Source organism: Salarias fasciatus, chromosome 6, assembly GCF_902148845.1.
Source record: "Salarias fasciatus chromosome 6, fSalaFa1.1, whole genome shotgun sequence".
In the NCBI taxonomy this organism is placed as follows: domain Eukaryota; kingdom Metazoa; phylum Chordata; class Actinopteri; order Blenniiformes; family Blenniidae; genus Salarias; species Salarias fasciatus.
Window position 1 is genome coordinate 18579994 of NC_043750.1, and position 70968 is coordinate 18650961.

At 39.9% G+C, this 70968-nt stretch overlaps 5 protein-coding genes across 6 annotated transcripts; 2 read left to right on the plus strand and 3 right to left on the minus strand.

Moving 5' to 3' along the window:
- Positions 1–2398: 2398 nt before the first annotated feature.
- On the minus strand, positions 2399–15700 carry gucy1b1 (guanylate cyclase 1 soluble subunit beta 1). Its single transcript, XM_030093678.1, has 13 exons — positions 15614–15700; positions 15203–15276; positions 13248–13348; positions 13017–13135; positions 11642–11839; positions 10446–10676; positions 10151–10267; positions 8980–9113; positions 7877–8074; positions 6367–6604; positions 5437–5577; positions 3856–4010; positions 2399–3705 (listed from the first exon to the last, which is right to left on the minus strand). Exons 1-13 carry the CDS (start codon positions 15614–15616, stop codon positions 3555–3557), a joined length of 1860 nt encoding a protein of 619 aa, XP_029949538.1. The 5' UTR covers positions 15617–15700; the 3' UTR covers positions 2399–3554.
- Positions 15701–17315: 1615 nt separating this feature from the next.
- Positions 17316–25349, minus strand: LOC115390019 (guanylate cyclase soluble subunit alpha-1-like). The gene is made up of 8 exons (XM_030093669.1): positions 24871–25349; positions 24558–24625; positions 23726–23814; positions 22917–23632; positions 21120–21605; positions 19593–19736; positions 18134–18288; positions 17316–17896 (listed from the first exon to the last, which is right to left on the minus strand). Exons 1-8 carry the CDS (start codon positions 25234–25236, stop codon positions 17776–17778), a joined length of 2145 nt encoding a protein of 714 aa, XP_029949529.1. The 5' UTR covers positions 25237–25349; the 3' UTR covers positions 17316–17775.
- Positions 25350–31416: 6067 nt separating this feature from the next.
- LOC115390043 (ufm1-specific protease 2-like) lies at positions 31417–38550 on the plus strand. Its single transcript, XM_030093700.1, has 12 exons — positions 31417–31527; positions 31730–31811; positions 33355–33535; positions 34402–34468; positions 36088–36242; positions 36349–36541; positions 36769–36915; positions 37026–37190; positions 37283–37407; positions 37499–37575; positions 37988–38112; positions 38206–38550. The coding sequence occupies exons 1-12, from the start codon at positions 31525–31527 to the stop codon at positions 38290–38292; spliced, it is 1407 nt and encodes a 468-aa protein (XP_029949560.1). The 5' UTR covers positions 31417–31524; the 3' UTR covers positions 38293–38550.
- Positions 38551–41056: 2506 nt separating this feature from the next.
- LOC115390037 (cilia- and flagella-associated protein 97-like) lies at positions 41057–48569 on the plus strand. Of its 2 annotated transcripts, none has more exons than XM_030093695.1 (5): positions 41057–41209; positions 42071–43017; positions 43473–43753; positions 46888–47050; positions 47767–48569. In XM_030093695.1, the coding sequence occupies exons 2-5, from the start codon at positions 42096–42098 to the stop codon at positions 47877–47879; spliced, it is 1479 nt and encodes a 492-aa protein (XP_029949555.1). In that variant the 5' UTR covers positions 41057–41209; positions 42071–42095; the 3' UTR covers positions 47880–48569. The 2 variants fall into 2 exon arrangements, with proteins under 2 accessions (XP_029949555.1, XP_029949556.1); XM_030093696.1 differs by having other exon boundaries at positions 47770–48569.
- Positions 48570–48914: 345 nt separating this feature from the next.
- LOC115390056 (ADP/ATP translocase 1) lies at positions 48915–51182 on the minus strand. The gene is made up of 4 exons (XM_030093715.1): positions 50998–51182; positions 49803–50289; positions 49569–49709; positions 48915–49484 (listed from the first exon to the last, which is right to left on the minus strand). Exons 1-4 carry the CDS (start codon positions 51106–51108, stop codon positions 49324–49326), a joined length of 900 nt encoding a protein of 299 aa, XP_029949575.1. The 5' UTR covers positions 51109–51182; the 3' UTR covers positions 48915–49323.
- Positions 51183–70968: the final 19786 nt, after the last annotated feature.

Sequence of the window (70968 nt, forward strand, 5' to 3'; positions counted from 1 at the left end):
TTGATGTAGCAGTGCCTATTTATTGAAAGATGAATGCATGATGTAGACACACATTTCTAACTGCATTATTGTAATAGTGCATATTATAAAACAGTTTTTCCATATCGGAAAAAGGGATAAATAAGATATGGACAGCATATCAGATCTGCTTCTTATCTCTCTTAGCTCATCATCCTACAAAGTTCCAACAGACCTTTGCCTGACCCCCATTTCCACCTTAATGAATCTTCCTCTTATCAGACGAAAGACCTTTCCACTATGACTCCACTGGCAGCTTGTGTTTGGAACATACGAGATGGAGTCCTCTGAAGTGTTATCTTCAACGTAAGAGCCATCCATGGGGTTTATCAGATTTGTAGTATCAATTGTATCAGCACATACCAAAAGATAACATTGTGGATTAAGCAAAAAAAAAAAAAAAAAATGCAATGAGTTGGATAGAAAGGCTGTGATACTTGTTAGCAGGAGGAGGCTGTGACCCTGATCACTGAGCTGGAAAAGTAATGTGAATACAGAAACTTGATTTTTCTCTCATTTTAGGGGCATTTGAAAGGCCTGTGAATAAACCTGCTACTTCTGTTGAGTGATGCTCAGTGGCTGTAGTGTGGTTGAACAGACTGTTATTCTCCTGTATTCTGTAGTGGAGCCAGAGTGGGGGCAAGGGGGCGGTCGTCCCAGGGCCCACAGGGTCATAGGGCCCCGTTTCATGTGATGTGTTCACATTTACTCAAAAATAAATTATTATAATAAAATGTGCAGTGAGGTATACGCATATGATTGTGGGCTCCAATTTGTCAATTCTTACATTACGACTGTCCATGAATGCATCAGAGCTGTAAGCCAGCGCTGATTGGCTGTGCGGCATTAACAAGTTTTTTCTTTTGCACTTGATCTGAACTCTTTGGAGGGAAGTTAAACAGTATGCTAAACACTATGCTAGCCGCTAGCGGTACTACCCAAAACCTAACATCGGAGCCACTGGTGAGTCAGTGAAACCTTCAAAATATTATCTTTATCAGAATGCTGTGGTCTTAAACACCTGCCTATTTGAATGTGCCTTGTGTTGCTTTCAACTACAAGAGACCACCAAGTCTATTTTTTTTCTAATATACATGAATTCCAAAAGATATAGATAGCTGTACATCTATCGGAATAGATTGTGTAATTTTAGACCAGCTGTGTTCATTTTATATTTAAGCTGTATCAAAGATGGTCCAGATGTATCCCGTAACTTTTTATCTGAGTTTTCAGCACCATGGACAGCGGACGCTCTGAGATTGACAGCTGTCAGGCTGCATTTGTGTGTGCCTGTGTGCGCTTATGTGTATTTGTTCTTCAGAACAAGTTTGTGAACTGGTTTGTGACTTTATTCTGCTTTCTGAGGCATATAGGTTTGCTTGGCTCAATAAAAGTGAGCATTAGTGCGTTGTTTGACGGTAGGATGAGGGATTGTTTGAATGGTAAAATTACTATCATGAGGGCTGTTGAGAATGCTCCGCCCCCTCTGTGCTGAGACCCACGCTCAGCCTCTGCCTGTACTACACTGGTGACTCATTAATGAAATCCTATTGATCACATGCCAGGATTTTAAAAGCTGTATCCCATGGGTTTTCGTGGTTACATCACCAGCATGTGCATATCAATGCTGTCAGAAAGAAATGCCTCAGCATAAAAGTTAAAAATTGAGGCAAAACGTGTGTAGCTGCGATCAGCTCCAGCACCAGTCACACTGAACTGGACTGAACTCAAACCATGGATATGTGATCTCAATGTGCAGCAAAAATGCTCACCAATAGTGCCCCATTCTGGAAACCTACATTTTTTTATGATAAAGTACTTGCAAATCAGAACATTATAAATCCCCTTTTTCTAAGCCACTTATACTGTGAAACACAACAACAATGTAACAAAACAATGATAAGACATAAAGAAGTGTAAGAACATATATATTAAAAATATCATTCTATTTAACTTACTCACAAACCTAACTCATTCACTAAGTTTCCTATTTGAAAAAAAATACATAATATTCTGTTTGTTATATAAGTTTGAAACGCTTCAATCCTCCCGAGGTAATTTAATATTGCACCACTAGAGGGAGCAATTTACAAAGAAATTAGCAATTGAAGTTATTCTCTCTTTATTAATGCTACTAATTCAACTTTTTTGCAAACTATGTAAAAAAGATCCTGATATTTGGTTTCTCTGAACCTCTACAACACTAAAAGATCCACACCATTCCAGACATCAGTGATCTCCTCTCACAGGACATTACAATAAAAAACAAAAAAATATATTCTGCAATCACATGAGGCAACTTTATATTTTTACATAAAAAGCAGAAAAAACTTTAAGTGTAACAGTGATTAATTAGAAAAAAATGAAACACAACAAACTAATAGATTAAGATTTATTTTACTGATAAATATCATGGAGGCACATACAGAAGTTTGATCCATAAAAGAGTTCAATGTGGTCTTTTTGGAAAAAAATCAATATATTTCAATCAACAGAGGTTTATTTTCAGGATAAAAGAATAAATACAAAGTAATGTGAAAAAAAACATTGAATATCACAACACTGTGTAGTATAACTAAAAATCTTGTTTACACACTAATGGTGACTGTGCAGTGATTACAGAGGCGTAATAAGTACATGAAATAAAGCAGAATGGAGGAGACATGTTTAACCATGGGGATATTTCAATGAGTTAATAGAAGATGCTTAACTACAGAAGTTTCACTGATTGGCTCAGATGTATTAATTTGTGATGTTTCGAAATGGTTCATAAATAGCAAATCTATATGTGCAACGCAGCATAGAAATGTAGTCATAATACACTATCTTTTATAACTGTTGGACGCAGTGAAATAAATATAGTTAAATACACTAGCTCTAAAATCTAGATTCTCATTTTCTCTTTTAACAGTGCCAGTGTCTAAAGTTCAGTGTAAAACTAAATATTCCTCATATTTAAAGTGGTAGGAAAGTAGAACAGTAATGAAATGGATCTAAATGTCACAGCGATCCACAACATTATACAATATTCTGTTCCTAAAGTTACATTTTCACTCAAAGATGGAAAATTATCACAGCTAAAAGCGTGTATTAATGCATTGTAAATAAACCGTACATATATATATTTAAATGTTTTATTTTTGGCTAAGCTGAGACATATATATTCTTTGTATATTTGAATAAAAGTTTCACAATAGATGGAAAATGCTTTGTATATCAAATTTTTTGAAAGAGATGTCCTGTTCTATATAATAAGCGACTTTTTCTAAACAAAATGTATCAAACTTTAAGGTACCACATACTATTTCACTAGACTATCCATGAATACTGCACAAATATTAAATCTAGTGAGGATAAGGGCAAACTGAAAAGGAGGGAGGGTCATACTAATGTTTCACATACACGCTGAAGCAACGTTCCATCATACTAAAAAATATCTCTACGTCTCTGGATAGTCATTTCGTTTGATTCATCTGGGCTCTGCCTTCAAATATCCCTCCACAGAAGCAAAGCGAGGGCGTTTCAGCGATTATCCTTCAAGCTTTAGCTGCGGCGGCCTCCGTGCCGTCGGTGGGCGTCCTGGAGAGAAACCACACCTTCATCGGGTCCTTCTTTCCTTTCATGGTGATGGGGCCCCGATACTCCAGCTGAAACTGAGGGTCGGCGTTCTCGGCAGACTGCAAACACCTGCAGCACGGTCACAAATCACACATGTCGTCACTGTTCTCACTGGCAGCTCCAGCACAGACCTACCCGAGGGTCTCGGTTTGTATTGAAATGATGTATTTTTTTCCATGAAACAAAAAAATAAATAAATAAAGAGTGGCTGTTTCTCACCGGTAAGTATATTCAGAGACATTTATTTTTCCCTTTTCTCCAGTTGTCTCGGTACGGCTTGTGAGGTTGACTGTATTTCCAAAAAGGCAGTATCTGGGCATCCTTTGGCCGATGACCCCAGTCACCACTTCTCCTGTGTGAATCCCAATGGTAATCTAAAAATATAAGGAAAACGTAAAAGAAACAGTTTAACAAACATTTCAATATTTGCCATAATGGCCACTGATTAAACCTGATATTAGTCCATGACATTACACTGATGAAATAAAAAAAAACCAGACAGTTAAAGCCAAAGACAAAACTTCAAATAATCCCGTTTGAACATAAAATAAAAGATTTGATGAACAATTTGTGCTCTTCACACGGACAAATATGTTTCTATTAGTCTGTTGACACAAATTCTTGATTCTTTGGACTGAAAAGGTGCAACAGTGGGTGGGTGGATACGAGACGGGCTGCCAGGAGTGTTTTCATAAACACAAATGATTTTTCTCAGGGTTTTGCAATAAACAGTTCTAAAAGTAGTCTTCTGCAATCTTGAGACTAATATTTACACTCCAACTCGTAGGCACTTCAGGCCTTGTTGTTTTCAGAACATGAACATGCCGTGAGTGTCTCAGACAAATGAGAATCTATTTTCGTCTCCGGGATCATGAGATGATATGAGCCTGTGTCTGCGGCAAAGCCCGACTCCTCTTCAGCTGGTGCCATGTCATGAAATAAACACGCTTTTGTTAACCAGACGCGATTTTCCGAAGTCAATGACACAATAACAATCCTGGAGAGCCAGTCAAACAAAGGATTTCAGTTTTTTCATCCAACTTTTCGATGCTCATTACTTCAGCCGGAAAACATTCCCGTTCTAATTCACTGATACATAATTGTGTCTGTACTTTAGAAAACATTTGGAATTAGACTCCTCAGCGTATATTTAGTGCAACTGCTTCAATACAATTGTAAATAACTGCACTCAAAAGAAAACCAAACACGTTTTAATAATAAAATTAGATTTTAAATGTAAGATACTATGAGACAGCTTGATGTAATTGATGATAAATAGAAAAAATAAATGAATGAATGAATGAAAACGGAATTGAATGCCAGAATTTGAAAAAGTCTAAATTAATTGTGAAAAAAGAACAGATGGATTTCAACAAAAGCTGTTAAATTAATAAATATGAGACACAGGCAGAAATTCATGCCAAGAGGCAAACACAGACAAATCAACCAGACACTGTCCAACAGGGACACAAAACACACAAACAATGTTATTTCAAAAAATACTGTCCAAAATGCATCAAATTCTTATGATAGGAACTAGAATATATTGAACAATATGCAACTACAGTACTCTTTTATTACACTATTCGGTCTGACTATTATCGCTTTTTCTTTTAAGGTTTTTTTTTTTCCAAAAAGAAAAAACCTTTTTTCTTTCACCAATTGAATTTCTCACTGACCATTTCTTGCACTGTTGTCCACAGTAAAGCCTTCAAACTTCATTTCACAATATGGATGCACGTAATTTTCTTCTGGATTTGAACAATTTCACTTTTTCTTTACCACAGATTTATACCACACCTGCACAGGTTCGTCATCCACCTTCACTTGCCCGGCGATCTCCAGCATGTCGAGAGCGAGGTGGCAGATCGACTTGGCGTGGTGAGTGCACGGCTCCGGCAGCCCGCTCACTGTCATGTACTTATCGCCAACAGTCTCCACCTTTAAAGACACACACACACACACACACACACACACACACACACACACACACACACACACACACACACACACACACACACACACACACACGTTATTTGTGCATGTGAATTCCTAACCTCACCATTGCTTTTGCTTCACTTTTGCTTCATGAAGGATTATCCGTTCAAACCAAATAACAGAGGGAGTTTTTTTTTTCTTTTTTTTAAATATACGATAGAGCCAGAAATAAACTGAAACACCCACAGATAAACAGTTAAACACTTACATCAGCTTTAAGACATTCAGGGCCTCTCTGAGTCCAGCCAAAGCCCCGGGACCACCTAGCCATTCAGCTCATAGAGTAAATATTACTTCTTTTGGTGACCCAGTGCCTGAGGCCGATCCCCTGGAAGTGCCAAGGTCTGTTTGACTTCTTAAAGTGCATTCTTATCTGAAAGCCCGGAGTGTAAATCTGCTGCACAAGGCCTATAAAATACTGGAGTCTCTCTGTAAAACTGCACTTTGTTTAGAAGTTAGCAAAACCCCCCAGGGGGGAAAAAACTCAAGCCAACTGATAGAAATACTCTCTTCTAAGTTGCATTTGCTTAATTGTGTAACTTTATTCCAGTTTCAAAAGAGTGGTGCCTCTCAACTAGAACAGGAAGAGGATGGAAGTTAGAAGCACTCCAAATCACAAGTGGTTTTGTTTTTTTCTCCAATCTCATCATTATTATTTTTTTAGAGAGTTTTTTAGAGAGGTTTTTCCTCTGTTGAGTGGTATACAGGAATTGAAATGTTCCTGCTTCCAACCTTGTATACATAAGGGTTCTTCCGCGAGTCCGTCAAGATGTCGAAGCGCGTATAAACATCGTTGAGCAGGTTGACTATCTTGATGGCGCCCTCGGCCGAGGCGTGCTTGCTGCAGAAAGCGTTGAATCCCACGATGCCGCTGAAGAGAATGGTCACGTTGTCGTAGCGCTTCGCCGGGACTGGCCGTTTGTGCCGCAGCTCATTGGCAACAGATGGCGGCAGGACGGAATAGAGCAGCCTGAGGAGGAGAGGGGAAACAAATGACTCGCGCTCTGAGCCGGAGCAAAGCGGCGGCTCTCTCAGGCCGGGGCTGGCAGACGCTGGTCTGTCCCGGAGATTTATTTGCTCACCCACCACCTTTTTGGTCATCTTGCTATGCAAACTGCTCTCAGAGCGGAGGGTGGTGTTTCTATGGTAACAGGTCAGATTATGGCTGCCTGGTACGAGCAAAATACCAAACACCTTCCATGATGCACCGTAAAACCAAAATACATGCTACATATGGCCAACAACCCCTGAGTCTCACCATATGCAAATAGAGTGTGTTTACATCTTCAACAAGTATACAGATTTAAATGTTTTTACATATAGGAAAGTCCTTTTTTTCAGTGCATGTAAAGAAGCCAAACGAGCATGAAAATATGTTGCTATTGTGAAAAAAACTATAGTCTCATAAACACTCTCAGCAGTGCAGCAGCAGTTCCCTTAAATATTTAGAGAGGAGCCATGAATTCTAATCAATGTTTGTGGCCCGAGGCGCTTTAAGACCAGAGAACGGTTCGAATAATAATACAGGGAGAGGAGAAGTCCTCCTACCAGAAGACACAGGACAGCCACAGCGGTCTTAATAAAGACCGCGCTCCACCCCTGTTGCTCATCTCCAGCTGTCGCCCCGCTGCTGTGCCAGATTACAATGAAGGGTCCGTTTCTGAAACCGTGAGTCAAGCCCGAGTGTCCACACCACAACAACAGCCGAAGACAAACTTAGGCATATATCAGGTCAGTCAACAGAGACGGAGCCCAGGCAGAACATGCTGCCATGTCAGTGTAACCGGTTGGATGATGTCTGTATTCTACTGCATCCTCTGTGTCTCTTGAAAGGATTTTTTTTTTTTGCCTTTTCCTTAAAATTATCTTTTGGACAAAGGAAGACAGAATTAGAATCACAGCATTATAACTGTACATTTATCATAATTAGTTTAAAGCTGACATTACAGATGGCTGTGGCAAGTAATTATACATGATTTCAAAAGTTGTTTACAAAGACTCAGGGAGAGAAGCTTGTAAAACTTTGCAAATTACAGAGTAAATGAGTAAGCTATTATTTTGAGCAGGCGAATGATGAGGGATGCATATCCTCCCTGCACTGGGACAAAGACGCCTGGTTTAATAAAGCATATTAAATAAGTTTACCCTTGATGAGCTATATCAATACTTTTGTCATCCACTAAAAATCAATGCCAGCATTTTCCCTGAGTTTAGGCTAAAAAATTAACACAATTAGTCCAACCTGTCCGTCTTCTTCTTCTCGTCCTCTAAGGCCCGCAGCGTGTGCTGGAGGCGATCCGTCAAGATCTCCAGCTCCTGGGTCAGCTTGTACTCCTCGCGGAACTGCTCACCCAGCAGCACCAGGTCACGCGTGGCGTCATGAAGTGGGATGTCACTCAGGTACAGCCCTCTCCGCGTGAGATCGTCCAGATTCATGACACTGATCACACAGCAGAGAACAGTCTCTCAACATTTTGCTCATACTCTTTTCATATATGATCACATCTTTTCTTTTATTGTTGTGGTGTACGGTACTGTGACTGCATGTTTCATGCTGGATCTCTGAAAAACAAGACGGATCATCTCGAGGCGACGCATTAATAACATTTTCCTTAAAACAGAAAATTACAAAGCGACTTGTTGCTCTTGCTCACGTTAAGTAGGGATCTAAATCAAAGTGAGTATAAACGATGAGCGGGGAGCGATGAGATCACCTTCCTCCCGTTGGGCCAGAGCCGACTGTCTCCTGCTAAATGTGCCTCTTGTGAGAAGAGGTCAGCCGCCGGGCTCCACAGGTTCTCTGTCGTCAGATCAATGAATGTGTTTCTAACTCTAACCCCTATCGCTCACTTCCTTTCAGGCAGCAACATTTTGTGAAAACACTGATCTTGTCATCTGTTAAGTGCCTTGAGACTCAGAGGACGAGATCTCCTGAACCCTGCCTGAATCCAGTATTTCACTAAAATGCGTAATTGGTTACATAAGGGCCACGGATGTGAACAGTAAGTACTGGCTCACAGGTTTATCCGAGTCTTTTATGTGAATAGACAGGATCTAACAGAAGACGGTGGATATGGAAAATGTAGAATTCAGGTTTTTACAGCATTTTCAAACCATTTTTAAAAATGAATTTCCTCAATGCAGTACTATTTTGTGTAGCAGTGATTGCATCCATCTCTATGAACCTTCATATATGTAGAGAATTTCAGATTTGTTGTTTTTTTTAGCTTTCATTTTTTTCCAGAAATGCATGTTTTCTAATTCAGTGGATTTAAGGCGCGTCGGAGCTGTGGTGTACATACTCATTCAGCGCTTCTTTCAGGACAGACTACACTGTGGGCCTACCTGGGTGAGCAAAGAAAAAGGATGTTCTCTGCCTCTGGCAAGTAAATCATCTGTCCTTTCAATCTCAGACAGCTGATCTCCACCCCCGTCAGCTCGTCCTCATTCTCCACCGTCTCCACATTCAGCAGGCCCTCCTGTCAGGATTACATCACACTGATGAATATTTCATCGCATGTTCTTCTCTAAATCTGCCTCAAAACTGGGCACCAGTTCAGCTCACTTTTATTTTTAAACCTGATTTTTTTTTTCCTTTGGATTGGTGAATGTATCACCTCCTTGTAGGACAGACTTATTTTAGATTTCATGAGAGAATCAGTCTCTTCACTATATACAATCTATTTTTACCACAAAGCAAGCTGATATACAATGTGATAAAGCAAAGTATAAAAGTATCTTCTTAATCAGTTCCATTTAGTTTTCTCAGGATTGTTTGACTCTCCCCTATGGCAGTTCATTGGGTTGTCTTGAACTTGGTTGTGGAGATCTGGGTTCAATTCGCACGTGTGGCAGGAAGGAAAGCTGCCGCACAAACTCGGCAGGTCTATGGTGATAGTTACTAATGTACAAATGTTATTTTTTTTAAGATAAACTGATTGGCGACCTGCCCAGGATGCACCGTGCCTTTGCCTTAATTGGCCCCGGGAAATCCACAGCTCTGAACAGGATGAAGCAGTAAAGAAGATAGATGGGCGGAATTAACAAACAAGCTTTTCAGTGCTCATAAAACGAAGAGCAAGATTTATCTTTAAGGTCTTATACTTTTTTAGCCCTGATATGCAATCCAGTTACCAGAAATGTTCTATTTTGGGTGAACATTTACCTTGAAAGTTATCATTCGATATCTCACTGAATTTGGCTATTGTTTCAAAAAAAGCTTAAGAGCCCCCTTGACATTGGACCCTTCGGCTATTGTGCTCCACTCATTGCATAACAGTCGTGTACTCTCTCTTCATTCTGTCTAAAAAAAAACCCCACACTGAACTCAATTTTAGACAGCTTCTAAAAATATCACCAAGCTCACCCATCATAATATACAGTACAACACCGTAAAGGCATTCTGTCAACTACAATGATTGTACCAATTTAAATGTGCTGCAAATCTACATGAACATCAATTCAAGCAATGGACTTGTGACAAGGACAGAAGAGGAGAGTTAAATATAATATCTACCTTGCTTCGCAGAACAAAGACGGTGTTGATGTGGGAAAGGATGCCATGAAAGCTGAAGTCAATGTGAGGACGGACCAAAGAAAAAACTGAAGGGAGGATACACATACCCGGTTGAAGCTGGCATATAAGAAAAAGACATATATGAAGAAAAAAAATCAGTTAAATTGAAAAACGAATACGAATATAATATCCAGAAGAAAAAAAAAAAACAGCATGCCCTGCAGGGCTGATAAAGCGTCTGGACTTAATTAGACTGTGTGTCCAGAAATGACGGTGATTGGATTTGAGGGCACACCTGTGGCAGGACTCTGTAAATGGCATTTCCACACTGCGTGAGCATCAGGTCCTTGTCAAACATGAGGTGAAATGGGAAGGCCTTGCAAAATGTGTAGGGGCTGATCCGAGTCTCCTGTGTGCCGTTTTCCTCAAAACCATCGAGGTCTTCATAGAACGCCTCCTCCTCCGAGTCCTTTTCCTCGATGAGGAACTTGATGTGGTCACACTCTTCACTTTTTGGTTGGATCATCTGCATCAAGTGAAATTGAATAAAGGATGTGAAATAGATGACAGAGCTATAAAACAACCCAATATTAGGATGTCATTATACTTTTGCACAAAATTGCTGCAAATGGACATAAATAAATGTCTTGATTTTGCATTACGACTTTCATGATCATTATTCAATGACAGCATTAAAAAAAAACAAAAAAACAAATGGCATTATCCTGTGGGTTTATGGGCAAATGACTTGCTGACGTCAAGTTGCTGTCTCTGCACCCTGTTGCCACAGCAACGCCGGCTAATATTTCCAGAAATTGGGTGTCACGTTTTGAGCGTCTGCCATTTTCTCTTCTTTCTTCATACACACAATTGCAGAAAAAAATACTATTTTGTCTGAACAATATGATAAGGTTTGGGTGAAAATGTCACCGATGAAATGAGGAGAGTACTCCATCCAAGCATGCTTCGATTATTGATTCTAATTTCTGAGCTTAGCTTTAACATATAATTGCTACTAACATTAAATACTTTAGGGCACCAGGTCTTTAATTAATCATTCCATTCGAGGTTTATTCAAAATCTTATTAAGGTAGAGGCAAAAAGGACACAGCACTGTCCTCCGCTCACTAATAAATATGCAGTCCATGGATACAACGTTAAATTAAAATTGAGGAGCAGGTTTAAATCCCTGAAAGACTCTCAACATCTCAGCAACAGACTCTATAACTTGGATCTAAAAATACACTCTGACTCACAGACGTTTGCCAAAAACTCACGCTCAACTGCGGCTGCTACAGCCCTCCCATCAGGGTGGTTAGAAAGTTTCTGTTGTTTGTTAACGACGATATAACCTCTTCAATTAAATCCTGAGACACAAGCTCTTAGATTCCAGCATCACAGGGAAACGGGGGTTTGAATTAAAGAGGAACTCTCACTGTTCAGTCATCTTCACTATCAGGATGCAAAAAGAGCCGAAACGACAAAGCAGACCTTCATCTCTATCTCAGTTCCATGGATCTGCTGGGCGACGGTTTTAATGATGCCGATCACAATGTCTTGCAGGCCTTCTCTCTCTGAATAGTAGTGCAGAATCAGGTTGTTTCCTTTCTCTGCATCGGTGCAGCGAAACGAGGGAGCCCTCATTCCCGGATAAATGGTGCCCAGGTGGTCGTGCAAGGCATCCAAATTCTGAAAATGCAGATTAAAAATGAAATATGCAACAAGGAAATGAAAGCAAGCTAATTAAACGCTGGCTGGCATGTCAGAGGTTGTATATTGTTTCTGCATAATTATACCTCAAACAGAAACGAAGGAGATTTAAAAGGTGAGGTGACAGAGGCAGTGAAAAACAACAGGTGTGTCTTTGTTGAGTTGAACATGATGCCTTGGCCACAGCCATAAATAACAGCAATACATTTTCATTTAAGAATGAAGCATTTTTTGGACACAAACCTGTAAGAAATCACCCTGCTGAGGAAACTTCATCTCCCTAAAACCCAGATTTGTCTCTACTTTGACTTCTTTTCAGGAGTTTGTTTTGTGGAAAATCAGATGTTGGACCTTCTGCTGGAACCAGCTGTTCAAACAAACGTGTTCTTCACTAATGCAGCATCAGTTGATTCATGGCTTTCATCGACTTTGTGATACATTGTGAAGTTTCACTATGAAAGAAATTCACAAGTGGTCCAGATCTGTTCATGGAATGAACAGAGTGTTCTCCTGTCGGTGCTGGACTTGGCTCCAGACACTCCCATCTATACATAAACATACAAATCTAATGCAACTTACATAATCAACCAGCCAAATTGAATCGTGAAATTCCCCCACAGCTAACTGATGGACCTGAAGTGACAGTAAAATGGCTTCATGTGGCTGCATGCTCATAGTATGAAGCACTGTTTCACCCACTGTAGCCAACAATATGCTGAAATCTAGTCTCTCGCGTTCTCTTGAAGCATGCCGGTGGACTGTTTTCAAGTTCTATTTAAATCTGATTTGTGAGTTACACTTGAACCAGAACCAGTTTGGTCCAGTATCAAATGGAAAATTCTGAGAAGAAAGTTTTTCTGCATAAAACCAATTGTTTTTGTTTAGCTATAGTATCTATTGGGCTTTAACCTTCAAAAATCCTCAAATCTTACTATGAGGTGGTTCTCAATAACTCTTCCAACACTCCTGTCTTCCAACCCCGAAACCAATCATATGTAATTCAGGTTTTTCATGATGAAGCCTCAAGGTTGAAATGATAAGCTTGATAAATCAACTCCATCCAAGCCTCAGATGGCATTATGCAAACATAGAACATCTATTCAACCTTTTCTCATCAAGTTCAATTAGTATTACCTCTTAAAAGCAAAGGTCCTACCTGCAGGAATTCACGAACATTTGAGCCCAACACACGTAAGATGGTGTCATATCCCGATTCCTGGCAAAACTCAAAAAACATCTTTCCAAACATCTGTAAGATGTCTCCTGCATCGATCTCTGAAATAAAAAAAAAAACACTTCATTTCCCAGCTTGAAATGCTGGCTATTTTAGAAACTCGTCAGTTTTGTGTATCATCTTGCATATGCCTCTAAGTGTGCTGTTACTTACTGAGAACTTTACTTGCAGCCGCAACTAGATCATATGTTTTTCCATCTTCATATATGATTCGAACAAGGAACTGACCCTCAATATCAAGCTGAGCCTCCCTCCTGAAAACAAAGGGAAGCAGTTACTCTTCGACCACAGCAAAATGTCACAGCAGCAGTAAACAGTAATCGGAGGACACTCGCACGAGCAACCAATAGCTTTGCTTTTTTGAAATTGCCTATCTGTTGTTGTTTAAATCATGTTCGGAGTTGTGTTTACATGAACAGCTCAGCAGCAGCTCTGGGGCCTCCTGTGTGGCCTCTCAGTGTCCTGATATGTCTTCCACACACATAAGAAAAAGTTTCAGCATTACTTTGAAGTGACTGTGTGGTTGCGAGAATACACAAATAATCAGCTTTCAATCGACTGCAGCCCGTTTAATAAACACTCATCCATCTGATAGCACGGGTTTTACCGCATTGTACGAAAACCTAATGAGATTCTGATTAAGAATGTTTAACTGAGAAAACACACTTGATTTACAGGCCCGAGCGGCAGCCGCTGTTTCTTCGTTCTGTGGTACAGCTGGAAAAACATACCAAGCCTGAAAAGTTTTGCAAAACAGGAATTCTGCTTTAAATTACTCTGCCTAATGCAAACCTCAAAAGAGCAAAAGGACAAACTTGATAAATTGAGCATGTAATAACAACCAGTTACTTTTGGAGACACAACACATAACCCTGCCCCGCAGTACTTTTTCTGTGGTAGCATGGAAAATGACCACTTTGGAAAACATTTACACAAGGCAGCTGCAGCTGTCTCTTCCCTTTCTCTCTTTTTAGGCAGGGTCAAGCCGTGGGCAGTTTAGAGCACAAATGTAAAATAAACATAGTTTTTGAAAGATATGTCAACATACTCAAAAAGAAATGCACCATTATGATGACGAATGAAGTTCTTTTAGAGATGAGACATACGGCCTGACTGCTGCAATTAATTTATGAAGTGCAGTGCAACCCATCTTCTGCATGAAAAACAGAAAACCTTACAGAATTCCAGTACAAACCAAGGCTATATACAGTTACATACAATATTTTATATTAATTTATTCTTCAGGGAGAGATTTTGCTACAATTTCAAAGGGAAAGTCTCCCGCCCAGGGTTAAGCATCAATGAATTGAACTGTCACTAGCAGCCAGCAATCCATCTTATCTACTTCTTTATCCATTTGCAAAAGCAGAGTAGACCTTAGTCAGTTTACAGTCAACAGTTTTTCTGTAAATATAGATCAAAAACAAGAGCAATGGAGGAAACCATACAGTTTTTAACCATGGAGGATTCCAGTTCATCAAAGAACAAACTACTTATCAACTATCATATTTAAAGTTTCTGTCCTGTTATTATTTGACTGTCAAAACTTCAAATTTAGTAGCTTAATTAGTCCATGTGGAGTAAAAACCGATCTCAAATTTAATGTTGAATAAAGTGACTATTGAAAAACACAATGGAGAGGCCCAAAAAAAAGCTTAAATAACAATTAATTGTATTAAACAGTTACAAGGAAAAACTTCCCCTAAAATAAACACTTTAGCTTTAATTCTAACTTTAAATCCATCAAATAAGTTCAATAGTTACTTAGGAACTACATTTCTGCTAAACAAAATAGTGAGAATTTACTAAAGTCAGATCCTGGTGTGTTTATATTCAGCGAGGTAGTGGTTCTTTCACTTTCCCATGAATAAGGCAAGTCAACAGTTTCGAGTAAAAATGTGATGCGTTGTTCGACATGGTATTAATGACAGAGATTTCTATTTTTGCCTGTGTGAAGGTTAATGATTACTGTAAAAGCAAATGTCCCTGCTGTCCAGGCCACACAGTGCCTGCACAGCAGGCCCTGCGCGCTGTGGTCACTGGCCACAATGTAACCACCTCTAAAAAAAAAAAACGAACTTGAAAAGCAAATACAATCGCAAACTCACTTGATGTCTTCCCACACTTCCGGGCCATAATTCCTCAAAACCAGGAGCTCCAAGGCGTGATTCACAAACCCGTACTGTAAATGCAGGGAACAGACGAGCATCGTTGGCATAATTATTTTATGGAAGGAGAAAATTGTCCTTCATGCACTCATGTTTTCTTTTATATACAAATACATGGTTTTTAGACTTCACGTGAGCTGAAAACACGTGCACACCCCGTCCACCTGTTAATGCAACATTACAGGATGGGGGAATATTATGGGAATGGTATGAAAATCATGGAAATCATAGGAAATGCGCTGTTTAGAGTAGTCAGCCAGCAGGAAATGTCACATACACCGCGTCGCGCTAGAATCAGGCTCGCGCACTGACATTTAAGCCAAAGATAAATCCAGAAAAGCGTATACGTACCATGGCGGCTCGGGATTCTTTATATTATTTTTCAATAAAATCCGTTAAATGTGAGAAAAACCTTCATCGTTTGGTACAGATGCTCAGCGTCTCTGTGTCCATCCCTCCCAGTCCGTCAGGTTGTGATTGACAGTCGAGCTGGCCAATGGGAAGCCGCGAAGCGTCTTACGTAACACATCCGTGTCCAATAGGAACGAAGCTGCTGCCGTTCCAAGTGATGCTGACCAACCTGGAGGCTCCGCACATAAAGTTTCTGCACAGCCTGTTTCACGCATGAATTTTAATAGTCTTATTGGAGAGAAATCGTTTTTGTATATTCAAGTAATTGTCAATCACTTCTCCAGCCAATCAATTGTACATCCAAGTGGGTAAACATAACCAGTAAAATAAATAAACAGTTTTGTAATCTAGCAAATTAAGTGATGACAAAAAAAAAAATTAACGAATCACTTTCTTGGCTCATGATGTTTTTATTAATTTTTAGTTTTATTTTTTAATTTACATGGGAGAAGAATTCGAGAATCCTAAATTGGATTTGATTGGATCAAACTGGAAAAAAACCCCAGCACAGAATCCATCTGTGTGTACTGTGCAAAAGATGTACTTATGCTTATTCACGAGGCAGTATCATCAGAGGCCTCTGAGTTGTCCCAATCCCTCTCTGTAGTTGCACACAGTACCAGTGTCTATATTATTAATTTATCATCATGAAGACATTCATCTCTGCACATCATTTCACCTGTGGCATTGATTCTTAGGGATGGTTACTTTCAATTTCAAGCCTATCCAATGTTTAATTTACTTTATTCAAGCTGGTTAGACTTTTTTCACAACAACCTCTTCAAACTTAGAGGTGACCAATTGGAAGCAGGGATGATAAATGTACATAAAATTAAATAGTAAACACAATGAGAAACATTACCTACTTCTTCTTGTTTCCCATAATTTCAAATTTGGTTTCGGGTCAAGACTCTTGACTGGACACATTATCATTCACAGATGCACATATAACCATTATGTCATATAATAAAATGAGTCACTTAAGTCTATTAATGCTAATATTTATTGCACTTTGATTACATTACAATAATGATTAAAGCACATCATAATGAGTGACAATAGTAAAACATTCAATGTATTCTTTCTGTGTTCTATATCTTTGTGTAGGAAAGGAGTACTATGAATTTGATGTAATAAATATAGTATAAATGTGTTCTGTGGAAAAAGTAAAAATGCACTTTATGTTAGGAAAGTGTCAGGAAACACATTATGTCAACACACACACCACACACCTCAAAACAGTGCCTCTGGCTATTTGCTTGTGGAAGGAAATCTTGGCATGTTACTCTTAATTAATGAAGAAAAATACTGATATTTAACAATTTATCCATTTTTCAAGATTTATGATCCTCCTGATAGAGCACATATAAGGCACCTGATTCTGCTTTTGCATTGCTAAAACTTGATTAGACATCTTTTTTCTGTAAAATATTCAATTGTCATTAAAAATTCTTAACTAAAACACTTAAAGTCAATTGAGTTTTTATCTTGCGTTCTTCTGACAAAGGTGCGTTAGAAGATACACAGCCTGACAGCTATGTAACATTAACAGAATGTAATCTGTTCAGCAACTTTTCATCCAAAATGTACATATGAAACATATCAACACAAGTCAGAGTATACATTAAGTGGTTTGTTTCTGAAACTTGTGCACTTTTTGGCCACATTTGTTTTTCCTTTATTGTACCTTGTAGATGAAAAACTGATAAAGAAGAACGAAACAGTCCTAAAGTCTTTCTTTGACAGTCTGGTTGAATCTCCGAAGGAAGCTACAAATGCACGCTACTTTTTAATAAATCATATCAATAAAGCAGAGATGACTCATTCTGGAAGAAAGATGGAGTGAGTTTCCCTCTACTACGATTGTACAAATGGATAATTGTACGGACACAACACTCAAGTTTAAGAGCAAACTGGCATTTCTGTCACGAAGCAGCTGCAGGAGTTTGGTCGACAAAGTCATCAATAACCAACCAACAACCCCGATCAAAATATACAATTAGCCACACTGTATTCACGTTTATGTTTTTCATATCCCACGTGTGCGCATTCTGTCATAGGTTGCATTAATTTCACAGCCATGTTTTTTTTCTTTTTTTTTTTTAAGTCTTGAAGGACGCCTCCAAAAAGTAACAAACACCAGGGATGTCTTCTGGGAAGTTGGCCGGAAGCTCCTGTCTGCTCCTGGGAACGAAGACAAACTCTGGGCGACCCTGCAGCAATCTGGGACACAGAGCACACAGATAAAGCACGAGTCTAAACACAATGTGGCAAATTATTTGACACAAGAGGAAGCACAGCACTCTGCTAAAAGTTAAGTTTCCTGTCCTAAGCACTGTTTTTTTTTTCTTTTTTTTTTTGGTGTCTGCAACAGACTAGCAGAAACAAATGATACCGGAGCGAAATGCAATCTGCTGCCTTCGTCACAGTAATGAGAACATTTCTTTAAAGCTGCCTCACCTGTGGGTTGTAGGGCTGATGTTGATTTTTCTAGGTTGGCTGCAGGATTCAAACTTATTAGCCAATGTGACATTGTTCCCAAAAAGGCAGTAACGTGGCATCTTCACCCCAACGACACCAGCCAGTACTGATCCACTGTGGAGGCCGATGCGCATCTGAAAAACAACAAAAGGAGCAATAATTTACTTGATTTGTTTCATGTTTATGCTTGAGAACCCACATAAATGGACAGAAGCTTGTGGGCAGTGGAATACACTTCCCTGGCTTTGTTTTCATGTGATTATGCTCAGCAGCAGTTGGCGCGGTTTGGTCTGGACAGACATAGCAATGTGCAAACAAGCACGGCAAGGAACAGATCATCAAGACGAGCAGCGCATCTCATCTACAGTGTAAAATACCCCCTAATGTCTGTTTTGAAAAGCAAAGATTTATTGTTTTTGTTGTTTTTATGTCCATCTGTATGTATTCCAATATGTGGTTTAACAGGAAGTCCAAGAAAACCTTGCAAAGGACACTGGGAAAATATTAGCCCTTGCAAAATGATAACATGAAGTGAAACAACTAGAAATGGTAAAAAAATGCCACCATAAACACAATGATCATTATATCAAGAAACTTCTTTAAATAACAAAAAAGAAAAAAAATCTCTCCTTCAGCATATTCATAATTCCCTGTGATTCACTCATGGCGACTGGCCAGGCTTTCCTTTAAACCCAAGAACTATTCTGGCTATTATGAGTCTTGGACCAACTGAGTGACGCTCAGATCCCGACTCCGTGGAGGCAATGTGCTGTCAAATGAATTTGTAATCTATCAGAAGCCTCTGCGGTGGTATTGCATAATGAATAGCAATCTAAACATCTGAAGTCTCTATAACCTGTTTATTCTTTTCACTTGCATGAACAGCTACAGCCCCTCTGGGATAAATTAGGTTTTTTTTTTCTCTGATTCTGATTCTCAGTTTCCAGAGCATATTAAAGATGGAAAATGACACAGACAAGATCACAACATCCAACAAAAAGTGACCTGGTTTCCCAGATATTTAACAGACCTAAGTATTTTTATTATTTTTTTTTTAAATAATTTTTTCATCTTTTATTCGTTGCATTTGTTTAGCTCAGTATCCCAAGCACATAAAAGATGTCAATGGTTTTCTTTGGTGTGATAATGATGGCTGTTTTTCTCCATATAGAAGCAAGAAATTAACACTGATCAGTTTAGTTTCAGCAAAAATGAAATAATAAACCCTTACTTTAGATTACGATATAGCTATATCAACCATATAGGCTTTGCTTTATGCTCAACAGTCATGTCATATCAATGTTTTTTGTGGCAGCAACAAAGCAGATTTTTGGGGGTTCTTCTGACAAAAAATACCCAAATAAAAAATGTTCTTGGTTGGTTTTATTAAAGCACAATTAATCAGTGGTTTTCCTGTAAGTGAGTGTTCGACCCTCACCTGTATTACTTCTCCAGTTGGTGTCATGACATCGTCTGAGAGCTCCATCATTTTCAAAGCCATGAGAGCAATTTGGACGGCGTGAGTCTCACTCTCCTTGTGTAAGCCACCAGCTACACAGTACGCGTCTCCGATGGTCTCCACCTAAATACAGTGAAATCAAAGAAGCATAAAACAGAGTGACAGTTTTTAGGAGCCAGATTTTACTTATTTTATCAAGCATTATCTTCTAATAATGTGATGTGAGACTGTTAATTAAGCTATGTACCACAACAGGATGAATGTGAACTGGATTTTCATCAAATTCTTTTTTCTTTTTTTACAATCTGTCATCACCAGAGCGGTATATAAGACAAAAAGGTCAAAAAAGTGAAACAATAAAACTTAAACTCTAATAGCACTTGATCCCGGGCCACATTAAAAAGTCTTCTGCTTTTTCTTCACCCTTGTCTTTGTTTGTGTAAGTCGGGGCTGGGGGAGCACTCAGTGGCTACGTGAGTGAGACAAAGTGAATCTATTTTTAGGTTTATACATGTGGAGTGGAAACAGGGTCCCCAGACTTCAGAGCATTTTACGAGATATTTCTCAAACATGCTTCGCTTTCTGTTTTGCTTCCATGACACTTTGATTACATTATCTAACCTCCCTGCAGATTAGCAGCCTTTGGCAGACATCAAAGTTGTTGGTTGAATTACGGCCGAGCTCCATTTTCTCAATGCGAAGCGGCACAATTTGTTGTCAAAGCTCGCAAAGATGCAAGAGCATTTAAGGCATTTCTTAACCTTCTATGTATACAACCTCTGGTGCTATTTTCCTGTAAAACAGTTTCTCTCTCAAGAAAGAAAATGTCAGCTCCTCAGTAATTAAACATGTTACTTCAGGTCATCGTCAGCATTTTAACCAGCTACTAATTCTTAATGAGCCGGTCCAAAGCTGCCAGCATGAACATTGAAGTAAGATTAACACGTCTGAAAAATTCAGGTCCTTCATGAATTAAAGGACAAGGTAAATCATGCTTAAAGTGCATTTTAAGCAATTAAATGTCAGAAACTTTAAAGGGGGAAATAATGTAAATAAGCCACATTTAAGATTCTGCTGCAACACTGGTGGTGCACTGGGATGACTTTAAAGAGCCTCTTGCAACAAATTAAAAGACATAACTGTACTTCAAAATAATGAATAAAATCTGAAATGTTATCGTCTGTGCCTAGAAAAACCTCCTGCATTTTAAGATTAATAAAACTCATGTGTTCAACAACATAGAAGATTAAAGACTAAACTTTCTTTTTATCAGTTAAAAATAAACAAAAAACGTCATTGAGTTTGAGCCATTTGAAGCATAATAATTCAACATGGTGTTAAGTTTCACTGAAAATAACAACATTTAATACAGAAATCTCAGCATTTGTTTATGTTTTACTGATCCTGTGCCTGCTGGCACAGATGTTATCTTATGACTTGTTCCTGGAGTATTTTCCATTTCTGTCTTTTGGCTTTTCATGTAAAGGGTGCTCTCCCATAACCCACCTTATAAACATCGAGCTCTCCACAGTGGTGATCAAACCTGGTGTAGAGCTCGTTGAGCATGGTGATCACTTGCATGGGCGTGCAGCTGGAGCAGACGGCCGTGAAGCCCACAATGTCCGAGAAGAGCATTGTAACCCGGTCGAACTTCTTGGCTTGGACGGTTTCACCCTGCCACAGCTGCTGCGCAACCGTGCCCGGGAAGATGGAGAACAGGAGGTCCACGGTCTTCTTCTTCTCCTCCTCCAGTGCCTGGTGCGCATGCTCCAAGGCCGCCTTCGCCTTCCCCAGACGCTTCTTCAAGCCGTCCTGGGCTTTGGCCTGTTCGCCGACCAGGACCACGTCACGCAGCGCGTTGTGGATGGGGATGTCCGACAGGTAGAGGCCGCGACCCGTGAGCTCCTCCAGCTTGTCCACACAGGGCGAGCCCAAAAACAAGATGGCGTTCGACTCGGAAACGTAAATCATCTGACCTTTAAGGTCCATGACCTGAAACAAGGAACAAAAGGAGAGATGAAAGTTGGTTTTCGTGAAAGTCAGAACCAATTTTAAAGTAATTCAGGATTAACATAGATTCCTGATTTTGAAATTTGAACATGAGCAGAAAACAAAGATTTGCGATATGTCAAAAAGCAGCTGTACGCATCTTTCTATCAGCCACAAGCCAGAAAATGTTTGCTTATTGAGCCAAAATTAAATTCTGGGAGATCAAGCACACAAAGATATTTTTATCCATAGCAGCATGGCTCCATGGGAATGGGTCAAGTCCGCAGGTCAGACAAGCCAGGGCTATCGTCCAGACTAAAGCATCTCAACCAATATCGCATGATTTACCGTCATATTTTTAAGAGTTCAAATACTGTCGGGTCAGATGTTGACATTGGGCGACCATGAGCATCAGTGTTTTCATGCGAAAAAGGGACAAAACAATAAAAATAACAGGTCGATATGCTCATACGTAAGATTTCACGAACCCCCAAACTATTTTGAAATTGTTTATATACTGTTTATCTATTATGCCTATTATACATACATGCTGACCTATTTGTACATTAACAGATGTTTAGTTATTGTTATCAAGCTGCTTTTTGTTTTGATGTTTTGTTTTAATCACTGAATTCATGTAATTGTGTCTCTGAAGATCAAAAACAACTATCTGCCTTTCTAATATTCTCATTTTCTTATTTTAGCTTCACAGTATTGTGACTGTGTGCTCTAGTTTTTTATAAATAGCCACAGGAGTGCTTTGAAAGTGTAACATAATGAATGTTAAACATGTCTCATCCACTGACATTTTAGTCTTGTTTGTGCACGGTGAACCTTCAAGAACGAATCCTCAACCCCAGGTGGACGGGACCTGTTCACACACTCAGCAACATCCCACTGTTTTCATTTCATCCCTTCCTGATAGTAGATCTACTACTGAAGGATAAGTGGGATGAGAACTGGAAGCTCCTCTGACTGAACGTCATTAGTCACTGTACCACTGTCACGTCTACTCACTGATACTTCTTTCTTGTGCGACCGATCGCTGTGCACCCTTACAGAAATAGCACGAGCATGGCTGTGCCTTTGATGGATAAAATGGTTTGACATTTGCTTCTGATCTCCACTGGGGGTATAATGTTGATCTCTACCTCAGGCCAAGTACACCCAAGTGTGCCACTAATAAGCCTGACTGTTTAAAAGCAACTAGATTGTTATCTTCCCCCCCTTCTATCTCTAAATTTAATGCCTAGAAACCTTTCCAAACTTTCATCAATTACGTCACTTTTGAACTTATCTCACATGTCGACATACCTTCCCTGTGTTTTCTGCGGTGGAGACGCCATGCGTGATCCGAATGATAAACTGTGCATTCAGCATGGTCAGAATACCTTGAAAAGTACATTTGATCTGCGGGGAGACAATCGTGAAGTGATCTTGGAAGGTGGCAGGCCGTCTGAGTCCATCCTTCCGGGTCAGTCTCTTTCTGAGCGCGTGTCCTATCTGGACCAGAACCAGGTCCTGGTCCAGTATCAGGTGGAAAGGGAAGATGGTGGAGAACAGAGAGGTAGGAAGGGTCCCAGCTGAGGTGGCCCGCAGCGGACTGGGGCTCAGATTTTTAGCATCCTTGACTATGACGGTGTACAGCAGACTGGGCTGCGGGCTGGACTGCAGGATGCTGTCTTTAGCGTTTGGGGGGTCTTTCAGTACGTCCACACTGGTGTGGTAGAGCAGGCGAGCAGCGGCTTTGATGACTCCGGGGAAGAAGAGCTCGGTGGTTGGGCGGGGGTTGAAGAAATAGACAGTAAGCAGATCCGGATCCTTGTCTAAGCACAGCACCGAGGGTTCGTTTAAACAACCCTCTCTATCGGGGTTGGGCGGCATGCTGCTCTGCTTCAACAAGACGTTGAAGCTGTTCAGGAAATCGTGGAGAGCTCCCCCCACCACTCTCAAGATGTGTCTGTCCTCTTCATAGCACATGTTGAAGATCTCTTCTCCCAGAGCGACTTGTAACGCTTCCATTGGTATTGCTGTTGGTCACAAACAAAGACAAAGAAGGACAATTTAATCCACAAGCAAAGGCCCCAGACATGATTTGTATAATGTTTCAGATCTGCATTTACCTGTTTTGGTAGAGTAATTGTTCATCATCTCAACTAAACGCTCTGGGTCATCACTGCCACTCTGATAGTGTGTGCAGCAAATTGCAGAACTGGAAATTCAACGAGCATCAAAGTCAGACAGAGAAACCAGAGCTCAGGGCATCTTAGTTTGCAGCTGCATCACTGAAAACCATCTGACATGAGCTGAAATCAGCAGCGAAATCTGTTCCCTCTCAATTATTCTGCATGTCCTTGAGCCCTTAGTGACATTTTCAGACATGTTTTGGCTGATGAGCAAGAAAATAGCTCAAATATAATCCAGCAGTGTCTCATTTGAGAGAAAAATAACACATTCACTGGAAAATTATTAAAGACATTATGAGCTGCATATAATTTTTCAATTAATTGGCCAACGTACTGATCAGTTATTTGCTCCAGTCAACCATATTCACTAAATCCAGGGAGAATATGTCATTGTCTGTTTGCCATTTTCAGGTCATGTGTCTAACATCAGGTTTGTGAAGGGATTTCTGTTTTTTCTCTGCACGTATCCATAGCAGCCTGAGTCTGCATCACACCCCATTGTTGTTATCCTCGTCAGTATCAGTCTGTAGAAAGGCTGACAGGGGGGATTTATGGAAAAACAGAGAGACAGATGAGACTGTAGCATCATGATCAGTATTCTTTTTTTTTTTTTTTTCCACAGCAGTAGTAGTAATTGCAGCTGTGATTTGCAGGGGGCAGCGGTGTTGTTGCTGATGTCTCTGAGGCAGATGTATTTAAAACACACACACACACACACACACACACACACACACACACACACACACACACACACACACACACAAGTTACCTCTCAGAGTCTCTGCTGTGGTCTGACACCGACACCATTCGTTGGAGGGCAGCATGCAGCCTTTCTAACTGGATCACAAAGTGTGCATCAAGTTAAAGGTCATCACAAATTACCGAGGCTCTGATGTTCAAACCAAATAGGATTAGGACTCCTTCATTTCCAGGGAATGAACCATTAACGTCAACTGTAGGCGTAATAAGTGATCCTGTTGTCATAATTCATTATCAATATTTGCAGTTACGCGCGAACCTTTCTTTTTTTTTTTTTTTTACAGAAGTCAAATGATTTGTTATGATATGCGTCTGCAACTCACCTCGGGACATGCCAATTTTCGGATGCTCTCTCCGAGCGTGTGCAGGTTAACTTTGGCTCTGCTGGTCTTCTGTCGAGGCAGGTCCTCACCTGCTTTCCCGTGCACGTCCTTAGAAACGGGCAGCAAATCCGCGGCGTCAGAGGAACGCTCCTCGAAGTCTCCGAGCTCCTCATCCTCGGTGTTTTTGGCGCCGCTGGAGAAGGGACACTCTCCGGATATCTTCAGGTCCGTCAGCTTGGCGCAGAACATCTTCCCGGCTGCGATCTCCTGGCTCCGCTCCTCTTTTATCTCATGTCGGGGGGAGACGGCGGTGGTCGAGCAGCTGCGGTCTCCGGGAGAAGAAATTCCATCATCTGGTGCGCGCATCCAGGACGCAGCTTCTCGCTCCACGGCAGCCGATTCAAATCATCAGCACCAAAAACCACAGACCACATACAATATTCATTGAAAACTGCACGGGCAAATGATGGCAGAGAACTATCACCGCCAAAAGCCAATGAGAAACTGGGGGAAAAAGAGCAATAGGCCAATCCATGAGCAAGTGGGGCTGGTGTAGCCGATCAACCTATCAGCAAGAGGAAATTATTTCCAGACGACTCTTAACATGCAATGGTCTCTTATTTATTTATTTATTTATTTATTCCTCCAGATCATCATTTGGGCCGTGTGTCATCACGTGAAAGTGGGAACTTTAAAAGCAGATAATCATCTATGTAAAACATGCACAGCTTAGTGGTGTTCTGTTTTGCTCACATCTCAAAAGCCAATTACACTTGGACAACCTGGACGTCCATCATGTACCTATCCACTGTTTTTTTTTAATCAGACATAAAAAAAATAATTAAGGACAAACCCTTTTAAAGGACTGACAGACATCTTAAATATAAATCATTAAACGTAGGATGCCTCTATTTTATAATGTATCACTGCATTAAGCAGTAATAATAATATTCATACTTATAATTTCAAGTATAATTATACGAACCTTTCATAGACAGGTAAAATGCACATGCATATCCTCATAAATATCCCCCAAAGGGTGCACCAGCGTGTTCACAACAAATTTGGTGTGTGGCAATACATTTGAACACTTTCAGAAAGTTGCACAAAACAGCTTTTGTGTTAAAGAATTAAATCCATTCAATTATTTTGAGCGGCTTAGTTTTCTCTCCTGAACAGTTGTAATTATTTTCTCCTGCTCCCTGTGCAATACTGCTTTTTGTTGCCCTGCATTCCACTCTGGCTTGAAATAGCACATAACCTCAAACACTGTTACATTAAATATATGATTTTGGTTCATGCAGGAGTAAAACATAGCATCATTAAAACAGATTCTTATGTCAACAGAAAAAAAGTTGACTTCAATTATTAATTATTCCATTGAGAAATATTTTGGTTTATTCTGGAAGGTTCGGGAAATGGTTCAGGAATGATTTGGCACATTGGATGACAATCTATTAAATTCATAGCAAAAAAAGATTTCACTGGCCTTGATGAGACTGCTGCATTGTTCTTTGGGATGTTAGATTTCTTTTCAGATTTAATATCTTGAACTCCTTCATACCTAAGTGTGTTCTGCTCTCTTGCATATCCTTACTCTGTTATATAACTCCGATGCTCTCCCTTCAGCAGCAAAAGGCAGAATATAGTGGCTGAATGTAAAAATCCTGGGTTTATAGGTTAAAGATTAAAGGAGGAATATTCCATAAGGCTTTAGGATAGCTGCAACCTTCAAAGTAGTCCATCAGATTGTGGTTTTCTTTGAAGGTTGAAATGTGTGTCATAATTTATCTGTAACACTTTAATGTTGCATTAATTACAGTGATGAGGATGTGGTCAATACTGATATATGGCTTGTGGGAGCTGCTTTGGCCCCTTAAACAGTATATCCATAGATTAAACTCACCCTCTCACCGTTCTAAGGTGGTACTTGAGGGTTCTCCGCAATATCACCGCTGTTTCTGGGACATTGAGGCATCAGTGTTATTTTTTGTGGATGGTGCACCAGATGTGTAAAGCATTAAAAGAATTTTCATATTAAAATTTATCATTTACTTCATCCCAACAAACAAATTGAAGAAGTCAAAACAGTTTTACTAAAACACCTTTTAGTAACATCATTTATAATCATGCAGGTTTTCTATGTCATCACATTTGGTTTTCAGGACACTCAGACTCCTTCCCAAAATCCAAAAGACATCTAACCCTGAGGTGTGACCCTGTAGCGGAGCCAGAGTGGGGGCAAGGGGGCGGTTGCCCCAGGGCCCACAAGGTCATAGGGCCCCGTTTCATGTGATGTGTTTACATTTAATGAGAAGTAAATTATTATGATAAAATGTGCAGTGTGTGCGAGAAGGTATACGCATATGATTGTGGGATCCAATTTGCCAATTCTTACATTACCACTGTCCATGAATGCATCAGAGCTGTAAGCCAGCGCTGATTGGCTGTGCGGCATGAACGAGTTTTTTCTTTTGCACTTGATCTGAACTCTTTGGAGGGAAGTTAAACAGTATGCTAAACACTATGCTAGCCGCTAGCGGTACTACCCAAAACCTAACATCGGAGCCATTGGTGAGTCAGTGAAACCTTCAAAAATATTGTCTTAATCAGAATGCTGTGGTCTTAAACACCTGGATATTTGAATGTGCCTTGTGTTGTTCTCAACTATAAGAGACCACCGAGTCTATTTGTTTTTCTAATATACGTGAATTCCAAAAGATATAGATAGCTGTGTCTATATCTATCTGAATAGATTGTGTAATTTTAGACCAGCTGTGTTCGTTTTATCTTAAGCTGTATCAAAGATGGTACAGATTTAGCCAGTGACTTTTTAATCTGATATTTCAGCACCATGGACAGCGGACGCTCTGAGATTGACAGCTGTCACTCAGGCTGCATTTGTGTGTGTGTGTGTGTGTGTGTGTGTGTGTGTGTGTGTGTGTGTGTGTGTGTGTGTGTGTGTGCGCGTGCGCGCGTATGTGTATTTGTTCTTAAGAACAAATTTGTGAACTGGTTTGTGACTTTATTCTGCTTTCTGAGGCATGCTTGGCTCAATAAAAGTGAGCATTAGTGTGTTGTTTGACGGTAGGATGAGGGATTGTTTGAATGGTGAAATTACTATGGTAAGGGCCAGTCGAGAATGCTCCGCCCCCTCTGTACTGAGACCCTCTGGTGTGACCCAAACTGTCTGTGCAGGACTGTTCAGAACAGAACTGTTCTGTCTTTCTGTATCTGCCCTGTGATGGAGTGTGACCTGTCCAGGGTGCACCTTGCTGTTAAGACAATGTTAATTGTAATAAAGCACTATATTAATAATGGATGGAATCATAGATTGATGATAACAATAGTAAGAAATCTTTAAAACACACACACACACACACACACACACACACACACACACACACACACACACACACACACACACACACACACATTTTCACCCAATCAAAGAAAAACTTCCCTCTTAAGTTCCTGGGATAATTTAACTTGTTTGAGAGAGCGAGCTTTAAACCCTCTTTATCCAAAATATGGGCCTGTCAAACAGGAATGCATTTAGGGGCCAAATCCTGAACTAATAAAAGCTTGAAAACATTTCACACACTTTCCTTTCTGGCTGCAAATCAAAAAGAAAAAACTGTCTTGGCACAATGATGCATTAATGTACCAGATGTTTTTATGGTTAATCTTTCTATTTGCTTCCAGCAAGTGGAGGTGAGCTTCTGAAGACTTTTCAGATTCACATCTCAGCTCTTCTGCACTCACTGTTGAAGATCTCCGCTGATAATGATAATGAGTAAGATCAAAGTAAAATGCCAGGAGAGAATACTTTTATTTTTATGTTCTTTTTTTTTATTTGTGAGTCGTGGGAGCGAGGAGAGGGACCTTGTGAAGCTGATCCTGCTTTCTTGGGGCTTCCATCAGGTCACGTCCCACTGGGACCAAGAGGAGCCATGAAAGCCATGCAGCAATAGTCTGAGGCTGTTTCTCACTTTCTCATCACTGGTCTGAATCCACAGTAAGGACAGGTGCTCGACTAAAAACATAATGTCTTTGCTTCTTGATATGTTAGCCCAGTATTCTTTAGGTTTACAATGTAAATTATCTGGCAAAGCCTCATTATTGATCATAAACATCACTGTTACATGGGTTCTTACCAATCTCACCACTTTTGCATTACAGTGAGATTATCCCAGGTGAAAGTCCAGGCTTGGGGGGGTCATTCAGATCAGACCTCTTCTTCTGTTTTTTTCTTTTTGTTCTTTTAATTGATAATATAGTGTTCAGTGCTATGTCTTCACAGTGAGAAGGTCCTGGGTTCACCTCTGGGCCAGAATTGAGTGTGTGAAGTTTGGATTTTATCACTTTGTGTGCAAGGGTTTTGTCCAGATGCTCCGGTCTCCTCCCACAGTTCAAAAACAGGTATGCGAGGTTAACTGGAGAGCCAGGAGCTGCATATCAGTGAAAGTGTCTGTGAGTGTCTGTCTGTGCGTCCGGGATGTACCCTGCCTGCCTCCCCGCTCAGCCAGCTGGGATTGACTCCAGTGTGCAATGACAATAAACAGGATAAGGTGGTATAATGGATGGATGGGTTTTGTTTAATGCTTATAACCCCGTCTCTAATCCTGCTTCTTGGCATAAACCCTTTGTATGAATAATTCTATTTTTTTTTTCATCATGCTTCTAGGTTACAGGATTTTGTTGAAAAAAAATGTGGTTACAACAACTGTTTAATGCTGAAGTACTCAGTGAAATATGATTGTCTTCCGGTAATCTTCCGTCGTGATTAAACATGGCTTAAAAACATCCTTTACAGATGTTCTAATAAATATGTTTTTGTATATTCTACCCGATGATTTATTGTGAACAAAACTGTCAAAGACAGTCCAGTGTTGACATAAAACTGTTTCATGGTGATTTTTAAAACAGCAATATTTCCTTCTTTTTCAGAGTTCATGTGTGCGTCTGAGTTCAAAATGGTTATGAAACAATTTGTATTTTTTGAAAAGTTCAATCTTGTTTTCAGCAGCCTAAAAATCTTTAAATATTAAAAATGTTTTTTTTCTTAATGAGCAAAAAAAAAAAAAAAAAAGACCAAAATAGCGCACATCAAACTTCTGAATGACTTGAAATGAGTTGTCCATGGAAAAACTTACAGCAGCACATAAAATATTTGTATATATTCAAGCTACTTTTTCTGCATTAGCACTGCCTCATCCTGCCAAATCTGTCATTGTGTCATGCAAGCAAAAGAACTCAAAGATAAACTTTTCTTATGGCTATATGATGAATGTGCATTCGCAATAAGAGTTTCCACAGTGCCTGCCGTTTGTCAAGGTCCAGCAAACATTTGCAAAGATACTAATCTCATCACAAATCAAGCCAAGTACACTCAGTGAACGGGAACTTCACAGACATGATTTTTGGCTGTTTGTATAGTTCATCCTTGTGAAGAGGATTGGAACATTCTGATTCATTGAGGCTTTTAAAAGATACAAGAATTACATCTGATGTGTAAATAATATATCTATATGTACATTAGCATAGGCTATACATCTGTAGCTGATTATTCAAGCAATAAACTGGTTCATCAAGTTGATATTACAGCATAGTGCATTGTAGTCCTCTGTGTTTTTATTAAATTCTTTCAACAAAAGGGCCACTCATACCCCTCTTTCCCATAATCCTGATAAACCCATAATTTCTGGATTCTGGGGTCATGTAGCACTGACCTAGACCTGCTTTTGTGATGAGAGAAAAAAAATATTTTGCTTAATATTACTGAAATGCCTTTTGGATGTCACAGCAAGTTAAGGAACAGCTAATTGCTCATCTGATTTATTATGTTAGAAATGGTATCATTACTATTCGGCCAGCTGATTTGTATTGATGATTTCTGCTACAAATGATCGTGAGACGACAGATGAAAGTTCAAAAGACCTCATTTGTGAGTGCATAATAACAACATACAGTATCATTAACCCTGTTTGCACTGGCCATGGCCAGTTTTGCATGCATGAGTATCCAGGACTGTCCTGAGGCCAAAAGGCAAAAACAATGAGAAACACATAATTCTAACAATTACAACCCCTCCACACGCTTGTCTTTTTTAATCCTTCCAATTTAACTATACAAATCAGCATCATAAAGACAAGTTTTGCAAAAGAGGATAAAAACAGCAATGTCGATGCATGTTGTCAGATGTTGCATAATAAGGATGGCATGGGCACTGAAGCTGGAATAATTAGATGTTGTATGCCCCATTCACTCAGTGAAATCATACAAACATGAAATAATCACCAAGTGCATTTACAATACGCTCTTTGTCGGTATAATCAACATTTTCACCCTTTAATACCACTTCCATTTGTGGTACAACAATTCAGAGATACTGTTCGGCTGAGAAAGAACAATAAAAGAAAAATCAAGTCAAATCTTTCAAGACAGGCATGTTTTGCTCTCTAGCTGGGTTTTCTAGAATTACGAGGCACAGTGAAGGCAACACGGGTAGGCGGAGCCAGTATTGTCCAATAGGATGCAGCAGAGAGAGACACGTTGAAGAGTGGACGCAGCAGATATGTCAGCCTCCTGTGCATAGACAGCTACGGATAAATATTTGAGTTTACGTGACTTGGACACAGACTAAACTCCACAATGGTACGTATTCAGAGAAAAGGTAACAAAAACAAGCTGTCACGTCCCTCTCCGCTCTGCGTGACATGATATCCTGCTTTGTCCTGGTATCAATAACAGCTGCCTCGCACAGTTCCTCTTTTCCAGTCAGTTATTTAAAGTTTTGCGTCCTAATCTGGAAGCTGCTTGTTTTATAACCTGCCGGGTTTTTACTGTGTTGAACCAGGTTGTTGTTGACTCGAACACTGCGACCATTATTCGCCTCAAAGGTCCTCTGGAGTTGAGATGTCAGCTGGATAACACAGATGGTACGTTCACGGACCCTTTCTTTAACATCTTTGAACGTGAAGGTATTGAAGTTGAATGCCTCCACAGTCTCACAGGATTTCAGCTAAAGTTAAGCTGAACTGTCCTGAAGTCACAGTACTTATTTCAGGATTGTAGATGTCAGCAGGAATTCAGGGGATGTAGTTCAAACTCTGCAACAGTCTCAGTAATTCTCAAGCATAACTACGATTTTACACTATTTTGCCGAAAGTGTTTGGTCCTCTGCCTTCACGTGCATATGAACTTGAGTGACATCCCATAAACCAGTGGTTCTCAGCCTTTTTTCAGTGATATACCCCCCATAAATAAAATTGTAATTTAAGTACCCTCTCACCAGGGAAAAGCATTTTTGCTAAAGAGATGAAGACATAAAATACAGCACTATAATCAGTTTATGATTTATTAAATTTTATGACAGTGCAAATTAATTGATCATTTATAGGGGTCTTTGGAAAAAGATATAAAAATAACTAAGTCAAATAATGATTCATTTAAATAAAGATTTCCACTCATAGAAGTAATCATCACTATAAAGTGCCCTCTTTTGGGATTATAAACCATATGGATTCATGATCTTAATTATGAACATGTGGCACATGCCAGGTCAGGTCAAACCATCCTGGTGTGAGGGAAACTCTAGGTTTATTGTAATGAAATGGAAGTGCTGACTAGATATGAAATTAGTGTATGATGTTACATTAACATTTTATAAAGGATTTTTGAACCCCCTGGCATAACTTAAAGTACCCCCATTTTGGCAACCACTGCCATAAACCATAGGATGTAATAGATTGTCGTTCCACCGTTTGCATCTATAACAGCTTCAATTCTTCTAGGAAAGCTTTTTACAAGGTTTAGGATTGTGTTTATGGGGGTTTTGCCCATTCTTCTAGAAAGGCATTTGTGAGGTCCGACACTGATGTGGGAGGAAAAGGCCTGACTCACAGTCTCCACCCTAATTCATCATGGTGGACCATTTAGTGGAGAGGACATTTCATGGCTTGACTTACTGCACAGGTGGCTTTCAGTCACTGAACCATCCTGTAAATCACTGAGTTCCTGAGAACGACCCACTCTTTCAAAAATATTTGTAGAATTAGTCTGCATGCCTAGGTGCTTCATTTTATGCACCTGTGGCCATTGAGGTTATCCGAACACCTGAATTCAATGATTTCATTGGCTGAGCAAATACTTTGGGCAATATAGTGTATTTTGAAGTTACAGTTTTAGTCCAATTGGATGTTCATTAACACAACTGCACTCCTATCCATGTTTTGTAATGTTATGTCCTTTAGCACCAACCTTTTGATCCAGCTGACCAGCTAATGTAACAATCTTTCATGAAATAGTTGTTGCACATGATTTTTTGTTGTCCTGTGAAAAAAATACATGAGCTAATCGTCTGTGTCAAGGAAACCATGACAATAGCAGAGTGTCAGATAAAATGCTTAGAAATTTGATTTAACAGTATATAACAGTTTCAGGGCAGTGAAAGTAACTGACTTTTTTTTTCTTCTCTTACAGCACTGATGCGAAAGGTAATCTCAAGAACATTTGAGAGCCTTCGTTCACAGGTGAAATCCGAGTCCTGTGTTTTCGCCATCTGTGACAGTCCAGTTTTCATTTGGCCGAACAAATGTGTTCATGCAACACCTGATGAAATTACTCCAGATACATCGTGTGAGGATCTATACCCGTGGATACAGTAAGTTCTGTCTCAAAAAAAAGAAAATAAAGGCGGTTTAATGTGGATTTATTGAGTCTTTATCCAAAAAATGAATTAAAGCAGTGCATGTGTCTCTGGCAACTTGATGCAAAACTCCGACTATTATATTAAATCTCCATGATTCCTGAGAAAGTGATATCTGCTATACCTCTTGTCCTGAAGTGACAACTTAAAATGTTCTTTATTCGCCTGCATTTTGTTAGTTACCTAGAACTGTAAATGCATGTGTTCATAAGCTACTTCTACTGCTGGGATCCGTGGTTCTTGTGCTGGACCGTCCAACGAACTGTCCTCAACATTGTCCTAGGCTTTACTTCTTATTGTCTCATGCTAGCTGTTGCCAAAGCTGTCCGTCCCTGGGAGAGGGATCCCTCCATACTGTGGTTCTCCCCAAGATTTCTTCTTTTCCCACTGGGTTTTTGGAGTTTTTTCTTGCCGGATGTGAGGGTCGAAGGCGGTGGTTGCTTCGTTCTGTCTCGTTACTGTAAATATTGACATATTACCATTATGCTTATTCACTGTTTTTACTTTTACCGACAAATGTAACATCTTGAAGCCCTCTGAGGCAACTGTTGTTGTGATACTGGGCTATACAAAAATAAATTGATTGATTGATTGATTGAATTGAAGCTGCACTAGGATCAGAGTTTTCTATGCCTGTTGGAATCACTTGTTCAGTTGGAGTTGTGAGGTTTTCTGTGTAGTTACTTTCATCTTCATTATCTTCATCAGTTCACTTTTTCCTCATGTGTGTTTCTGTACACTGAAAGTTGATGTACATGAAATATGCTTGCCTTTTGCTTGGCTAAATTGTAATTTATTTTGTTATTTATTATTTATTGCAGGACAGATGAACAAGAGAGTGCTGGAAAGAGATCTGCAAAAAAGAAAATCAAAAAAAGCTTGTCACCAGTATGTACACACTCACTTTATGATCACAGCTATATTATGATTTTTTTGTTTTTTTTGGGGGGGAAGCCAGCGGTGGTAATAAGGCAACATCAAATCATAAAACAGAACTTTATAGCATGATACTAGTGACCTGCCAAAGTGTCGTCGGCCTGTTTTGCATCACCTGCTTTGTTCAACCTGTACTCATGGGTTGTTGGAGCTGATTCCAGCTGACTGTGGATGAAGGCAAGGTACAGCTGAACAGGTTGTAATCCAGATCCAGCACAGAGAAAATACAGAGAGAGGGTTCACATCCACAGGGACCTGTCTGTGCAGAGTTTGCATAGTCTGCTTTTGCATTTGTGGATTTCTTCAGGTACCCCTTTTTTTTTTCACCAAAGTAGAAAGTTATGCATTTTTAATTTCAGTGTTGACTCTTAAATTGCGCTCTTGTGTGAGTGTGTGTTGTGCCAATCCCTCTGTGTGTTCGCCCTCTGATGCACTGGCAACCTGTCCAGTGCATCCTGTGTTTGCACAGTCAGCTGCAATCAGTGGCTCTAAGGTTGATACAGTGGTATAAAAGGTGGGTGGATGGTTGTTATTGACAAGGCAATTGGATAAAGCACTTTTTTCTTTTTTTTAGGAGCTTTTGTTTTTGTCAACAGCTAATCTGCCTTTTTGTTACTTTTTGGAGCCCAGTCATCTTCTCAAGAGTTTACTGTTATTTGTCCTATATTCAAACAGAAACTATAGTTTAATAATATAAAATTGTGTTATTGCAATAATGCTTTTCTACACTACATTACATTCACACCATCTGGGATTTGAATCACTGATGTATAAGTGGGGAAAAAAAAAGTCAAAATGTGCCCTGCCCTTGCCCATAGCTGGAATCGACTCCAGCACCCATGACCCTGCGCAGGATGGAGCAGGATGGATAACATACCATTAACTTTATTTATAAAGCACTTTAAAATAACCACAGAGAACCAAAGTGCTGCACAAGAGAATAAATAAAATGTAAAAGTGCACAATTCACATGTTACATAAAATAGATAAATGGATTGGGATGAGCCTTCAGTTAGCGGACCATTACCGCTGAGGGATGACATTTTATTTCATTTCTTTCTTTGTGTGCCAGCCTGATTTTATTCATGGCTCATGGCTTACTTGGTAGATGAATTATTTAGTAATGTCAGAAAAATGGGGTGAAAAGCCTTTCATACTTCTCTGCAGCATTTAAGTCCATATTTTCACCAGTCTTTATTCCTTTTCTTCCACTGTCCAAAACCCAGTGATAGTGAGTAAAAATTGCTGCTCTAGCATTCAGTTTATCCTTCATCAATTTCTTATCCACCCCACATGGGAATTAAACCCACCTAGTGTACTGGACCAGTGCATTATCCATTAAGAAACTGGGACACTTCAAGAATCAAGAATGTTGCTACATCAGTTTTGACAGATAAAACAGCAAAAATGTAAACTCACAGTATTTAAAATGTTAAACAGATAATGGCTTCAATATTGAAGTATGTGCAAATATATTTTCAGCTGCTCTTCTGACCAACTGTTTTAGGTTTATTTTGTCTTCATGTTGTCTGTGTGCTTTTGTTTAATGTAAATTCCTACTGTTCATTCAGAGTGTCCTCAACTTTCACCTGATGATGGAAGTGACCAGGCCTGGCCCACTGTCAGCCCCGATTCTCAGCAAAACCGTGAAGAAATCCCACTTCCTGACTGCGACTCTTCCCATGGACTGTGTTGTCCATACCAGCTGCAGTGACACGCTCAGAGAGTATGTCCTGTCATTCAAATCAACATGGTGTCATTCCAGTCTTTTGAAATCATCAGACTTTCTATTGATTCGCAGGCACTGAACAGAGCTTGCCTCTATTTTGCAGTGCCTGTGAGAAACTGATGGAGGCGCTGATAAACCAACTGGGTGAAATGGAGAAAGTGATCCTGCAGCACATGAATGGGACGACAGTACTGGTCCCTGAGCCACTCCACTTCCTCCTCCCGGAGCCCAATGGACTGGTCACTGTGATTTTCCCAGCAGGAATGCCTGACAGCCAGCTAGAAACAAAACGTAGGGTAAGAACTTTAAATTGAACTTTTAAAAATCCTCAAACCTGGATGATCTCATTGTCAGCAGCATTATTGGGCTGAAGTGTAGAAAGTGAGCCGCACTTCAGTTCATCCACCGATTTGCTGATTTAAAACTGTAAAATCTTCTAAAATGACTGTCACTGAATGCTTTATGTAGATTTGAAAATGTGTTTTCTTTTGTCTGCTCAACATATTTGTTTTTGTTTGTGTAGGAGTTGCATAAGCAGTATGAGCTGCCAGAAGACAGGCCTTACTTCAGAAGAGCCAATGCTCACCACTTCCCCAATGAACCCTACAGAGATGGTTATCTCCGAAACCCTCATCTGAGTCTTACGCATCCAACTCTGGACAACGGAAAGGTGTGTCTCATTATCTGAAGTCAGCTCTCTCTTGTGAAAACAAATGTCATCTTTTAACTTGAATATCGTTTTTTTATAATCACATTTTTATCGTGGGTCTTTGTTCAAAGGTGTTCTTGGTCCAGGGGATCTACAGCTATCACCACTACATGCAGGATCGTATTGATGACAATGGCTGGGGCTGCGCGTATCGCTCCCTGCAGACCATCTGCTCCTGGTTCCAGCAGCAGGGGTATATAGAGCGCTCTGTGCCGACGCATAAGGAAATCCAACAGGTAGTCCACTGTAATTATGACATAAACATTTTTGTTTTTTGAAGTTTTGAATCTTCTGCATTCCCGTTTCTATAATGGCTTCTGTTCTCCAGGCTTTGGTGGTTGTTGGAGACAAGCAGCCCTCCTTTGTCGGGTCGCGTCAGTGGATTGGGTCCATTGAGGTTCAGGCTGTTCTGAACCAGCTCCTCAACGTCACTTCCAAGATCATGTTTGTGAGGTGTGGCTTGAATCCTGTTAGTTTTACAGTATGAAACATTTTGTTAGTGACCAAGTGTTATTTGAATTCTAATCTTTGTGTTCTTTATCAGTCAGGGATCTGAGCTGGCATCAAAAGGCAGAGAGCTGGCAAACCACTTTCTTACTGAAGGAACTCCCATCATGATCGGTGAGTTGAGTGCCAATAGTATTTATATACAGTTGACCATTTCTGGCGACTTTGATTCAAATTGAATTTTATATGCTTGAACTTAAGCAATACTTGAAAAACAGTCATTTTTAGTACTTTAGAAATTACCTTAATCTCATACCTTTCTAGCAACCTTTGTAAGCACAAGAGCAAACAGCTCTTCTTTTCGATATTGCTTGAAATACTGATTTGATATTCTGGAGATGTGATGCAAGATTGTTTAATTTTAGTCCATACATTTAAATTTACATGTATTTAATTTGTCAAGAGATTTGCTTTTCAACCCTTGAACCTATAATGTATTCATTAAAAGACGTTATAAAAAAACTCAGATTTTCCTGCTTGTTCAGAGTTTGGTGAGAGTTTGAAGTGAAGGACCTCTGTGTTGCAGGAGGGGGGGTGTTAGCTCACACAATCCTTGGTGTTGCATGGAGTGAGACCACAGGGCAGATCCGCTACCTCATCCTGGATCCTCATTACACAGGAGCAGAGGACTTACAGTTCATTACAGACAAGGTGACTGCAAAAAAACCACTTCACCAGCTGTGAACTGTGAACAAAGGTTTATGCACAGTTCTGACTTCAGTGGGTTTGTTGTTTGTTTTTCAGGGGTGGTGTGGATGGAAAGGACCAGAGTTTTGGGATCAAACGGCATATTATAACTTGTGTCTGCCTCAGAGGCCGAAGGTCATCTGAGATCTCCCAAAGTAGCGCTTTAAGCTTTTAAAAAATGCAGGTGAAAATGATTATCTTCTTGTTTTGTGTAAATGCAATGGAGTTTTGAAATGTATGTTTCTTGTTTCATGATGTTAAATCTTGTAATTTGCTTCAGTCCCACACAAATTAATTGGTTGCGATGACAGCAGAAATATTTGAACTGAAAATAGAAATCCAGTATGCACGTTTCTCTCTGTGCTTCACATCTGCAACTTTAATAAAGAGCAGTGAAATATATTGACTGTGCTTGTGTCATTTTCATAAGAATTGAAATTATTTTTTTAATGTCTTCATAATTTTTTTTAAATTACTGTCAGTCATATGATCCTAACACATGTTAAATACTGAACACGCTACATGCAGAAGTAAGTATTATCTTCTATTGCTGGTTCTACTTAAATTGTCCAACATAGCACAACTCAGAGACCTAGAGGGGAAAGATAATCACAGCAAGATCTTACAGCATAGAACAGAAGAGTTACGAGAAATTTTTTTGTTTCCAGCTAAGTTGTTTGTGAGTTTTGTGTATTAGACATTAAACTAATATTTATATAATGTTCTCAAACTTTTTAGAACTCAAAAAAAGAGAAGTTATTTCTACTTTTTTAATGGGATGATGGGATGTTCTTGACCCCTGAATGGAAATACGTTAGAAACCGCTGACTTAAGGTGATCTGGTTGAGTTTAGCTGGCAGAGAGTTCCACATGTTGTTTTAGGGAGAAACAGAAGAATCTTCTTAAAGCTTGCAATGAGAATAATGAGAATGTGGTTGTCTGTCTCTTTGCCTTCACCCTTAGTCAGCCAGGATTCTCTGTGACCCTGATCAGGGTAAAGTTTTATCGAAGAGGAGGGACTGATAGATGGGCCTTTGTGTTGTAGTTAAAAACAAGAATCACATGGAATTCGTATGGCTATATTGTGTCTTATTTTCTGCTATTCTGTGGTAAAGAATCACTTGGAATAGAATTCCAATAGAAAACAACATTTCACCACCGTAAATGTGGACTGAAGCCAGATCAACTGATGTTTTAATTGTATTTATTTGTTGTCTTATGTGAAATTGCTGAGAATCATGGTTTATGTGATCAGTGTCTTATTTTTTCTGTTAAACCGCTACAAACACTAAACAGGCACTGGGGCATCCTTGGCCCCATTCTCAGTGCTCGTTGGGTTTTAAAAAAACAAAAAAAGAAAAAGGCAGCATCTGAATGCAGCCTGATCTGCACTGATCCCTCTGACGCACACATTCTTGGAAGCCGGTTATTCCCTGCAATTTAGGTTTCACAGCCAGTCAGCTGTCACAGTAAAATAAAGGCTTTTCTCCTCCCACTAGCAGATGTGCAGAAAATGTAAATTTTGTCAAAAATGTGTACACTGTTAGGTCATTTTATAGCTTTAGCAAATCACAAATCTGGCTTTTGCATGCCTTAGTTGTGATTTCGTATCTATGGCTTGATTGTGTGAGCATGGAGCGGACACAAAAAAGGCCCTATTCTATCCCTATCTTTACCCATCCTGCATTGACATGTAAATTCTACGATAGTGACCAGACACAGGTTTATACGATAGATTCACCCTCGAGCTATTGTCCTAGGACATCGGCATTTCATTAGTGTGTGTCACTTCTAGGTCTAACTATGTTATTAAGAGCAAAACCATGACAAATTGTAATTTCAGGGGACGCGCCTCCAGATAATCCTCTTTCTTGTTAATGGAGATGCACTAGAGGGAGCAGTTACTTTGGCATAATAGATACTCAATGAAGGACTAAATGACCTCCCCTCTGTTCCGATAACAGTTCTGCTCCTTGATGTGTTGTACTTTAAAATAGACAAATAGATCATTGCCTGAACTGTTTTTGCTGTGTTTTAATTCATTCACATCTGAGAACATAAAGATGAGGACTGTGCAAGCAATGAAATTTATGGATAATATAAATCATACATTACAATATGTAATATAATACTGTGATGGCTAACAGTAGAGCATCTCTAAAATTGACATTTTTTTGTCTATTTACCAAAGTATAAACCTATAATGCTTCTCTCTTTTTAAACAGGTGTCCATTTTTTGAGGTATTTGAATTTGAAATGATCTTCAAACAATTGATAGTAAAATCAAGAGTTGTTTGTAAAATAATTAAATAAACAAATAAACCATGTGAACTCAATAAGTAGTTGATAAGAGGGGTCAGTTTCATTTATACATCCATTCACCTGTCTATTATTCTAGTCAATCACTCAGTCATAAAGGAGTGTTATACCTATTTTGATTTTGAAAATGTATTATACTGTATAATCAACAACATACATAAAAACAACAATAAAACGTCATCCTTCTATCCCTTTATAGTCTCAGTTTCCCCTCCTTTCAGTCCATTAATGGGTGGCATTGAGGTCCTGAATTTCATTAAAAAAAAAAATGTACTGCTATGACGGATGTTTTTACTTTATTAAAGAATAAAATGAAGACTCGCTTTTTAATGTTTTGAGAAAAACATTCAAAAAAGCTGTATCATTAGACTTAAGCTTCAGGATGGTTTTGTGTTTTTGTTTTTGTTTTTGTTTTGTTTTTTTATTTTTCAACCAGATTTTTGGTAGTTTTATTCAACATGCAATTATTTATTGCATGTTTAGTGATTGTAAAATCGTAGTGACGTAATTCCGGGCTTGAAAAACGCTCTCCTGTCTCATTCGTCGCAACCGTTGCCAGGAAGTGACGTCACTTAGTTGCTATAGGCACCACGCAGCTGTCAGAATGCAGTCTGCTCATGAAAACATTCATTTAACGCAAGTTCGAGGTCCGTTGGAGCGTTTTTGTGATTATTCGAATCTTTTGTGAAGACATAAATAGAACGCTGACGTCATCCAAGCTACTTGCACTTTAATTCGACAGGTAAGATAACAGTTCTTCACGGCTAATGTTAGCTTAGCTGAAGGGTTGTAAACGTGATCATTGTCGTTTGTCAACAATTATGCTTCAAACCAGTGTTTATAAGCTTTGTCTTTTCTCCATGGCGTTCACAAGATTTGGTTCACGATCACCTCATTTTTGGGATATATATATTTAGCGATTCCCTGCTGCTTCGTCTCTTCAAATCACTGGCTGAATTTGACTGCAACTCAAAGATTTAAAATTCAATTTTGTCCATTTAAAAACTTGTTCCATGTTAAAAACACATTCTATCAAATTCTTATAATCTGCTTGAGATGAATGATGCCCGAATTAATGCTGTAGTTGCATTTTGAAATGACTTAGCTGGTGTTTTACCAGCCTTGTAGACTTACTCGAACATGATCACGAATACTTTTATCCAGTTTCTGAAAGCATGCTGTGCAGCATGATCTGATGTTTTTTTTCTCTGTGACTTGATTTTATAAAGAACTTGGGTAAAACCTATCACATTGCAACCCTTCACTCCAAAGCTCTGCTGAGAATAATTAAAGAAATACAGAAGTGACAGAGGTCTCTCTTTCTGATATAGCAGACCAAGCTCACAAGGACAGTGGTTGAAGAGAGGTCTCTAGTATCACTCCGTCCAGAAACAGGCTCCAGACTGTCTCTGTCAGGTCTACCAAACACTACAGCAGTCCCCTTTCTCAGACAAAGTCCTGTAGACATCCTGCCTCCTTTAGACAGGACGGAAAAAAAAATGTCCATATAGTTTAAAATTGTAATTATGTTATTTTTGCATATGTTTTTTAATGTGCCTATAGAGATGCATGCATTAAGTGAAGATTCTGATTCTGATTACAGGTTTCATGTGTTGTGGAAAACCACCATGTTCAACCCCAGTGAACTAGAAGGTGAAGTGGATCACGCTTTTTTTGACAGCGATTGTGATAGTAGCAGCGTACACAGAAGGAAGAAAGTGGAGGAAGGTTTGAAGGCTGAAAAAGAGAACCCAGCGTCTCCTGAAAAGCCAAATGTAAAGTACACTGCAACTGCAAAAGACGGTCTCTCTCCAAACAACAATAAAAGTGGAAAGCACCTGAATGGAGTGGAGAACAACATCAATAACAACACCAGCAGCAGAGCCAGGAGGAGAGAGAGCAGTCGGCGGCCCAGCGGGTCATCCACTTCTTGTACATCGCATGAAGTCAGCACTGATAGCAGTGATGGTGAAAACAATTTGAATGCGCATCACGAAAGACCCAAAGGATCTTTGTTGGCTTTACTTGCTGAAACCAGAGACGTGGAAGATAACGATGTCTCCAGCAAGAGTCGAAATGAGACTGAAGAAGAAACAAGAACATTCAATGAGAGCTCGAAAAGGAGAACTAAACATTCCACTAGAAAGCGTGCAAGATGTCGACACACACAGAGTCCGTTGCCCTCGTCCACTGAAAACAGTGCAGATGCGGACTTGGACAGCTCTTGCAGTAGTACCAGCCGGCGGAGCAGCTTGGAGTCCCCCACCCTCCCTAAACCCAGCAAGGCTTCTCTATGTCCTGAAGTAAGAAGGACCAGAGTGGGATCAGCAGTGTCACAGCAAGCACCGACGACCCCCACAGACGAATCGGACTATACGGTGACCGACGTGAGCCCTCTCCCCTCTCCTCACTCCAGCCCTCGACAGTCATTGGATCCTAACCAGGGAGAAGCTGAAGAGACTCAGCAGAAAGAGCAGCGCCAGGAGAGCGTGCCCTCCAGTGGACTCAGCAACATTCATGAAGGGGATTCAGATCGGGACATGGACGAGTGTGAGTCCACAAAGCTGTTTATTGTCCAAAACCAGATAAATAACATCTGTTTCATAGATATCAAGTTTGTTGCAATTTTCACATTATATTTTCATATTGCTTGCACAAAAGACACCACACTGTAGTTTTTGTGTGATTATATTCATATTCAACTTTTAGAATTGTATAGCAACAAACCACCTATTTTATTTTGGTTATTACATACAGAATGTATTGGAGATTGTACTGCATGAGCTGTGAATGGTAATGATTTCATTTGCAAAGTAAGGAGTTTATCTTAGTTTTGCAGAAATGTCAATAATGGCAGCGCAGTTAAATGGCTCAGGACTATGCTTTCTTCTTTTTTAAACTTGTTTTATAGATTATTTTCAAACACGAAAAAACAACTCCCATATAACTGAAGAACTTAAAAAGCAGTAGATTGTATTGTAATAAGTGTCCTTTTCATCAAACAGGTTCTTTCAGCTTAGAAAGTGAGCTTAGAGACAAACTGGTCATCCACTATCCTGGAGGAAGGAACAGGAAGAACTACTCCTTCACCAACGATGAGGTCCGGCGAATAGATCGAGAGAACCAGCGACTTCTCCGGGAGCTGTCGCGCCTTTCCCCAGGGCCGCGATCAGGAAGCGCAATGACGAAGAAATCCCATGTGGCCCCCACCTCTCCTCTCGTCCGCCTGTCTCACTCCGCTCTGAACAGGCAGCGGGACCAGCAACGAATCGAGAGAGAGAACCTGGTGAGTTTAGCTTCTCAGCTTAAAACTCAGTTATTGGTTTAGATGTTTTTCAACATTCATCACTCTTTAAGGATCTTTACTCATGGTAACATAATTTATCAGTGAATTCTGTTCTCTTCAAGCATTTTTGTTAACACTCACACATTTATCCACAAAACTCTGAAAATAAAAATCTGGGACTGAATCATCACAGTTTTTAAATTGATTCTTTTGTTTAATTCTCATTGATATCCAGTCTGGCCAGTGTGAAACTCTGCAGAATGTGGGCATCGTTTACTTTGAAACAGTGTTGTTTCTCCAGTTCTCAAGCAGTGTGCTGTTGTGCCAAACCGTGTAATCAAAAAGGATCTTTGACACACAGCAGGATTCTATATGGAGGAAATATGTTGGCAAAGAGCTGATGGCATTCACAGTTATCATGTGAAGTTATTGTTGCTACATCTCAGAAAACCATTTTGTATTTGTGTATCTAAATTGACACTGAAATACAGCTGTTATCTCTCTTTCAATGGTCTCAATTCACTTTTTCCAATGAGCCTATCCAAATGCTAATACTATGCTAATCATTGTCTTTTTTTTTAAATGATTATTTTGATTCTCATTCTGTAGCGGAGCCAGAGTGAGGGCAAGGGGGCGTTCGCCCCAGGACCCACAAGGTCATAGGGCCCCGTTTAATGTGATGTGTTTACATTTACTCGTAAATAAATTATTATAATAAAATGTGCAGTGTGTGCGAGAAGGTATACGCATATGATTGTGGGCTCCAATGTGCCAATTCTTACATTACGACTGTCCATGAATGCATCAGAGCTGTAAGCCAGCGCTGATTGGCTGTGCGGCATGAACGGGTTTCTTCTTTGCACTTGATCTGAACTCTCTGGAGGGAAGTTAAACAGTATGCTAAACACTATGCTAGCCGCTAGCGGTACTACCCAGATCCTAACATTGGAGCCACTGGTGAGTCAGTGAAACCTTCAAAAATATTATCTTTATCAGAATGATGTGGTCTTAAACTCCTGCCTATTTGAATGTGCCTTGTGTTGCTCTCAACTATAAGAGGCCGCCGAGTCTATTTTTTTTTCTAATATATGTGAATTCCAAAAGATATAGATAACTCTGTCTATACCTATCTGAATAGATTGTGTAATTTTAGACCAGCTGTGTTCATTTTATATTTAAGCTGTATCAAAGATGGTCCAGATGTAGCCCGTAACTTTTTATCTGAGTTTTCAGCACCATGGACAGCGGACGCTCTGAGATTGACAGCTGTCAGGCTGCATTTGTGTGTGCCTGTGTGCGCTTATGTGTATTTGTTCTTCAGAACAAGTTTGTGAACTGGTTTGTGACTTTATTCTGCTTTCTGAGGCATATAGGTTTGCTTGGCTCAATAAAAGTGAGCATTAGTGTGTTGTTTGATGGTAGGATGAGGGATTGTTTGAATGGTAAAATTACTATCATAAGGGCCCGTCGAGAATGCTCCGCCCCCTCTGTGCTGAGACCCACGCTCTGCCTCTGTTCTCATTTGTTTCCCATCAGTCTTTGCAGCCACCTTTACAAATATCTTTATATTATATATATTATATTAAGCATATGTTTCTAGGAACATTGTTCAAAAAGAATATTTTTCAGTTTACTTCATCCACTAGTGTGTACTTCCCTAGGTTTGCATACTGACGATATATATGGATATGTCCTACATGTTGATTGCGCTTTCAGAAAAAATCTATTTAGTTAGGTTTCATTCACTTCTCCAAGCAAAAACAATAAACATTTCTGAAAAAAGAAGACAAATCATTTTAAGATCTGATACAAAAAAGTGTCAACATGTTTAACATGGTCAACAGGTTTTTGCCGTTGTGTTACCTAACAATTTAATAGATATTACCCTATTCTCTGAGCAAATATGTATTAGTGGTTTGAATATTGCCAATTAGTTGGGTGAAGTATGTGTCAGTCTGGGAGTAACGCTCCTGAAAACAGACACTGATGGGTTTGGACGGATGGCAGCAGGTGGGAGGCCAGCGGCAGTGTCGAAGACTGACACTGGAGGACAGTTCAGGCTTTAGCTGCCCACCACATATATTAACTCTGCTTGACCACTCAGAGGTGAAAACACACAAGTGGCAGTGTTGTAAAAATGTGATTAATGAGAATATTGAGCTCATGCCAACTATTACACTTCCTACATGGAAAATTTGTGGTAATTCCTTCATTTCTATTGTTAATGTTTCATATTATTACAGATTGCAGGTCTTCCTATAATCCCTTCAGCGGCTGTTTTCTGAGAAAATGTGTTTCAGCCATTCACAGGACACACTGTTCCCTCTCATGAGTCCATTTCACTCCTCTGTCAGGGGTTCTTTTTGCCTTTTCTATTCTTAGAGAAGTAATTGAATCTCCCGTGTGATCAGTGTATTTTCCCCCTGCACATCGCACACTGTATTCGTCACACATGCGTAAAACCATTCCTGCTACTTTTGTGCTTTTCAAGATTGGTCAGTTACTTACTTTTGTTTTGGTTGGATAGTATTACGCAGGGAGATTAATTTAAAATATACATTGGAATCCAGTATGTGACAAATCTGACTACATTGAGACAGATCGTGCATTTTAGGATCTCTGAAGGATTTTTTAACTTAAAGACATCAATCTCCTAAAACTTGTACTTTATTTGCTTTTTATTCATGAAACGTGACAGATTTCTACAGAATCTGCGTGTTGGATTGCGATTGCATGTATAATATTTCGCATCTTGCTGACACTCTTTATCCTCATGCTCTTGTCTTGTTTGCACACATTTTTACTTCCTGACAAAGCAAATACACATGCAGAAAAAACAAAAGTCAGAATTTACTATTTAACCTAAATTTATTGATTTAAAGACTTTTTATTTTTGCAGCATGTGTATTTGCTTTGTCAGGAAGTAAAGATGTGTGCTCGATTCACACCCATTTTGAATATTACAATTTTCCTTTAGAAGATCATGCTCTTTTGCTTCATGAGAATAAGCACGGCCACAGTGGTGCCACTACTTGTTGCCCAGCATAGGCTGATATGGGCTTTTGTTTTTCTCAGGATGGAGTTTGTGCAGAAGATGGATGGATTTAAATGTCATCGGTTTGATTTTCTTACAGGCTTTTCTGAAGAGGCTTGAGTCAGTCAAGCCCACGCCGGGTCTCAGGCGCTCGGAACAACTGGCAGATTACCAGCGTCACGCCAGTTACCTGGGAGCTCCACTGTATCCCGTCTGTACGTCCACCAGCAGGAAAGAGAGGCCGAGGAGCAGGACGTCCTCAGGTGGGTGTTTCTACCCAGACATCCAATGTCTCTAACACTTCTCTATAAACATCTCAGCAGTTCGAACTGCTTGATTCCACTGTGCTTCCCGCCCAAAGCCAGACAGCAGTTTAAATAACAACCACACACAGGCTCCATCATAACTAAGCTTGTTTCTGTACCCCTGTACATTGACTCGGTGGTGTAGATTGACTTCCACTTAGTGTTTTGATTCCATGAAAACAGTTTGACAACAGCAGCAGTGCACCTTGCTATTTTGAAGCAGCCAATGTTGATGTAATCAAGGTGCTCAAAGAGAATCGGCCTGTGGCGCCACGCTCTCAGGGTTGAAGGCTGCAGATTGATCACATGTCCGGCTGAAGTTGCTGCAGGGATTTGATTCTGAGAAAGAGCTGATGTGCAGACAGTGTAGAGCAGCTGAGGACACGTGATAATCACTTCTTATTGTAAAGGTCAGTATAGTCACACTTCACTCGGTCTTCTCTCATTACTCTAGTCTAAGCCGCCTTATGTTGTTATGATGTCTAGTTTATTAGCACCTCTTGAAATGCAAGCTCAGTATGATGATCGGTTGATGCTTTAAATTTCAGTTTGTCATCTTTTGACTTGTTTAGATGGAGATGTGTTGATTACACATAAGGGAAATTCAAAAAATACAAATTTTTTTATTTGAATGTAAGCATGAATTCTTCATCAGAAGGTGTCTGTGTCCACAGCAGGAGGACCGAGGCCAGCAGGCTCCAGAGCCGCTTCCACCACCTCTGACTCCAGCACTACACCCGCACCCAGGAAAAAGAAAATGAGCGCAGCCCGGCCGGCCTGGTGCTGAAAACGCGGCCCTTTACTGATGACATTCCATCTACAATGAAGCACTCGACTGGGGTCTTTCACTTTTGTCTGCTGTTCCACTTTGATCACAGAAAGTTGGGTTCTGAAGGTACAGGGCTCAGTGGTTTCAGAGAATCTGCTCCTCAGCTTATTTAGAATGCAAACTTTTTTCTGCTTAGTATAGATTAAATATCAAGGAGTCACAATTATTCCAACAGTTAAATATATCTTCTGAAGATAAGAGTCTGCTTATATTACATTTGCACCAATTATTGCTCACACGGCAGTGTCTCTGTTGAAATTGTGAAGTATATGCCTTTTTTTTATTTTCAAGGGGATTTTTTAAATCAAATGTTTCTTTTTTCATATTTTTATGATTTCCATTGCTCAAGATAGATTTCACTTTTTTTTTAAATCAATTAAGTAGCTGTATATATTTTTGTAATATGTTTATTCTGGTCTTTGTATGATAAAGATGCTTGTTAAACAATTTTAAAAAGTGCTATTTTGCAGCTTCAGATAATGTTTTGATATGCATTCATGAATTGACTGTTTCAGATGTTGTTACTGACAAGTTTATTTTCATTTTGCTTTGGTTGTTCACAACAAATACTAGTTTCCAGTGTTTTTTAAACTTTAAATCTGTGTCAGCAATGCATTGCAAAGAGCAAAATGAGTCTTATTAATGAATTATGACAGAATTAATAATAAAGGTTAAAGTGTAGAAAATAAAGAGTGTATATATTCTGATTCTTTCACTATTTTCTGATTTATTTTGTTCAAATGACAAACTAATAAAGATCATTTCTAATTTTTATCAATATTTTAAAATGAATTAATCGACATCCACGGACTTTATGTGGGAGTAGGATGAGCAAAATTTGTAGATGACGGATAAAAGCCACGTAAATCTATACCACAAGGTATGAGTGTGAGTAATCAATGTCATTAACTGTCTGAGCACTTTGGAGGCATATCAGTAAAATCCATTTACTATGACAAGTAAAACGTGCTGGATTCACAGGACAACAAGACATTCGACAGAAATCTTTATTCTTAATAAAATAATGCATGAGAGGTTGGATACAAGGGTCACAGTGGTCACAACATACGGCACGAGCACTGCAACTGCTTCACAAACTGAATAATATGAGGAGCCTATAAACGTGAAGTCATGTCGTGGTCAGCGTTATCTCAACATCTCTGCCAGCGTGACTCTGTCCTACTGATGGACTGCCTTTTGGCATGTCATAGATTGCTTATATATACATGTTCCTCAGAGGCACGTTAACCCGGGTCAACGGCACCTTCTCACCTTCACCAGACTGTGGCAGAGGAGTGGCACATGCCCACATTGTAAGTTACCAGGCTGTTATCACTGTATCACAAGAAATAAGACTTAAAGAAGGTGAAGGGTTTCCTTGGAGACTTGGAGATTAAAAAGTTTATTTTGTGAACTTCTTGATCTCGTCGTACAGCACCAACACGAAGGCGCCGCCCATGCCTCTGATCACGTTGGACCAGGCACCCTTGAAGAAGGCTTTTCCTCCCTCGTCCTTGATGATCTTACTCCAGCAGTCAATTGTGCCCTTGTACATGATGTCAGCTTTGGGAATAGAAACACAAAAAGTGACGCATAATGTTCATACATAAATGCACAAAGTGCACTGTGTGCACCAGTGGGACTCACCTCCTTTGCGTCCAGACTGCATCATCATACGACGTCTGACGGTGTCGAAGGGATATGAAATAAGACCCGCCACAGCGGTCACAGTCTGGGCGATCATCCAGCTGACCACGATGTGCGTGTTCTTGGGATCCGGCAGCATACCTGCATGATGGAGGAGTTCAGTGAGCCGCTCGTCACTATTACATACCAGAATGCAGTGCTAAAAGCATGGTTGAAATCAACAGGTGCGCGAACCTTTAGCTGTGTCGAAGCACCCGAAGTAGGCTGCTCTGTAGATGATGATGCCCTGCACGGACACGTTGAACCCGAGGTACAGACCCTTGAGGCCGTCGGTTTTGAAGATCTTGGAGATGCAGTTTCCAAGACCGGTGAACTCTCTCTCGGCGTTGCCCTTCCCGATGTCGGCGGCCAGTCTCGTTCTGGCAAAGTCGAGGGGATAGACGAAGCACAGTGAGGTCGCACCTGCGGCGCCACCGGATGCCAGGTTACCAGCGAAGTAACGCCAGAACTGTGTTTTTTGATCCACTCCACCAAGGAAGATCTTCTTGTACTTGTCTTTGAAGGCAAAGTTGAGCGCTTGGGTGGGGAAGTAACGGATGACATTGGCCAGGTTACCTCTCCAGAAGGAAATGAAACCCTGTTCTTTGGGGATTCTCACCACACAGTCAATGATCCCCTTGTACTGTGTCTCTGCTGTAATCTGTTTGCTGGCATGCTGAACCTGCAGACAAAGGGGAAAAGTTAAAATTGCACTTCACCCAAACTAAAGTTGAATTTTCAAGTAACAGTCAATAAATTAGTAATATTAAGATATTTTTGTGAAAAAAAACAACCAACAAATAATTCATTTTGCATGAAATTCCTAATATTCAAAAAAAGAAAGAAAGAAAAGAAATATACATTAAGCCTTTTACACTGCATTAGAGGATGCAGTATGCTTTAGATGGCATCATGCTGGTGTAGGCCCGGCAGAGTAAGGGCACGCTGTCACTTGAAACTGCACCGTGGATTAGATTTCATACTTTAAGTTAAATATAGCAGTTCACTTTCACTAAATATCACTGCGGTCATCTGTTGTAGAGCAGTGTTAATTTTTTTTAAAAATGCACCAACATATAATAAATAAACTAGCACTGAGGTGAATTTAATCGAGCACCTATAGGGGGTCATGTCATCACTGCTGTCATTGCATCAATAGATCGGTTCCCTGCGCGTAAAACCAACTCCACATTGAAACAGAGCCTTGCACGTGCTCCTTGGCACAACGCTCAACACTGCATAAACTCTTTTAGTTCATCGTTAAACTTTATTTGTACAAAAACAACACGAACTTAATTTGTTAGTATTATTTTATTAGTTGTTTAACAATTACGCACACTTTACGCACAGAATGGCGCACATGCGCCCACGCCGTGGGCAATATTTTTACCTGCAGCAACAACTTGACTCTCTCGATGGGAGCGACAGCTGTTTTGGAGATGGCAGCGGCTATACCACCGGCCAGAAAGTCCTTCATAAAACTAACCACCGCGTCCGACATGGTTGGATGTTCCTTGTGCGGATTTCAGACACTGTGCTGCTCCCAACGTCGCCAAGGTCCTCAAGGAAACCCTACGCCCCTCCAAGTGGACGGAGCACCCCCATCCGTCCTAATATATGGGGGTCATCTATCGCGAGAATTTTGGGTGATGGATTTGCAGTTTGTCAAACAGATAAGCGAGGTTGAATAAATTTCCGAGGTTGAAGTTCAAGCCGTGCGCCATGTTTTTTCTTAAGTCAAGAGTCGGCCAACCTGGGGACGTTTAAAGGACACAATATGTATAATTTGATTAGTGATGAGCATCAACGTGTCTTGATTTCCTTATGGAACAGGTGTTCGTTCAACCCAAAGTCTATTCCTCACGTTAATGTTCCTTACATTTGACCAGAGACAGAAATTATTGAAATGAAATATGAAATGAGCATCACTATCTATCTATCTATCTATCTAAATAAATAAATAAATATACCAAGGTGTCCTGGGTCACAGATTGAATGGAAGGTGGACAATTTTATAACTGATTGACTTTAGTCTGATTTTACTCATTAATTTTGTTCGGGACTCGTCTATTATAGACAAATAGTTCCAATTTCATTTTTTGTCAAAGCAACGCCATTGGCTGATTTTGTTCTGAAATTTTCTACCGGAAATTTTATTTTGACTGACCTTCGACGTGGTTTGTCACAAGAGGAGACATGGAAATATAATATGGTCACCAGTGGAAAAGCTGCCAACTTGGCTCCAGTTTGTTCCACTGTAAACGCTCCGGACATAACGTACTGCATCTCCAGCGTCCCCGGGTTGAGCTGGACTCAAAAACCACTCCATTGTCCTCGTGAGTATGCCTCTGGTGTGAGGTGTGTCTGTTTCAGTTCCTTTTTTAAGAAACACATTGGAATTCGCATCCAAATCGGCATTGCTGAAGCGGCTGTGCGTAAAATGCGCAATATCAACTTCAGAACTAAAACCGGTTTTTCCTATTAAGAAAAATACACATAACAAAAATTTTAAAATCTGCCATTTACAAAACGTTCAACAGCTCTTTAAAAAACGAATAAAAACCTTTATATGTGCATATATAATATGTGAAGGTCCTCCCTGTGCAGAAATGTATCCCAATACCAACTCACAGCCACTCGGTGGCGCTCGTGGATGTTTGGATTCATCAGTAATCTCACAGTGCCAAAAGCTTTCCTAGAAGACCAATGGATATACAATTTCACAATAAACAAAGTAGTAGCAAGTATATAATATTTTTCTATTTTCATTCAGTCCATCAATAATTGCTACACAGGAAAACCTTTGCTCGAAAGCATCATGCATAGGATGTAGTTAATTGTTATTGTTAATAAAACAGCTGCATTTTGCTGGAGTTTGAATAATTAGTATGTTATTTGTAGAATATGTTATTTTTGCAGACCTGTGTTTAGAATTCAGTTTTCCTTCATGAATCTAATCTTGGGATCCAGAGGGCATCTCGGATGTGGAGCCTCTCCATCCACCTGCTGCGGTGTTCTGCTGCACAGAGTCAGTGGGTGGCACTAAAGAGCTTACTTTCATGAAGAGCATCACTATCCTTGTCAGAGTGTTATTGTGGAGCCCAGTAAAAAACAGGTGCTTCTCCTCATTTACTTCTCACACAAGAATAAAAATAATGCAGCACTTTACTTGTTCCCCACAGGGAAACACTTCTGAGGAGCTCCCACCAGCCAGGTCAGAGGTCAGGCTCTGCTGCAGGGCTTCAACCTTAGAACTAGTTAGGGATTCAGCATCTTGTTCGTTTCGGCACTTCAGTAAAGCAGATGCTTGCTGACGTCAGGGCGTGGAACTGCTTTTGGGTGGACAAAAAGTTGTACTTTGGCGATTTCAAGCCCACAGGCTTTATGCAGTGTTTGCTTTCCCAGTAAACACTTTCTGTTTAAAAACTCTTCACACCTTTCTGATGTTCTTCAGTTTATGTCATTGCTTCTGTTTATTGTTATTGAAGCAGAAGCTGACTTTCATTCAAATTAAGAAACATTTACATTTTTTGCTGTGAAGTGGTGTGACAGTTTTTATGGATGTAATTCATAAAATGACTAATATGTGGTTAAAGACTCTGAAGATGTTTTCTAACATAACATTAGAAGTTTTCCAAATCCCCTTCAGAATACTGGAGACTAAACACTCCTTCATGTTTATCAATTATTAAAATAAACACCTGATGATAACATTAGGTTTTTCTGGTTTGTAAATCATCTGTAAATAACAGAGTGACATTTAACACTGCACTTACATTCATCAGATGTCTTTTTGTACCATTGTTTGAATCTGATTGAAGATCTGCAAAAGTCGTTGCTCAGTAACCTTGGATTGCAGAGACCGAGGGAGGGGTCACGAGAGGGGCTGAGCTTGGATTTGCATTTTGAGTATGAAGAGCTGCAGGTGTCAGACAGTGAGCCCCCCCCTCCCCTCCCTTCACATACACATGTCTGTTACGCACCACTCCAGCATCTATACAGTCGCTGATTTTATCAGTTCAGAAGCAACTGTCACCGGGATCTTTTTATTCCTGGGGTCCCCCGCTGTCTCGGTCAGACAAGCAGAGGCTCAAAGAGAATGGAGATTATGAATGTCAGACAGGGTTAAAACCGCTGATATTAGGGTCTGAACTCAGCAGCATGAGACCATTGGCTGCTTCTGACTCTGTGATTTTCACGTCGATCCAGCATAATTCAAGGTTTGAATAAAAGAGTTTAGTCACAGCGATTAATGAGCATAATGAGCGCTCACTGTAGGCCATGGTCAGGACTGTATTCGTTTAACTGCAACAGTTTTTTGGGACAATATAAATAATCATAACGCAGAATTCCAACAATCACACATTATTTTACTGCAACTTTTATTACTCCTAAAGTGAAGATTTTTTTGTTCAAGCTGATCCTGGTGCTTCTATTTTTCAGATATAGTGTTCCTGCTGGACTGAAATATATGGTGAAATGTTTCTGTTGCTTTTCTCACTATACAAATATACTAAATGACCTGACTGTCTAAAAAGATGACAAAAGGTTAATCAAAATCCACTATTGTACACAACATAAAAGTAGTTGATATCCTATGATGATATTGCCTAAATACTCTACATGTCACAGTACCTTCTGACCATTTGGAAAAAAAAAATCAGTAAGTTTTGTCCAAAATGCTTTTTTTTCTGTTATCAAGAGCAGATACAATTTTATGGCACTTTATTGCACTGTTTTTAAGATAGAAATGACAAGCATTGTGCACAAGGGGTCATGTTTGCTGGAAAGAAAGAACTCATAAACATCTGCAAATGATGGGACTTTAGTTGAGCTCTAAACTACAAATCATTACAGCTTAAAATCATTCTTCAGAAGAGACAGCACTTAAACTAACAACCAAACATTCATTTCCAGAGTGATGTAATACTTTAAATTCAGCTTATATTTGGGATATATGCTGTCCAGGCACTGCATTTGACTTCACATCTGATCCAGCCCAACATAAAATCTTTACTTTACCTTCATTATGCAACCAATAAATTCTGATAACATCCAAGCAAACCTGCATTATCAGCATAGTTGTACTGGATTGGATTACAAGCAGCTTTACACAGACGATTTCTTACTAAAAGATAAGGGCCTAAAATGAAAAATGTTGACCTGCCTTTCGAAAGTAAATCGTGTTGGCTGTTCACTCCCTAACAATACTCAATTCTGTGAGCATCCGCTGCAAGTCGCCATGTTAATAAAACCCTCAAGCTTTAAGTGGAGCCGACTGGGATCCACACTGAGCAGACAGAGAGCTGAAGCTCAGGAGATTACTCAAGTGTTTCACTTTTCCCCGGTGGCTTTCAGCATGTTTTCATCAAGAGAGACTGACTGGGATGAAATGTATCAGAATCATGAGCTAGCGCGCACGCACGCACGCACGCACGCACGCACGCACGCACGCACACACACACACACACACACACACACACACACACACACACACACACACACACAAAGTGTCCGACTGCTGATGTTTTACACTCCTGCAGTCAGGGCAGTACCCATGACGCCCAAGGTGGATAAACACACACACACACACACACACACACACACACACACACACACACACACACACAGTGGGGAAGAAGTAGAAATCCCCATGACCAATCAGGAAGACCTGGAGACACACAGTCAGTGGGGGACGGAGGGATGGACAGGGCAGTGGGCCAGAAGGGTGAGAGACTCTCAGATGAGGGAGAGTGACTGAATGAAAAGAGGTTGATGAGAAAGAGGAGTGAGATGAACATCAGGATCAGAAGACAATGAATATGAGCATAAAACTGGTAAAGAGAGAGGAGTGCTAAGAGGAGGAAGTCAGTGATGTTGAGGATGGTGAAGTAAATATAAAGCTTTTGGCTGATTGTGCTGATTGCTGCTCAGCTATGACAATCTCTGAATAACAGAGGTCAAATTAATCTGGGACGATACCAAACTGGACAGCTCTGATGACATCAGTAATTTGTCTCATCTCAAGGTAAATGCATGTCTATAGGATGAGGAGAATTAAGACTCAGATTCTTTTCTGCTGTGCTTTATTTGATCCTGGAGCAGAAGGGAAACTTTTTTTATATCAGCTGAAAAGCAAAGTCAAAGAGCCATAGCACAACATAAGGCCAGCATCACTCCTCAGCACGGGAGGAATCATAAATTAAATGTAAAACTGCTGGCATTAAACACTGAGCAACACTGAGTGACCTAATGATGAGTGATTTTCACTCTGCATCAGTATGTTTGCTGTGATAACAAGGAATTATGAAGACATATTCCAAACACTAGCTCTGGTCGTCTCTCGGCATTAATAAAATTTGTTCACCATGTTTCACTCATTCTTGAGTAGCAGATCATCTCAGTAAGTTTTTACCTGATTTGTCTGATGTGTTTTATGAAGTGTGTGACATGTGGGCAGAAAATTATTTGGTCATATTTACAATCAGTGAGGAAAATATTCTTTTTAAACAAGCTAAATATATTTTTACTCACTTTTATCACTTAACTAGTGAAAAAGTTATAACTTTAACTTTGACTATGTGTATGCTCTTTATGTAAAGACTAAAAAAAAAACAAATCCTTATGCTTTTTGCTGCAGAGATCTGTGAGTTTTCGGGGTTCAGCAGGGTCACGCTGTTTATACTTCAGCTGAGAAACTGGGACTCTGGAGCAACAGTGCAGGAAACCTTTTTTCCCCAGATTAAGTTCCCCAAATTGGATAAATTAGGCTTTAGCAAACTTTGTCCACAGTCTATTTTCAGGATTTAGGGAGGCTCTATCACTGGATGAGCTTTAACTGGATCACTCAAAATATGTGAGCGTTTGAGAAAGTAAGAGAGCGAGAGAGAGAAAGCAAGCGCTGTGTACACATGAAGATTCACTTCAGTCTTTATTCAGCGTTATCTGCTCCTCCGTGACTTTGCTGTTCATGGAGAATGTTTCAGCAGTTTTACATTAAAAATTCTCAATTCATGACCATTTCAAACAAAAGTCTTGCAATCCTGGCTAAAGTCTGCACATGTCCTATAAAATAAATGGTCACTTCTATTGATTGGAAAAAGTAATTTTGGTGTAATCCTACGCATCTCGCTAAAGAAGGCCGTATAAATACAAACCACATGAGGCCAGAACAAAACCTCTCATTTCTTTCCTCTGACGTTTAAGTCTCTTTTGTTTTCTTTGCGATGAAGTGTTGAAAATTTTCAAACAGTGGCACTCATCTCTCGCTCCGTATAAAAGAATTCCACTTGAACCGGTGGTCGCTCAAGACAAACTAATGTATTCAGAGCCGTAATATACTTGTAGGACCCTCAAGATGATGGTCCCTCTCACGTAAGTGTGTGAACGGCATTCATCCATTCTTCTTTTTATCTCAGAAAGACAACTACCTCTTCAAACTTCAGTGCCCTCTCAGCAGCCCCTAGTCCCAAATTAGTGGGGTCATTTTCGCTGTGAAATAATCTCATCTAGAATTAGAGAGTTTAATGAGGAAGACTTTGTCAAATAACTTCTCGAGGATAAATTCTCCATTGTGCGATTATGCTGGTATGTATTTAAAATGTATTGGTTTTTATCCTTTACTGCAATCACGTCTATTATACACAGCTTGCATTCAGAAAAAACTAAACTTTTAAAGAAGAAAAAAAGAGATTATTTCATCTAATTATGCACAGGAAGCCTTTGGAGATTGTAAATAAGCCTCCTTATGAGGTGTTAAGTATTCAATAAATCCTTTGAAGGTACTTTGTTCAAAAAAAAAAAAAAAAGAAAAAAAGATTGAGTATGTAGAGGCCTGTTTCTCCTTGAAGCCACATTGGAGCACAAGAAAGAAAATAAGACACAGAGTGGGATATCTAACATCAAAACTACTTTGGTCGATGTGTGTTTTCTTCATTGCAAATGGAAGTTTCTCAGGAATTTGTTTCCTACTTCTCAAATAAAGTTACAACAAATACCACTCATCACTTTTTCCTCATACGTTTGTTCATATTTTTACATTCAAAAACATAAAAATCCACAAAAAAATAAGTAAGTGCAAACTTTTAAATGTTTTTCTCATATATAATCGTTTGGAAAATCATTTCAATGGGGTACAGCAGTGGATACAGTGTCAGTGTAACATCATGACTTTGTTTTGATAGATATTTAGCATTAATCTCTTCAAGGAAAGACTAATCAAGCCCCATGCTTTCACAATCTTCTTCTGTTGAAGGGTTTAATGAATGTGCCTCTTAATCTTTGAAGGCACAGTGAGCGCTACAGCAGCAGCATTTCAATAGCTGTTCTCTTGCAAAAGAAAAACAACTGTTTAAGGATTTAAAAAAGATATTCTGAAGTTAAAATTCATATTTGACAATTAAAAAAAATGCATTTGATGGGAGCAAAATCTCTGTGAAGTCCCACTGGGGATGACGGCATGATGTGACGATATGCTGGACTGGAGAAAAAAACAATGGAGTTCATAATTTCACGTTTTGCCATATAGAATGTCGTAATTTGGTTATGAAGTGGATAATTGAATGTTTGATTTCCCCTGGTGTTTAATTCAGTGTTTATGTCTTTAATTACTGCATTTCCTTGTTTAAATGTTTGTTTCTTGCAGCACTTTTGTACAATTGCCAGAAGCACTTTGCAATTATCAGTTATATTTGAAAACTAGAACTTTGACATGGGTCACAGTCTTACAGACAGTTTCATGTCATTCCCGAGTTTGGTTCATTTTTCTGATAAATATACTCTTCAAATGGGCTTTTGATACATTTTTGAGATATTTTAAATTTGATTTTAAGCTTTCATTGTGGTTTATTCTCCTAATGCATGACTTCAAAGCTAAAAATCCACTAAATGTCACCATAGTTTAGTGGAACACAGCGTCTTCATACTGCTCTGTCCCACTGAGACGCTGTTTTAGAAAATCTGAAAACCTTAAAAGTAGATCAGTTTAGAGGAGCCTGAGCTTCAAGGCCTTTGATAAATCAATTTGTTTTCATGTGCCTTCCCGTGTGAGAGTGAGTTAGTGTGACTGACAATGCATCACTGACCCTTTGATTTGGGGGATAAGTCGCTGGATGTGATGGCCGGAGAGAGGGCCGATTGACCCTTTGACCTTCCGGTGCGGGGCGGCGCTCCTCGGTGTCCGGAGCTCCTGTCACTGCCGGCGGGTTAATGAGCGACGGCTGCTCGGGGCACGCCGACTGACCGCACCGGATGACCACCCTCTGCTTTGACTCCCGCGGCCCTCTGTTAGCCGAGGGTTCCACGCCACCTCCGAACGGCCGCCCGCCCTTCCTCCCCCACTCAGGCTCAGGTTTGCACAGCTGCTGCAGCAGCTTTCACGGCTCAGCAGAGGAAATGTCCTCTGAGACGGCCGCACATTTTCTAATTGCATTTGAAATCACTGAAAATCTGATACAGATACATGCTTTGATCACACACACACACACACACACACACACACACACACACACACACACACACACACACACACACACACACACACACAAAAACACAAAAACTGATGAGCTGCAGGTTTGATACCCAATATGATTTGTGTCATAATGCTTGTCTGCCTGTCTCTAAATCAACTAGTATTTTATTTTCCTGTAGTCTACCTAACTCCAACTTTTATTTACATTTGACTTTTCAGCATAAAATAAGTCTTTCTATTTGTATTTCGTATTTCCTGCGCGGCAGATTTGGTGCAACAGGCTTGATTCTCCAGCTGAAAGTCGCCCGTCCCAGTGTGGAGGTTTGTCACTGCGAACAGGGTAATGAATTTTAAACTGCTATAGTAACAGCTCTCAGACATGTGCTTTTAGTGTGCGAGCATGGGTGAGTGGGTGGGCGTGTGTGTGTGTGTGTGTTTGTGTGTGTGTGTGTGTGTGTGTGCGGTTGGGATTTGCAGTTGTGTCTGTGTCTATGTATCTGTATGAATGTAGGGGATATGTGCATTAATAGGTGGGGGCTGGGAGTCATTCTCTGCGTACGTGTGAGTGTATGTGCTGGGGATAAAGACCTAGCAAACCAGCCTGGCTTAGCTGACAGGTGACAAGGGTTGTTGTGAATGGGGATTTTGTAATACCAACAGTGAGGAAAAAGCTGGGGTACCAAGGGACCTCTGAAAGGAGAGAAAAAAGACTTTTCTTCTTGGAGTGAAGGAAGAGAGAAAGGGCCCTGAAGGCTTCGGGGGACTTAGGGATCTCTCTAATCAAACTGCTCCACCGTCTAGCGCTCTCATTTTTATTCAAAACGTAGAAATGCTAAATCATTCCAATAGGATTGATCCCTGTGTCAGTGCCTGTGTGGTATTCTCATTCTCTTCTTTTCCGTTGTGTCCTCAACTTTGACATATCAGTCAAGCAAGGACAGCGCCGTTACAAAAAGGACTGAACCGGAGGCTGCCTAATGGTTACCAAGTGGCATTTTAATATTGTTTGCAAATTTGCATAAATTAACAGCCCTCTTGAAACAAACCACTTGTTGCCTGATATTCAGAACATTTCAAGCTAAATGTGGCAGAACGAAAGCACGGCCCTTCACAGTGATCTACAGTGAAGTGCTTTCAATCAGCGCCATATGGAGCAAAATGTCACTCATACCAAAAAATATGGGAAAGGTAATTAAAGAGTTAAAGGCCAAATACAAATCACTGACATAACTCAGATGAGATTAGATCACAAATATCTAATCTATTGTCAACTTTTGAAATTTGCACATGCATATTTGCCCGTGATCATCTTTTGGCAGCAGATTAGTCATATTCTAACTGTAATGTCTTCTAGGCAATAAATACAAAAAGTCTGCACCTTTTTTCAGACGGACTTCCAAATCGAACAGTAGATCACACAGATGTTTTTTGTTTATTTACTTTCGCAAGGGTCGCTTTACTTGTGTGTAACCTAGCTAGACAGAGTTAGTCAAATGCTTGAAAAGACTTACTGTATGTCATTTTCATTAAATCATTACAGATTCAGGTTCAGGCCTCAAATGTAAAAACAAACCAGGATTTAATTTGCAGAAATATGCTGAAATGAACCGGTGAAAAGATTTCCTTCTTTCATTTCATAAATAATTTTTATGGATCTCTTTGAATTTTTCTAACATTGTGTTTTTAAACTAACTGTTCCACAGTTTCACTCTACAAATAGAAATACTGGATGTTTTTTAAGGTTGTGCAGGCAGATGAAGTTTTAAAAGTTAGTTCAGCCTTTAGTTTATTTCACGCCTTTGAAAAAACTGTTTTTGGCTTGATTTAAATCAATCCATCTTTGAAAAACTTTCTGTTGGTGCCTGAGAATAGGTTATTTGGTGATTTGTGCTGTTTGATTCCAGATTTGAATTTCCATGTTTTTGACTTTGGGAATAATGGATTCCTGCATTGTCTGCAAAGTTAATATACCGATGATATAAATTATCATCATCCTCAGTGGCTCCTGTTAATATCCGGCAGTGGTAAATTATATTGCTACTGCAGTTTCATCACACAGTCCAAATGGTTTGAATGTGAGTGTGTGAGAGGCTGTGTTTTCTCTCTGGTGGACTGGTGAACCGTCCAGGGTGCAGTCTGCCTTCACTCATACACTCAGTTGTGATCGACTCCAGTAAGTCTGATAAAGCTGCAGAGAACATGCACGACAAATATTCCTCACCTTTAGAATGCACGGTCTCTTCCCACACTGAGGAAAGTACAACGTCAGATTTCCATCCTGATCCCTGTTAGCACTTTTTAAGTCAAAGCTGACATGTTTTAACCTTTTAACACTCCTGAATCTTTATTATTTTTCCAAACAGAGCAGAAACAGCTGTTTATCTTAGAGCTTGTCTGTCTGAGACACAACATACAATCCTCCTGAAACTAACTATCTGCTTACAATTATCTCCCCCTAATGCATGCTGGGAAATTATTTTAGTCACTTAAATCAGACAGTGAACATATAGTAAAATGCAAATGTAAAAAAGAAAAATGATGTAAATATAAGATGTATAAGATTGTATTTTTGTGTTTAGTATTTTTCTTAAAATTAGTACCATCAGTTCAGTCAGGTTTTGTAATTCCATTTCTCTTTTCCTGTGACTGTTTTAACTCTTTCTTAAAATCTTCTCGGTCATATTCTGAGCTTTTTTTTTTTTTTATCTTAATACCTACTTACTAACAAACAATTTTTACAAAACTTTATTTAAAGCCTAAAATACATTTCTAGGGCTATTTACAGTGTTTCAAATTGGACAATATTGCAAACATGAAAAAAACAATCATATTCAAAAGCTTCTGTTTTACATGAAATAAACAGAGTGAATCCCTGAGGTTACACAAGTGAATTATCAAGAGTCATATTTGTTTAGTTTGTTTCTCACCGTGCTTTTGATTTATTCACCTGATGGATAAATCTCGTCCTACGTGCACGACGTTGAGCCCACTCAAGCTGTCCTGACTGTGTAAAGCTGATGAACGTGAGGCTGGATTAGTGTCGGGACTGCACAGAGAAATTGGTAATTGTATCTAAAAGAAACAATTATTTTAGGGTTAATCACCCCCGCTGTGACGCAGCCAGTCCAACAGCGAACACTTACCCGGGCAAACAGTGGCTCGTCCCCCCACCACCCGCCCGCCGCATTGGCCTGTAGCGCCCGAGAAGGGAACACTGACTCAACGCTCATCCTCTCCACCAGCGTCCCAGATTAAATCATGAAATCATTTAGTGTTTGTGTGGTCTGCTCCGGCCGCGGGGGGAGAAGATGCACCGGGGAGAGAGAAAGAGGAAGAGCGTCAGAGACAAGCGGGCGAGCTCCAGTCAGTGTGTGGGAACCACATAGGGAGAAATCCCTGGCTGATCCTGGCCAAGACACTTTGTTTTTCTTCCCTCCGCTCCCACCCCTTCCCTCCCTCTCTTTCTGTCCATCCATTTTTGTGTTTTCATTTTTATTCATAGGGTGATCGGGGTGGAGGGAAGGGTGTCAAGAAAGCAGGGGGCAGTGTGTGTGTGTGTGTGTGTGTGTGTGTGTGTGTGTGCGCGTGTGTGTGTGTGAGGAGGAAAGGATTGTTAGTCGGCCAATGCCAGTCGATGTAGGTGCAGGCCTCAGACCAGGCCTGCCAACAATAGCCACAGTGTTGTTTGGGTAGTTGCGTCCAGGACTCTTGGACATTCTTCCCATGTCAGTATAATCACTACTGGGAGGTAGCTCCATTACGGATTACCATATCATTAATAGTATCCATGACTTTTGTTCAAAGGCTACTTGTGTAATGTTGCCTTGTGGATGACGGCTAATCCGCTGAGCTGCAGCTGTAGGAAAGAAGAGGGTAGATCCCACCATCAGTCTCTCTCTCTCTCTCTCTCTCTCTCTGCATCACACACGCACGCACACACATTCACACACACACACACGAGCACACACATATAGACATGCACGCATGCAAACACATATAGAGGCATCTCCCTGTCCCGGCCCACGGGGATCAGGCCACTGAAAGACAGATACAAACAACAGTCAAATACAAAGTTCCCCCCTTTGGCGTAAAAGAAACATCCATTCTACACTTCCCAACTGATCCCCTCCTTAAAGCCAAAGACCAGCCCCCGCCACCGCCATCTCCCCTCCTCCCCTGTCCTCCTCTGTCTCTGAGTTGGCTGTCGTCCTCCCATTAAAGCCCTATACGCTCTTTAGCACAACCCTCTTCTCAGATGGTGGGCCAGATTAGGAGGGAACAATAACAGTTTTCAATGTAAAATGTGCATCTTGTTAGTCCTTTTTCTCTCCTCTCCTATCTCGGGATGAAGAAAGAAAAGGAGAAGCGTAAGCGGCCATTCAGAAAGTTATCTGTGGGTGTCTTCTCCTCACAAATGCTGGCTTGTTCTGTGGCTGTTTTAATCCTCTCTGTTTTTTCTCTCTGTCGCTGGATTTTGGGGTTTTCTCAGCCGTCCTCAGACATTTCAGCTCGGCGGAGATAAAGTTTTTAAAAAGATGCATGTTTATAAATTTCTCCGAAAGAAGGTTTAGCATATTGTCCAATTACGTTAACAGCTCTCTTTGTGCTCACTCTTTTATGAATAAAACAATATGGGGAAACAAGTATGCTATCAAAAAAAATTTCTTTTGCATTTTCATGCTTAGATTTCTTGTGCAGTTTATCAAGTAAAACATAAATTGCCTCAGTTTCATTTCAAATAAACATTAACAAATTTTAAAGATTTGTTCCGTTGGGATCAGACTCTGGTACCAAACCAGGCTTGTTTCCATCAACAGAATCAGTTTGGTTGGTGCTTTGAATAGATCGTGCCTTACATTGGGGAGCCTGAGAGTCATCCCTGTTTTTGGCATGTTGGCAGGGAGAGCTGCCAAGTCTGAGAGCAGCAGATACCTCTGAATGATGCACTCTCAGGGCCTTGTTTGTTTTCTTAATGGCTGCTAATGTCGGGTATAAAAACACTCCTTTGTGAGCTGTTGGTTCCACACTGCTGCCAATTCAGAGCAGCAACCAGACAGAAATGAACAGAAGACAATAAAAGTAAACGATCTTAGCAGCCGGGTGTGACGCAAACAGCGTTAGTTAAAGAATATATGTTTGAGGTTAGAGATTTAAATATTTTCAAATAAAGTCTCTAGCTACAGCTGAAATTATTTTAAAAAATAAAAATAAAACTATTTTCTTTCTTTCTTTCTTTCTTTCTTTCTTTCTTTCTTTCTTTCTTTCTTTCTTTCTTTCTTTCTTTCTTTCTTTCTTAACAGAAGCCAATCATTACATTTGCAATCACTTTGCAATCATTAAACACAGATGCATCTCAAAAACTTAATGCAATCAGAGCATTATTATCTTTAGTGATTGAATTCAAAGAGTAAAAAAATGCATGATATTTTATGTTTACCACATAAAATAGAATATTTCAAGCTTTGTTGACTCTGTTAATATATGTAAGGAAATACAAAAGAATCAAAATCAGAACGAAATTTTAGTGTCAAGGAAAAAAAAAACCTACACCTGTATGTATGTATGTCTGTGTAAACCACAGTTATCATAATTATGGTTTAAAAAGTGCTTCACTCCTTCGCATGTATGTGTTCTCGGTGCAGAAATAACACACACTGTTCAATTACACTCGTCGAGCATGTGGCTGTGGTTAATAATGATATGTTAGAAACATCAGCCCTACTCATATTTACTCAGATTTATCCAGGAAGCTGTCTGGCAGCGCGGGCTGCCTCGCCGATCTGAGCCATCCTTTTGTTGGCTGCTGCGTGTGGTTGTTGTTGACAGTCCCTCTGTGTTGTGATTCTGCCTCATGTTCTCGGTGTCCGACACGGCGTCCTGCTGTGAAGGTCACGCTGGGGTCAGAGAGGTTATGACTGCATCACCCGCAGCCAGGATGACCACTGATTTTTGACCAGTCACGCCGCTGTAGGTCACATACAGACTGAAGAGGTTCCCTTTTTAATATGCAAAACGTGCGTTTTTATTTGAAAATACCTTTCATAAGTCAGATGTTTTCTCAGTGTGAGAATGTCGTCACTTAGAAAAAGCTCAGATTATTTAAAAGATGCTTCCTCTGAAAAAAAAAAAAAAAACCCTCCTTCAGTTTGGTCTCACTGAAACATTCTCATGAGAACATTTCTCTGTTGGTTCTCATTCAGTCTGAGCACATGCCGTCACTTGAGATGAGGTCTTCGACCCTCTCCGGCTGCCGGCCTCGTCGCCGCTTTAGTTCCTTCTGTTGATTGGTTGCCCGGATCGTGACCTCAGAGGGTGACCTGCGGCGCCCCGAGGTCCCCCCTCGCTGGCCCTACGCTGGCCCCCAGGAGCAGCTAAACACAGGGCAGCGGCCGTCATCCTGCCGGACAAAAGGGGCGAACATACCATGCTCGCCCCTCATGAGTCCAGCCAAGCGCACAGGGAGCACATTAGGACCTCTGGGTTTTATTTACCCCTTTCTTTTTTGTTTTTTTATTCCTGCAAAGAGTCGACTAGGGCGTCAAGTTTGTCAGGTGCCTCTGCTGTGACCGTCTGACCACATCACACACACACACACACACACACACACACCCTTTCAGATTCCCAGAGAGCCTCCTGTTGAATTCTCCTGATTCACGTTGTCGGTTTTCATATCTTCCACACGCCACTGAAGCGTTATGTTGGAGAAAGATTTCTGGCAGGAATGTACCGGCGTCGGTTTCAACTTAAAGGCTTCCTTAGAGAAACCTTCACACGTGAATGCAGCCTCTCAGGCGCAGGCGTGATTGAAGCTGAAAGGACGGCTCCCCTCATTGAGAACTGAGGTCTCAAACCCAACTTGCAGAGGAGAAGAGAGACGTGTTAAATGTGTTGGCTCTCAAAGATATCTGAAGCTCAACACTGATAAAACACTGAAAATGAAAAACCAGCTTACAAAAGTCATTTGCTGTAATTTTAAACTTGTTTACCTTATTTGAATAGACAAATTTTGAAGTTTTTTGCTTTTCGTGGTATAGTTGCTCAGAGTCAATACTGATTGCACCTTTCTTTTTAAATTCTCTAAGAGGTGGCATCTTTTTTAAGAAAACAGTGATAAACAATAGTTGCATGAGAAAAACGAATTTATGAAGTAACATGTTTCATAAATGTGGATTAGTTCAGTGTGCCGGGATCCTCGACTGGATGAATGGATGGATGATGATTATTGTGTTGCTGCTATTGCTTTAATTGATTATATCTACACTGTATCAGTGAATACAGGCAACTTTGTTTCACATTGATTTATATTAATGAAATTAATTCAATCCACCAAATTTAAAAAAAAAAAACAATCTTAGTAAAATGAAATATATCATTTAAATATGTTCTGAAATATTTTAAAGAGCTGATATATCTTTATTTGTTTTTTAATATATTCATCATATTCTTTGAAATATGAATAATTTATTGATGTTGTTAAACTTAATGCCATTAATCTTGAACAAAAAAGGGATTCAACTACAAACAGTGGCGCTCCGTTGGAGACGCCTCGTGGAATTACTCACACGGTGTGATATTCGCCTTGTCTTTTACACAGAACTCCCTCCACAGACACACACGCAGGAACTGGAATGTGTGCTCCTCTTTGTGTAACTACCATGCAAAATCACCTGATTTATCTCCAGCACTTTGCAATGTCACACTGTCTGTGCTCGTGACAAAAGTGCCCCTTGTTGTGGCACACCCGATAACCAAACCCACCCTCGTGAAACATCCAAAACGCGCTCCCTCTCAACCTTTTGTCCCCCCAAAAACAAAGACGTGCACTTTCACTTGGCAAATGATGCCTTAATTGTGCAAGTTAACAAGCTCACCCTTTTTTTTCTCATGAATAACAAAAGTTTGTTTCTTTTTTTTCTTTTTTTTTTTTGTGCATTGTGTCTCCAACAGAGGGTTCCTGGATGCTTGTTGGACTGTTCCCATGCTGCTCGGCGGCTTCATATCTCATTGTGGTCTCGGGAGACCGCGTACGACATGAGAAAAACTTTAAAATAAAACAACAAGAAAAGCACACGGAGCGTTGAAAAGCGAGGGCGTGACTAAAATGATGGTCCACAGTGGGATATTTTGTACAGTATTCATTATGTTTCAATTTATATCGGCAATGTCTTTGACCCTCATGTGCTCTCCCTCCTTAAAACACTGCCTCTTTTATCACTCTATTCATTTTTGGCTGAAATATCTTAGTTCTAAATGGTAGTACTGTTGAATAGAAAATCCAGATGGATTTGCATAATCTGATGGCATTGCTGGCGAGCACACTGAGGGTTGTGCCAAGTGTAACAAGGTGAAGCCCTCATCCCTTGGCAGGGGGCGACGACAGCTATAACAAAATCTTCCTGCAGCAGCTCACCAGCCGCATTTCAGAGCTGAAATCTTTGCCCTGATATCATTTTTATACACATATGTATTATTTTTCTGGAAAACTGCCTTTGGATCATCCGCTTATTTGAGAAAACCGGCACCATCTGATCGCACGGGGTTCATTTTTACACTCTGTGCCATTGTTGTGCTCTCACCAGAATCACTCCAAGACAATCAAAAGGCATTGATAGGGGCTGTTTTTTCACCGAGCAGACCCCATTCAGTGTCTGCCGTCGTCTTACAGTGCCCGTCATTCTTCAGACGTCCCCGGTGCCAAGGCGGTAGGATGGCTGCTCCTCTCTGATGGGAAACTGTTGCTCATATGTTGGGTTGGCTGCCAAGTTTTGGCATTATTGGTGAGGAAGGGGAGGGGGACGAGAGGGGTCGGGGGTTGTACAGAAAGGGGGCCCTTTAAACCCTGTGAGATACTCCTATCTGTTGTGGGAATGATCTTCATCCCCTTTCCCCCTTTTCTCTCTCTCTCTCTCCCCCTCTTTCTCACTTTCTTCTTTCTTTCTTTCTTTCTCGCTCTCTCAGTGTCTCTTCCTCTCTTCCCTCCTCTCCGTCCCCTGCTCCCCTCCCTGCTCTCAGCCTCTCGTCTTTTCATGCTGCAGATCAGACGACCATCCCGAGGTGAGCTGGCAGAGATCCGATGCCACTGGAGCACTTTGATTATGAACCAGGCCTGGCTGGTGGATTTCTCACAGCTTGGTGGCTTCATGACATGCACGCACACACACACACACACACACACACACGCACACACACACACACACACGCACACGCACGCACACGCACACGCACACGCACACGCACACGCACACACACTCACACACTCATTATTCAACCCAAATTGCATAAATTGCGAACATATCTGCTGTCCTTTTCCTTTAATTAAAATTTCTTTTTTTTAATAATTTTCAGAAATATAACTAAAACATTAAAAAGCTATGATCTCAATGTTGTAATGTAAATAAATGTAGTCAGACGGACAGATTGATTTATCGATTGATTGACTGACCCCAGAAAAGGAACAAAAATGTTAGAGCACTATATTTATAGAAATAATAATTAAAAAAGTGAATTAATATTGATTTGAAAATCAAAAAAAAATTGTTATGTAATGGACACAAGTGTATTTTTGGAGAAATGCAGTCAGTTTCAGAGCAACAATTCTGTCCGTTAAAAAAAAAGAAAAAATCGGTCTGTGATGCTTCCCTTTTCCCAGCATTCATAGCAACTGGCATAGAGACACTGTTGAGAAAATTGAAAGGATGTAAGTACATCAAAATGCATAAACTCCTGATTGCATGTGTAAACCGAGAGGATACTATGAAGCATATATTGGTTACTTTGGAAGCTACAATACAGAGATTGCTACATTGTAACATTGTATAGTTTGTAATGTGGTTGATCTTTTGATCTGTTTCATAAAACGTTTTAAAGAATTTGTTACATTTTGAAAATCAGACTGAAGTCATTCAATGGAAAGTACTGTATTTGAGGTCAAATGTAACTATTTTAAGAGCAACTGATCTACAATTTAAAAAAAAATGAAAGAAAGGGAAAAAACACTTGATTGATGCATCTGTTAAAGCCACTGGGAGTCATTTGATTTTAAAACGTGTTGATAGTAATTTGGGCCATAAACAAAAGATCAATGTGGTTGTTTGAGTTGGAGGACTTGTTGCAGCACAGTGACATGCATACAACGGCATTTAAAACAAACAAAAAGGAAATAAAAGAATATTAATCCACAAGGGAGCCAAAACCTTATGGGTTTATTTGTTTATTTATATATGATAATCTAATTGTTAGGAAAAACATTGATTTTTTTTTTTTCATAACCAGTGAACTCATTTAGTGAAGCTTATTTCTGTGCCAGCAATTCAGAAGTCTTCATGAAACATTTTAATTTCTGCAGTCTTATAGTTTTATTTCTGCATTTTCAAAGCACTACAGCATCACAGCTGTATCAGCAGAGGCATCAGATTATCATATACAGTGTGTGTCTTAAAGGGAATTCTAAGTGATAAATGTATATTCCTCAAATGTGTCTGAAAACCAACAGCAACATTGATTTTATCTCTATCAAGATCATGCTGGGGAGTGAAATCGGGCGCTTGGCACAGCATCTCGCTGGAGCGGCCTGACGTGGAGCTACTTTAAATACAGCTGAGGCTCTTTTAGGAGTAAAACCAAAGCATGCAAAATGTGCTTCTCATGGTTCTTCTAATCCAGGGGTGTCACGTGTATGGCCCACAGTCAAAACCTGGCAGAGTGAAGGGTGCACCACGGACCTTCAGATGACCTTGTGTAGCATAAAAGTTATGAGGAAGACATCGATGGCAATTTCTTCCAATTAAAGTAACAGCTGCTTGCATTTTTTTCAAGTGTTTGTAGTAAAGGTACTGAACTCATCACAGCCATTTATTCATGTGGGATCACTGACTGAAGTGAAATGCTGCAGTGTGAGCATGCTATTGTTTTTTTAATCCATATTGTGAGAGGTGGCAGAAATGGCCTGGAAAGTCACATTATAAACAAGCATTGTGACAAAAAAGGCAGAATCAGAATCAAGAGTACAATGAGATTGGAGAGACACAGCTATCATCAGAAATATACAATATGAATATCACAAATGATAAATATCTAAAGAAAATAAGCATTTAAGAAAAACAGTAATGTATTACACTCTAAAAAAAAAAGTGTATTGCACACGTTGGCACTGTTTAAAAATAATTGAGGTCATTCAGAATTCTTTTGTAATATTGAAGAATGTGATTATTTAATAACTTTCTTTATATTTGTTGGACCTACAAGAATCTGAATCAGAAAAGTTCTATTTTCATAGCAAAGATGATATAAAAAAGAGAAGAAAAAAGAAATTGTGCTCATAGGACTGTTTTGGTTGTGAAAGTTTGTGTGTGGCTTAATTGGTCAACAGTTATTTGTAATTTATTCTGAGATTAAATGTCTTTAGTCTCTTCACAGTTCATTTTCCCATGAAATCATAACTTTTTCTTTTTATGAACAGGCCGATATCAGTCTGATCAAAGTCATACCGTCACATCTGAGTGGGGTTGTATTTTTCTTTGACGTTTCAGTGATGAATAATTTCTTGAAAGAGGTGATTGTTAATGTTCAGCATGTGATATTAATGCAAAAGATAAACATTCTTCAACTGGAGCCCTGGCACTGTGGCTCATTTTACATGACAATAAATGTTTTGAAGACTGTTTTTTATTCCTGCTCAATTTATTATTATTCATGTGATGTGCTGTGGTTAAATCTTTCTCATCTGATTGAACATGGCTCTTTTTTCCTGTTTGGAGTCAGGATTTAAACCAATATTGAGGCTGCAGGGATCCAAGTATTCCCTCAAAAGCCTTTCCTCTTTTATCGCATTGTCACTTTTCCATCTGTGGCCACACTGTCTTTCAGTTCTTTCATTTGCTCTCTTGTTGCTCG

Coding starts and splice junctions, on each gene's coding strand:
- LOC115390056 (XM_030093715.1), bottom strand. CDS start 51,108: ATGTCGGACGCGGTGGTTAGTTTTATGAAGGACTTTCTGGCCGGTGGT. Junction 50,290..50,997: donor GAGTCAAGTTGTTGCTGCAG/GTAAAAATATTG, acceptor CTTTGTCTGCAG/GTTCAGCATGCCAGCAAACA. Junction 49,485..49,568: donor GCAGTCTGGACGCAAAGGAG/GTGAGTCCCACT, acceptor CTATTCCCAAAG/CTGACATCATGTACAAGGGC.
- LOC115390037 (XM_030093695.1), top strand. CDS start 42,096: ATGTTCAACCCCAGTGAACTAGAAGGTGAAGTGGATCACGCTTTTTTT. Junction 43,754..46,887: donor GAATCGAGAGAGAGAACCTG/GTGAGTTTAGCT, acceptor ATTTTCTTACAG/GCTTTTCTGAAGAGGCTTGA. Junction 47,051..47,766: donor GAGGAGCAGGACGTCCTCAG/GTGGGTGTTTCT, acceptor CTGTGTCCACAG/CAGGAGGACCGAGGCCAGCA.
- gucy1b1 (XM_030093678.1), bottom strand. Junction 10,677..11,641: donor GAACTGAGATAGAGATGAAG/GTCTGCTTTGTC, acceptor CACTTGATGCAG/ATGATCCAACCAAAAAGTGA. Junction 4,011..5,436: donor TGGATGACGAACCTGTGCAG/GTGTGGTATAAA, acceptor TTATATTTTTAG/ATTACCATTGGGATTCACAC.
- LOC115390019 (XM_030093669.1), bottom strand. CDS start 25,236: ATGCGCGCACCAGATGATGGAATTTCTTCTCCCGGAGACCGCAGCTGC. Junction 24,626..24,870: donor GAAAATTGGCATGTCCCGAG/GTGAGTTGCAGA, acceptor TTTGTGATCCAG/TTAGAAAGGCTGCATGCTGC. Junction 17,897..18,133: donor ATCAGCCCTACAACCCACAG/GTGAGGCAGCTT, acceptor TCTGTGTCCCAG/ATTGCTGCAGGGTCGCCCAG.
- LOC115390043 (XM_030093700.1), top strand. Junction 36,243..36,348: donor TGCAGTGACACGCTCAGAGA/GTATGTCCTGTC, acceptor TCTATTTTGCAG/TGCCTGTGAGAAACTGATGG. Junction 36,542..36,768: donor AGCTAGAAACAAAACGTAGG/GTAAGAACTTTA, acceptor TTGTTTGTGTAG/GAGTTGCATAAGCAGTATGA.